At 36.9% G+C, this 72,089-nt stretch overlaps 2 protein-coding genes across 3 annotated transcripts in view; both read right to left on the reverse strand.

Moving 5' to 3' along the window:
- Positions 1-7,855: 7,855 nt before the first annotated feature.
- On the reverse strand, positions 7,856-57,018 carry CCDC14 (coiled-coil domain containing 14). 2 transcript variants are annotated; one of them, XM_039240668.1, is made up of 13 exons: positions 56,918-57,018; positions 50,306-50,361; positions 49,907-49,979; positions 49,383-49,452; positions 49,160-49,279; positions 41,847-42,083; positions 41,647-41,741; positions 40,270-40,753; positions 37,970-38,111; positions 26,797-26,879; positions 15,761-15,979; positions 15,553-15,685; positions 7,856-8,939 (listed from the first exon to the last, which is right to left on the reverse strand). In XM_039240668.1, the coding sequence occupies exons 1-13, from the start codon at positions 56,945-56,947 to the stop codon at positions 8,003-8,005; spliced, it is 2,679 nt and encodes an 892-aa protein (XP_039096599.1). In that variant the 5' UTR covers positions 56,948-57,018; the 3' UTR covers positions 7,856-8,002. The 2 variants fall into 2 exon arrangements, with proteins under 2 accessions (XP_039096599.1, XP_039096600.1); XM_039240669.1 differs by lacking the exons at positions 49,383-49,452; positions 50,306-50,361; positions 56,918-57,018 and having other exon boundaries at positions 41,847-42,006; positions 49,907-49,959.
- Positions 57,019-65,745: 8,727 nt separating this feature from the next.
- ROPN1 (rhophilin associated tail protein 1) overlaps positions 65,746-72,089 on the reverse strand; it is a 29,928-nt gene continuing 23,584 nt past the window's right edge. The window contains exons 5-6 of the mRNA XM_039240662.1: positions 66,458-66,633; positions 65,746-65,948 (exon numbers count right to left, since the gene is read on the reverse strand). Of these exons, the coding sequence (XP_039096593.1) occupies positions 65,882-65,948; positions 66,458-66,633 (243 nt within the window). The 3' untranslated portion in view covers positions 65,746-65,881. The remainder of the gene's footprint in view (positions 65,949-66,457; positions 66,634-72,089) is intronic.

Below are 72,089 nucleotides of genomic sequence, written 5' to 3' on the forward strand. Positions count from 1 at the left end.
TCCGTCTTTCATTTATTTCCTAAAGTCTGCATTTGCTCCATCTCCTGTTGTCTCATCTTGTCCTTAAACTCTTGCTTCTCTGTTCAATGCTCTTGATTTGAGTAAATAGCTATTTTAAGTCAGTTTTAATATTTCATGGTCAAATATTTAGTCACAGCTTTTATCTATTCTATGGCAACACTTTTCTGGTAAGTGTTTTTAGTTTACAATTTGATTTTCCTATCTCTTTCATTTTTTTCTCTCATAATATTTTAGTATATATTCTCTGCTGGTCCTTCTTGATGACTTGTTTTTTTGAAACGTGTAACAAAGGTTTCCCTGGATCAGTTATCTGCAGAATCCTTGTGTGTCAGAAAGGTTAGAATTTTCCTTAATATTCAGAGTTCTGTGCAGATTTGTTAAGTGTTTCTTGTCCACATCGTAATAGGTATCTGTGTGTTTCCCCCCAACCTAAAGGCAATGGATCTTCTCATGTCATAAACTAAGGATTTAAAATTTTCTCTTTAGGTGTGCTTTACTAGCTCTTTCAGCTATCTGGGGTCATAGCATCTTCCCTCTATTCACTCTCATATGCACCCTGCTTGATGACTACTGCTTTTGGCAGTCCTTCTAATCTGTGGCTGGGTTTTAGAGCTGTCTCCTGTTTTCCCCCACAAATGGAATTTGTACTCCTCTTGTTCATTTTGACTTCTACAAAAGAAGGGAAAGGGCAACTTTACACTACCATCTTCACATTGAAATCCAATGGAAACTATTGTTTAAATGTGAGAGTGAAATTAAGATATTCAAGTCCTTAGAAAGTCATCAAAGACACTCGTTGAAAGTGATATCATACAAAAGAAAAATAAACATAGGGCAGCAATGCAAAGCTAAACTTCTATATGACGTCATCATGATTTGAATGTCTATCAGAGCTACGTGCCTACTTCCTTAGAAATTCCTTTGGTCTTGGGAGCCCTCTTTTTGGAAAATATAGCATTTTGAGCTGGAGAGTTTGAGATCATATCTTCTCATTTGGCACTTTCTGGGACTCAAGGTCCCTCAGAGGCACACTTTGTCTTATTTAACTTTAAATGCTCAGTGTGTACTACACAGTAGAGATTTAATAAATTATAAATGAATGAAGGTCACATAGAATATGAAGAGTCACTTGATCATCTGACTCATGATCCAGAGCTCTTGGTCTTCTAAAGCGCCGTTCTTAAAATGAACTTATCCATAGACTTAAATATCACTACCAAGTGTCTTAATATTCATCAATGATCTATTCTGACTTTTCCTCAAACTTTGGCCAAAGATACAAAACTACAATTTAAATTCTATCCTTTCTGGGTAAGTTAGGGGGTGAAGGAGTTGCTTTATGCACTACTCACCCATTATTACAGAAATTTGATCAGATGGATTTTTAATCCAGTTGGGATGGGAGGAGGGAAGAGATGATGACAGAGGGTTCAGTTCTCTGGTGAAAAAAATGATCATTAGCTTTGTGGTGGGGGAAGGATGGAGAGGTGGCATATAGGTCACTGCTCTAAATAATAAAGACCTACTTACTCAAATATTTATTTATTGACTTGTTCTAGTTGTGTCTCATCTTCTACCAATCTCCCTGTCCTAAGACAGAAAGTCTGATGGCAATGACCTAAAAAAAAGATTAATTTTCTCTCCATCCATTAAGGCTCTGGGATTTGAAAATTTATTTTCCCCTTACTCCTTTCTCCTCGCCAAACCACAAACAAAATACTACCCTCCGAGAAGGTCTGTTCTGCTTATTTTCGAGCTACTAAGTTTTTGAAATATTTGATTCTTGTAGCCTACCCCATTCTAGGCCTAGAGCAGACAAGTGCAGAATAATATGAAAAGGATGATGGGGTAAATATTACCTTGGCTGTGTGCAACCTACTGAGCAGTGGACATTTCTTGTTATAGATCTTAACAAATGTGGACACTTACAGCTCCAAAGGGGAACAGAATTTCCTCCCAGATAGTTTGTGATACCTCTGCAATTCTTTTTGAAGCATTCATGGAGAAATGAACCCTTTGGGCTGAGCTGAAGTCCTGGAAATGTCTGCACTGTGAATGCAGTGTCGATAGGAGAAAAACTCAAGTAATTTTCTCCACTTGAAACTCATGCAACTTTCTTCATTTGTTTAAAACCAAGTTTAAATAGTGACTTCTGATGAAATTGCCCAAGTGGTCAGTTGGAGGATTATTTTACTAGTATTATGCCATAAAGAAAACAGAGATTTTATTTTATTTTTATTTTTATTTTTTTGCTGAGCATTTTATTTTATTTTATTTTATTTTATTTATTTATTTTTTTTACAAATAGTTTTTTGTCAAATTAATTTCCACATAACTCTCAGTGCTCATCCCCACAAGTGTCCTCCTCCATGCCCATCCCTCCTCCCCCCCACATCCATCAGTCCTCAGTTTTTGTCAGCATTCAAGAGTCTCTCATGGTTTGCCTCTCTCCCTTTCCCCCACCATTTCCCCCCTTCTTCTCCCCCTTGGTCCTCCGTCAAGTTCCTCCTAATCCTCTTATACGTGCAAACATATGATATTTGTCCTTCTCTGGCTGACTTATTTCGCTCAGCATAACACCCTCAAGGTCCATCCATGTTGCTACACATGGCCAGATTTCATTGTTTCTCATTGCCATGTAGTATTCCATGGTATAGATAAACCACATCTTCTTGATCCATTCGTCTGTTGATGGACACTTAGGCTCTTTCCATGTTTTAGCTATTGTGGAGAGTGCTGCTATGAACATTGGGGTACATGTGCTCCTATGCCTCAGCATTTCTGTATCCCTTGGGTAAATTCCTAGCAGTGCTATTGCTGGGTCATAGGGGAGTTCTATTGTTAGTTTCCTGAGGAACCTCCACACTGTTTTCCAGAGGGGCTGTACCAAGAAAACAGAGATTTTAAAAACATTGTGTGCCTTTCAGAAAGCAAAAGTTAAACCTTAAGTATCTAGTACAGTATACATACAGGTACATAGATCAACTATATATAGTGATTATCATCATCTATTTAGTGTTTATAATTCACAAATTCCAGGAGGAATTTTTATGTATGTATGTATGTATGTATGCATTCATTCATTCATTCATTCATTCATTCCATATTAGACCATACTAGTAGAGAAAGAATGACATACAGCTGGATTCTGGTGAGATTTGGGGCTCCAGACTCAAGTGGTCATGAAAGTTAGATGGTTTCAAGGAGATTTTGAAAAAAAGTAGACTGAAAATCACAATACCTGTTCAAGGATTTAGTTGTATGGCTTTGAGCAAATGTCTTTAATATTTTTTTGGTTTCAATTTCCATAGTTCTTGAAATGAGATTGGACTAGAGAATCATAAGGTCCCTTTTACCTATAAAATCACTGTAAAAAATGAGGCAAAAATTATCCACAATCTTTTTTATGCCAGGAGTATTTCAGACTTCTAAGTATGGAATGCTAATAGAAATGGTGATGTTCAAAAATTAGTCCTGAGATAGAATTTATTTTTTTAATTTTTATAGTTTATTTTTGAGACAGAGCATGAGCAGGGGAGGGGAAGAGAGAGAGAGAGGGAGACACAGAATCTGAAACAGGCTCCAGGCTCTGAGTGGCCAGCACAGAACCCGATGAGGGGCTCAAACCCACAAACCGCAAGATCATGACCTGAGCCGAAGTCAGACGCTTAACCGACTGAGCAACCCAGATGCCCTGAGATAGATTTTTTAATAGAGAGAAGAGTAATATAAGAATTTCTGAATCTTAGGTGACAAATAATGACCTTTCTATAAATTTCTCTAGAGTTGACAGGGCCATCCCATTGAGAGGGAAATGGCCTGTCCACTTCATCTAAAGTTCTAAATACCTTGAGCATAAACTTCACAGTTGACTAACTGAAAGATGTCCAGTCAAAATGCTAGAACACAATATTAAATAGAACCTCAAATCATGGAGAGACCAAAGAACTTTTAGTCAAATCTTCACATTTTATAACTGGGAAACAAAGTTGACACAGAAAAACAGTAGCAGAACCTGAACCTAGGTCTCCTGATGCCCGGTCTGCCTCTTTTCATGGTCCTTTGCGGCCTCTATGGACAGTCCTGGCTTCAAGGACAGATGAATTTGTGGTAAATTTGTGGTAAATCTCTGGGGCAGCTGAGACCACTTGTTTGATCAGAACCTCAGGTTTGAAGAACTGGTCACCAGCTGGACAGGAGCTGGGTCCCCCTGAGCTGTCCTAACATGATGCCACTCACCACCAAGAATGACCGTGTGAATATATCTGGAAATGAACTACAGCCCTAATGTAATCTGGGGTAGAATATAATGGCTAAAACAACTTTAACAAGATCTTAGGAAGTGATAATCTAACTGCATTCTGCTTGGTAACATCACATCCGGAGTTCATCTGTTCGTTGCTGGATTTAAGTTTTAAGACATTGACAAACTGGAGGACATCAAGAGAAGGCAAACAGGATGCCAAGGGCTCTCTAAATGTTGTAAGTCACAGTTTATACAATGCCCTCCAGATTTCAAAGTGCTTTGCCTACACTTATCCCTCCCACAAAGTGGTAAAGTAGGCTGGTAGGATAAATTATCCCTGCAATGGTGACAGAGTTAAATATTTCACCCTATCTCCTATCCTAAATATTAAAAAATATGTATCTGTGGCTTCTCCACAGCACAAGTAGTGTGCAGATATTTGCTAAACAAGTGAATTTTGCTTCAGAAGTTAATGAAAGGAATAAAGAATAAAAAATCCAGGGAGGCTAATGCTAGGAGCTTAGAAGTGTGTAATAAAGCTATAAACTGTTGCATGAACTTACTGACACCAAGAGAAAATCAAGTGAAGCGGAGATGACCGTTTGTCAGGGATTTAGTTAAGTCCAACAATTGTTATTAATTGCCTACTATATGACAGGCAGCAAGCACCATAAGGGGTGTCAAAAATGAATAAATCCTGGGGCGCCTGGGTGGCTTAGTCGGTTGGGCGTCCGACTTTCGTTTAGGTCATGATCTCGCAGTTCGTGGGTTCGAGCCCCGCGTCGGGCTCTGTGCTGCCAGCTCAGAGCCTGGAGCCTGTTTCGGTCTGTGACTCCCTCTCTCTCTGACCTTCCCCTGCTCATGCTGTCTCTCTCTCTACTAGAAATAAATAAAACATTAAAAAAAATGAATAAATCCTGGTCCCTGCCCTTGAGAAGCATACAGGGTAGGAGAGGTTGATATGTAAACTGATACATGCATCATTGGAGGCATATACAAGGTACAGTCATAGTACCATGGGTTTGAAGAACGAGGAAGAATTTGTCAGGAGGAGCCTGGACAAAATGGTGGTGATGCACTTGGGATCTTACCAGTAGCAGGTATCACTGTAGAACAGTTTCCTTCTTTGGGTATAAGAAGGACTTTTAAAGTTCTTTCAAAAACTCAACTTAAAGCCTTACAGAAGTCCTTAACATATTACCATCTCTGACAATAATTCTCAGGGAGGTCCTACTCAGACCAACTGCTTTATTTTTTATTTATTTATTTTTACAAATAGTTTATTGTCAAATTAGTTTCCACATAACACCCAGTGCTCATCCCCACAAGTGCCCTCCTCCATGCCCATCCCCCCCTCCCCCCCACATCCATCAGTCCTCAGTTTTTGTCAGCATTCAAGAGTCTCTCATGGTTTGCCTCTCTCCCTTTCCCCCACCATTTCCCCCCTTCTTCTCCCGGTTGCAGACCAACTGCTTTAAATAAAAGAGTGTCAAGTTCTCTAGAAGTCGTGTGCTAAAACATCACAATAGGAGGCAAATACAAGCAATTCTGAGCAGAAGGCAAACGACAGTTAACAGATCTGAAAAATGATTAAGCGAGTGTTAGCTCACAAAATCCAGCTTTATCTGGTGGAATGCTTAAATTCTAGATTCCTAAACAGAAGTTTTGAGAAGGGGCTTCTTACCCTAATAATGGAAAGTTAAGCCAATTCTATCATCTTTGTTCCCTTCCCATTTTTTCTTCCAGCATTTACAACTTCTGTTGCTTTGCTTTGCCCAGCTGTAATGTAAGCTCCTTGAGGGCAGAGAACATGTCTTATTTATTGTATTCTCAGAGACCAGAATAGTTGCTGGCAAATATTAGAGCTTTCATTTCATTTATTCATTTAATGAAGGAATCCTTAGCTAAAGAGATCACCCCACGATGGGAGCAGTAAATATTTGTAAGTTGTGATTTGGCCCCATGCCCTTTCTCTCTAACTATGCTTTGCAATTCTGCCCTCCTCTCCATGTGGCTGAAGCAGGCTTTTATGACTTTTAAGGCACTTGACATAAATGCCACCATTAGTGAAAAGAAAAGATTTTTGCAAGGCTTACTAAACTCTAAGAGCAGCAGGAATAAAGGAAGAAATGTGTTCAAAGTACTTCTTTGGCTTCTTTAGCCCTTAGTATCTCTACACTTGGTCAGACAGAATCATATTCCTCTTCAGTGGTATTCACAAATACTATAGCTATGTTGATGTTTGCACATTACCTTCACAGATCCAAGACAGGACAGAACAGTGACAAAATGCTGGAGGATGGTTCTTTCCCATTCTACATGGAGTTCACCCTCTCAGAAGCTGGGAGAAACTCCACTAATCAGCTTTTCATATTCTAGGACATCTGAAAAGGCTTTGTGGGGGGTGCTGGGATTTGGGGCCAGACTGACCCTTCTGAGACTATGAAGAGGCACTTATCCTGACTTCTTGTGTGAAGATCTAAAGAGGACTACTGAGAACAGGCATGCCTTTTCTTTTTATCCCACTCTCCATTATCAGTACTGTTACTGAGATGAGACTTAGAACTTGACCAAGAATTTTGTTTTTCACTTGAGATCTTGCTTAGTGGACTCAAATTGATCAAACTGGAACACTGAGGAGTCATCTTTGATTTCTCTTTCATTCTCTATTAAATCACCAAACCTATTGAAAAAATTTCAATTTCTCTCTCCTTTTTCACCTTTATTGCCACTTTTACTTTTGCTTGTCAGTTTGTCTGAACTATTGATAGGTGATAGGACAACCCTCAAATGTGCTGCTTACATGGATGGAGGTGATAGTGAACAGTTAAAAGCTGCTAGTATAGAGAAGCAGAAACTAACTTAGTTCATATTATTTATAAACTAGAGAATGTTCTCAGCTAACAGGCTGATAAAGAGTTATTAGTCCAGAAACGCAGAATTACAACCAGTGCAAGATTTAAAAACTCCTTTATGTTCAAATATAAGGACAAAAAAACAAATAAACATTTCTCATTTACTTAAAAACGCAAATTTCCCAAGCTATGACTTATCTGTTAGCATTTCTTTATCAGTCTGACTTAATTTTTAAAAGGTCTTAAACACCCATTCAGGATAAAACAAATAAAAGTGCCAAAGCTTTAAGAAACCATATGCTAACTTAGGATGTTGTCTACATTTTCTTGGACCAATCAATGTTTTTTAAGAGGTGGAGATACTGGCATTTCTCTCTTAAAAGAAATGTTTATACACAACACTAGCCTGTTGCACAGAGCATCCCTCCCCCCCTCCAACACACACACACACACACACAAAAACCCACAATGCCATTAAAAACAAACAGGAATCCTGAAGGGAAAAGAAAGCCTCATTTGAATACAATAAATTGTACCCAGAGACTCCCTTCCCATTATCCTTTAGGACAAGCAGAGAAACCTGACCTGTACCCTTAGCCCAGATGGGTAAGAAAAGACCTCTAAGTAAGTAGTAAAATATTACTTATGATACTCCCAGTTGTCTACAATTTTCTTCTCTTAACAAATATCAATTTCTTAAGATGAATTGTTTGTACAAGCTCCAGACTGTCAATATATTCCAAAGTAAATTTATTATTCATACAATTAATTATAATACATAATTAATATAAATCATTTCTCTAAAGAAATTTAAAATATACATTCAAGGTAGCCAAGTTCTATTCTTAAACAGAGGTACTCAATCCCTTTTCTTCTGAGTTCATTTCTCCAGAAGTCCAGTCCTTAAGGACTTCTGGAGTCTAGCGATATTGGCATCCAGTGCTGCAAGGCCATTTCGGAAGTCCTGCTCATCTCGAGAAGTGAACGTTGAAAGAGAGGAGATGCTCCAGTCAGACGTCAAGTCAGAATTTAAAAAGCTACCATCACAAACAGCACTGCCTTTCACTTGAATGCCGCCGCTCTGACAAGCAGAGGGGCCGGGACACGCCGCCAGCTCTGGTGGCTCCTCGGGGGTGGCAGGGATCTTACAGATGGCTTCCTTGATTTTCTTGAGGAGCTGCTTGTCTTCCATGTCAGCTCTTCTAGAAAGTTTCTCAGGTGTCTCTTCTGCTTCCTTTTTGGAAGAGAAACAAACTCTGGGTGCACACGATTTATTGTCTTTTTCAGAGACAAGTCCACTGTTGCTGACCAGCTGTGGTGAAGCCACAGTGATCTGTGGCTGTGGGGATAATCTCTTAGATAATGGCGATTTCTTTTTAGAAGTGCTTCTAGCAAATGGAATGTAAATTGTATTATCCAAATTACACTCATCGTCTATTAAAGTTGTAACTTCGCTCTCCTCATCAGAATCCTGTTTTGAAAGGGTAGGAATGATCCCAGGGGCTGACACTTCCTCCTTGTTCCTTGTGTTACCATGCTGAGGGCTTTTGGAGGGCAAATCATTTTCATAAGGTCTACCTGGCTCTATGTTCTCCTCATTGTTAACTGTAGAAAGTGGCTCTGAATGTGTAAAAGCGTGGTCTGTTTCTAACTTTTTTAGGTAGCTCATTATGGAAGTGTGAGCTGGGATTGGGTCACACTTGGGTTGTTTTTCATAAATGTTCAAAAGTGATTTGGTAAGATTATTTCCAGACTTGCAGCGGGCACTGTCCATACTAAGATCTGAGAGAAGCTTTGCCATACTGCTCTGTAAAGTTCTGTTAAGAAGAAGTTAGTACACTAATTATTCTTTTTACGTGTTTATTTCATTTATTTATTTATACAGCCTTTTTCAAAGAAAGGATCTGAGGCAAGCACCTGATTCGTAACATTGAAAAAAAACAACTAAAAGCAAAAATCACAGAACGCACTCTGGAATAAGTAAATTACAATAACAAATTAATCAAAGATCTTACTCTGTATCAAACCTAATATTATGATATTTAGAAACAGAGGCTCAGCATTCTTTTCTCTTAGGGTATAAGATGCTTTACTGTAGAGCAACATTGCAAAATGGTACAAATTCTGTTAGTAATTAAGTTATTTCTCACCATTCAAAATATATATGCAAAGGACACTGAACAATACTGGGAAAAAAGGATAGCCAGAGATAAATATCTGGTATAATTAGATATGACGAACAGTTAGGTACCAGGAGAAGTGTGATATATGAAAAACCATTCAGGATCTGAAGTTAGACAGAAATGCAATCAAATACTATCAGTAGCTATGATCTTAGGCAAGTCACTCAACCTTTCTGAATCTCAAATTCCTCAATTACAAAATGAAGATATCTACTTCAGAATTACAATGAACATTAAGTAAGATAAAATAATCAAATATGAGGGTAAGGTGTTTATTACTACTAGAACAGCTTTATGGGTGTTCATTTGATGGCAGCTTTTATTAGTAGTCCTATTAAAGCCATTTTCTACCAAGCTTTTGGACTTTTTGAATTGAATCATATATATGTTCTTACATATCAATAAGAAAAGAAATACATCAATTTTTAAAAAGATACAAAAGACATCACAGGAAATTTTAAAAGATTAAAACTAGCCAGTAAGCATATTTTAAAAGTTCAACTTTTAACTAGAGAAATTCAAAATTTTAAAATGTGATTTTTTTGGGGGCCTATCAAATTAACATGGTAAAATAAGAATGGTACCCACTGTCAGAGGTTCTTGCAGACACAGGTACTACGAGTGAGAGTGTACACTGGAGTAACCCTTCCTGAGAGCAAACTGGTAATACATCAGATGACTTAAATATCTGTATATCCCACATTTCTGGACCCACTAGTTTGCACTTCTAGGAATTCATCCTACATATATATGCCAAGAGGCTGTACCCAAGATACACTTACAAAAATATAATCTAGAATAGAAAATAGATGGATTTAGTATCTTTATCTTCAAATAGAGTAGAATGATTTAGGTAAATTATGCTCTAATTGCACCATAGTTATAGTTGTGCTGTAAGGAATATTTGTTGATGTCCATTACTTAAGGTTAAATTTAAAAGAGCAGTCCATAAATAACATGGAAATAATACTATTTTTTGTAAAAACAGTCACCCATAACAAATAAAATACTAAAAGGAAATCTATACTAAACAGCAGTGATTATATCTCTGGATTTGGAAAAAGTGGGTTTTTTCCTACAAAAGAAACAACAAATTTTTTTCTAACCTGGCTTACTTATTACACTGTCATCTTACACATATTTTGAGTTGACTGCTCTTCAAATGGGAATGGTTCTTACCACTTTTCCTCAGACCTTTTTCAAGAAGCCAACAAGCTATTATTAAAAGAAAAAATATGTTGTATGAAGATATCTTTAAAAAAATTCTGAAAGGAAGAATGATCCACTAATTAATTTGATCAGACTACATACTGGAACTTTCATTTTTATTTGTTTTTAGAAAAGGAGTACTTAATTTGAGCTTTCTTTCCAGACTTAATAAAAATGTCATCTTCACTGTGAACAAAATCAATGATGAAGAAAGGGAGAAAGAAATAATGACATTAATAAGAGTTTAATCTCTGGAAATTAATAGCAACCATTAAGCTTCTGATTTATAAACGAAATGTGACTCACCATTACCTCCAAAACTAAAAGAAAAATCTCTGTAACTAAAGAAATGACAGTATGTCAAAATTTTAAAGAAAGCAATACGAACACCTGAATAGCTACAAAGTAGATATATTTCTGTTTCTATTCTATGGAATATACTATTAAAGTACATTGATTTTTGATGTTTAGAAAACGGACACATTTTTATAATAAGAAATTCAAGGTTCTCAGCTACTTATAAAAATACACTAATTTTGGGGCACCTGGGTGGCTCAGTCGGTTAAGCGTCCAGCTCGGCTCAGGTCATGATCTCAAGGTTTGTGGGTTCGAGCCCCTCATCAGGCTCTGTGCTGACAGCTAGCTCAAAGCCTGGGGCCTGTCTTCAGATTCTGTGTCTCCCTCTCTCTCTGACCCTTCCCTGCTCATGCTGTCTCTCTCAAAAATAAATAAAACATTCAAAAAATAAATTAATTAAAATACACTAATTTAAATAACTATCAGTCCTTGTAACAGTGCTCTTAGAAGCTATGAGAATACTACTTGTTTACTGAAAACATATTAATTTCCTCACATTTTAATGGTCTTATAGCATGTGCTATAGCAAAATTTTGAAAGTGGTAAGAATATATTTCAAAATTATTCAAGGTTGGAGAAGAGAGAGAGACATGGTTTAGGGTATTTGTTAAAAACTCATATGTGTACTTTCTAGTACCACTATCCTTCCCTAACAGTCTGAAAAAGGCATTTAGAAATTTTTTTGAAATCTTTATAAAAGACTATTTAAAACACATACAAAAAATATGCATCTTTCTTACTGCGATGTATGACTACAGGGAAGATGGACAGAATAGTTGAAAGTGAAGATTGAGCTCTACTGTTAGATGGTGCCGCTTTACCCTCTGGCAAAAGTAAAATTAAAGTCGTCACAGTAGCCCAGCTATAGTATTTGTTCCTAATTAACTGAATTGCACAGGGTATCACCAAACATAGTATAAATCACCAACGTGGATGAATTTTTATACAATTAAGCTCAACTATCAACTTTTTGTTTTTGTTTTGACAATACAAAAATTATCATCCATGGGTATACTTGGCATTTTGAAGCTCTTACTGAATGTAGGGGTAGAAACTCTGTGAGACACTGTGCTAATTTAAGCTTGCTCACCACATTTCTTTCTTTCTTTTTCTTGAGAGAGAAGGCATGAACAGGGAGGAGGCAGAGAGAGAAGGAGACACAGAATCTGAAGCAGGCTACAGGCTCTGAGCTGTCAGCACAGAGCCTGATGCGGGGCTTGAACTCACAAACTAAGAGGTCATGACCTGAGTCGAAGTCATATGCTTACCCAACTGAGCCACCCAGGTGCCCCTCACTTACCATGTTTCTATAATCATTTAAAAAGACCTGTTAATCTAACAGTTGAGCTAGTAGTCAAGACACAGGATTTATGCCCAGTATAAGAAGAAAACATCCTTGACAACAATGGAAAAAACTGACAGGAAATATCTTGGAGTCTTAAGAGAGTAAAACATTTACACCTAGTATTTCAGACACAGTCTTCGAAAAGCAGATAATATAAAAGAAGTAATAACCTTTTTCATATCCTATGCTTCTACGTTAGGGTTGGTGTTAAAAGGCTCTACTTGCAAACAAACCCTTTTTCATTCCTAATGAAAAAGCAGACTGTGTTATTTTGAAAGAATGAGCGGGTACAAAGTTAGAAGAATCTCTCAAAAACACATCCTCTTTTCTCAGAGAGAAGCTGTCCTTTCCAAAAGATAAAGCAAGGCTGAAGAGGGAATCTAAAATCTTGGTTCAGGTCCTAGCGTGGGCCCCAACTAGCTGTGAAAGGCAGGCAAGTCCTTTCATTTCTTTGGGCTTCCATTTATGCTAATTTCTCTAATAATTAAACTATTACTTACTCTGAAAATTGTCCTTACATTTTTGTTATCAATCTTCTCCACAAATGCACCACTATGTTACATGGTATTCAGTCAAGTTGATTCTTAAAAAAGGATGTATCTACCTATATACATCATCAAAGCACTAGAATTAAGCTTTTAGTTTGATGACATGGATATTTAGCAACTAAAATGATTACATATATTTGTATTTCACACATGTATATTCGGAATATACAATAAATGTTTGATGAATAAATGAATAATCAAATGAATCCATCCATTCATCCCTACATTTTTCAGGTAAAACAAAACAAAACAAAAAAATCTGCTAAGGTTCACTTAGACTAAATTAGGCAGTTAACCAGGAATTGTTGTTACCAGGAATAAACTATTTTAGCTAAGGACATACCATGTGTAAGAGAGAAACCCTGGCTAGGGATTAAGAGATATGAGTTCTAGTCCCAGCTTATTAACTTCCTATTAATATTTAACTTGTATGTTCTCAGTTTCCCCATCTGTGAAAATGAGTTTATTAAAATCTTTCCATCATAAACGAGGACAAACAAAACAGACATGAGAGAAGACTTTGGGGGGAAAAAAATCAAAGTACATTATAAATAAAAAATAAAACCAGCTTCTGATTTCATGCTCATAAAGGAGCTAGGTTTAGTAGTATGAAGAAAAGCATTGTGAGAAGAAAAGCATATTCTCAGGCAACTAGATCCTCCACTGCATTTCCTGCTAGAGGCTGAGCACCATGCCCCTTAAATGAGGAGATGCTCCCAGGGACACCCAAGCAACTGGTCATGGAACCTGACCATGCTGAGTTGCTATCCTATTTTTCTTTTCCAAATGGACTATTTGCCACAGGTACATTTTAAAAAACGTTTATTGAGGGGCCTTTGGGTTGTTCTGTCGGTTAAGCATCAGACTCTTGGGTTTCAGCTCAGGTCATGATCTCACAGTTGGTGAGTTCGAGTCCGAGTCAAGCTCTGTGCTGAGAGCACAGAGCCTGCTTGGGATTTCTCTCTCTTTCTCTCTCTGTCTCTCCCTAGCTTGATCACACTCTCTCAAAAAAATAAATAAATAAAATAAAATAAAATAAAATAAACATCACAAAAATTAAAAATAAATTTTACTGTTACATAATTTACTATAAAATTTACCCCTTGAAAGTGTACCACTGAGTTTTTAGTATATTCATACAGTTATATAATCATTACCTCTATCCAATTTCAGAACATTTTCATTACCTTAAAAAGAAACTTCCCCTTTTCTCTCAGCCCTTGGCAACCACTAATCTATGTTTTGTTTCCAGGGGTTTGCCTATTTTGAACATTTCATATTAAGTGGAATCATACAATGTTTGGTCTTTTGTGACCGGCTTCTTTTACCATAAATATTTGATAATAACAGAGTTTTCATCCCAAAATTACTCTTCAAAAAAGAGGAGATGCTTTCTTTGGAGACTTTATGAAGGCTTTCATAAGAAGGGACATCCTCTCACTTTTACTTTGAATAAGAGTATTAAAAGCCAGGGGCGCCTGGGTGGCTTAGTCGGTTAAGGGTCCGACTTTCGCTTAGGTCATGATCTCGCGGTTCGTGGGTTCGGGCCCCGCGTCGGGCTCTGTGCTGACTGCTAGCTCAGAGCCTGGAGCCTGTTTCAGTCTGTGACTCCCTCTCTCTCTGACCCTCCCCTGCTCACGCTGTCTCTCTCTCTCTCTCCTAGAAATAAATAAAAAACATTCAAAAAAAATTAAAAAAAAAAAGTGATAAAAGCCAACATTTTAGAAACTCTGACTAGAGCCTAATTAATTATAATACTACATGGATACACAAGTGTCTTTTGCTTTTCCCCATTGTTCGGTAAAAGTTTGAGTGCAATATGAATGTGGAAAAAAAGCAGTATTTCTATGTTAATACAGCTTATACAGAATCATTTCAAATGTTTATAAAATTAAATAGATTAAGTATTATATATATATTATTATCTCATCTATTTTCTTAAAAGTTTGTCATTCAAAATGGATCTTCTCATTTGTAATATGAAGATTATTTTATATTAAAAATTATTTTATATTTGAACTATAAACTTCCAGTATCATTCAAATGTATGGTTAGATCTAATGATATTCAGGCCCTAAATAATGGACTTCTCCTCTAGGATTTAAGTAAGCAGTTGTAAATCCAATTCTTAACAAAAGTCTCAAGAGAAGACTGTACTTTTAAAGTATGTATCATGTAAAAATAATTGAGTGCAGTGATTTTATTTATTTGAGAAAAGACATGTCAGGGAACAAAGGGCTCTTAGGGGTTGCTGCCAACTCCCTCACTTTACTGATGAAATAACTGAGGCTCAAAGAGGCTCGATGACTTTCCCAAGATCATCTGGCATGAGGGCTTCCTGTGCTCAGTGCTTCATATGAATTATTTCTTAGTGTTCCCATCAACCCTAGTCATGCTCCACTTTCAGCTGAGGTTTAGAGAGGTTAAATAACTTGGTTAAAGCCACACAGCTAGCACAGGGAAGAGCTGGGATTCCATTCAGGTCTCTCTGGCTTCAGAGCCAGAGGGCTCTTAACAATTTGCTAAGTGAGTCTTTAGCTTACGTACATATAATAGGCTGAAGCTCTTTCTTTACAAGAGCCCTTTACCTGGAATCACATGGTTTAAAAAAGCATGGAGTCAGGTTTGGCATTTCTAAACCCAAATGGAGCAGAAGAAAACATTATTAGAAATTAGCAAAAACATTGACAAGAGACAAAGGGGAAGAAAGAGAGCAGATCTAAAATTGTTTTTGAAGTCTATAACTAATCTGACAAGAGGCATATTATTCATATGAAGTCAACATTACCTTGTTAATTCTCTCAGTCGGGTCACCTCAGCGTCACGCTGACGTAATGTTATTCCCAATATTTGATTTTCCTTTTCAGCAGCTTCTAACTTAAACCGGGAGCTTTTCACATTGACTAAGGCTTCCTCCAATTCTGAAACCACAATAAAATTTCAGTTTCCTTTTCCTTTTTAAAAAATGTGACCACAACCACAGATCAAATACATACCAATTTTTATTCTTGTTGTCTCAATGTCAAATTGTTGTTTATTTTCAAGTAAAGTTTGCTCTTTCTCTTTGAATATGCCAGCAAATTTTTTGTTTTCATCTTTCTGATTTTCAATGACTTTTAAAAGTTCTTCATTTTTACTCTGTAGTAATTCCTGGCTCTTCAGTGACTCCTGTAATTGGTTTTGCAGGGACTTGTTCAATGACTGAAGAGAAAACACTGCAAGACAAAACAGATCAAATCACTGTTTCCCTAATTGAAAAAGCACAAACCTGAAAACGATCTGTGTATAAAAAAGAGAAGACCTGGAATGTATTGATTTTGCTAACAATTATATGCTTGAGCAGTTCCATGTAAATATTAAATATATTTTTAAAATTTGATGCAGAGATCATACCTTTCTTCTCCAACTAATATTTTGGGCTTTAAGATTTATTTTTCCTTTATTAATGAAAGAATGATACATGCACAAAGTAAAAAAAATTCAAACACGATAAAATACCAATGATACCGAATGATTCTCAGTGAAGAATCTCCCTCCCCACCCCACCTCCACTCTCTTTCCAAAGGCAACCTACAATTAACTTTGGTATCCTTCTGGAAAAATATTTGTGCATATAAGATATATATTTAAACAAAGATGAATCATACTTTTTACTCCATAAGATTAATATGTAAGTAGCACATAGATCTATCACATTCTTTTTAGTGTCTGTAAAAGTATATGGCACCATTCACTTAACAAATACAGCCTTGAGTGAAGACTTACTATGTGTGAGACATGGTATTAGACACTGCACATAGAGTAGTGAATAACAGAGACATAACTGGTGCTCTCAAAAAGCTAATAACAAACAAGTCATCATACATAGCGATAAATGCTTTCAAGAAAACAATAAGACAAATGGGCAGAGACTAAAAAGAGATAAGCTATTTAGAATGGCAACTACCAATCTCCTCATTTCCCTCTTGGCCCCTCCTCTCCCACATTTCCTCACTCCCATTGTTTATTCATAGTGGAATCAGAGTGACTTTTTCCAAGATTACTCTGGTGAAGATGAACACTTTTATGAAGTGTGTATTCTGTTGGGTACTTGTATTTTTCTTATTGCTTTGTAATAGCTATTTATATATTAAGAAAATTAAGCCTTTGTCATTTTATGTAGTATGAAAAAATTGTCCCCATTTTGTTAATGCGCTGTGAATGTGTTTACAATTTTGCCATGCAGAAAATGACAAAAATTCTGAGGACAAATCTTATCAGTCTTTTTGTTTGTGACATCTGAGCTTTGTCAGGCTTAGGAAAAGATTCCAAGAATAAAAAAAACAAAGAAACAAATGGTTCTAATCTTTTCCTCGTTACTATTATTTTTTTTTCTTTTTCCTATTATTTTAAGCTCTAGGATCTATAACCACAATTTGGCAATATCTGTCAAAATTGCAACTGTATATATCCTTTGACTATTAATTCTACAGCTATTATCTACAAAATGCTCACACATGCACAAAGACATACGTACAAAAATTTGACTGTAGCACTGTTTGCACTGGGAAAATACCTAAATAGCTATCATTAGAGGACTTCAAATACATTATGCTAGAAGCACATAAGCAGAATATTTAAATAATTCTTAAGCAGAAAGAAACATCTATGTATTTTGATACAGAAAAATGCGCACTACAGTTTTTATTGGAAGGGGGAGCTAAGATGGAAGCACAGTAGGAGGATCCTAGGCCTGCCTTATCCCTCGAACATAGCTAAATAACTATCATTCTGAATATACAAGAAATTGACCCGAGGACTGATAGAACAAACTGTACAACTGGAGGGAGAAAAGAGGCCACGTGGAAGAAGGTAGGAGGTGCAGAGACATGGTTTGGGGGAGAAACAGATCACAGGTGCTATGGAGGCAAAGGAGGCTTTACATACAAGGAGAACACTTTCACTAAGCCTTTGGCTGGGAAAACACGAGGGGCTGATTTTCATGAGTTTTTGCAACCAGTGGGGCACAAAGAATGGAGTTTTAGAGGTCTACTGGCTGGGCTGGGAAGAGAGACCTGAGGGGTCTGCCCTACTTCTGGAGAGAAGGCAGGCAAGCAAATGCCAGGGCAGATGGCACAATCTGGGGATCGCCTAACGTGTTGGGAGAGATGGTTCCTACTTCGTGGAGCACATCTGTGAATGGTAATGTTGCCTCTCCGGGGACAAAAGAGCTGGTGGGTGCCCCTTCTCTCCACGCCCCCCTCGGCATAGGTACAGGCACCTGCTGTGGGAGGCTAACCTGGACACTGGCTGGTTAGCCTGCTTTGCTCCAAATCCCATGCCCCTGTGCTCCGGCGCAACTGCCTTCTCAGTCAAACCTGCATCAACTCCAGTGAGGTGAGACTCACCCGAAGACCAGGGCAGCTCCCCCCCCCGCCTTCTCAGCACTCCTTTGAAGTCTGGAATTTTAAAAGTTAGCAGGCTTGGATGGGACAGAACCCAAAGTTCACTGTGCTGCTCCAGATAGGCAAGCAACCTAGAGACAAACAGTGTGAAAACAGCAATCTGAAAAACACCTGAGAGACACTAGGGAAAATTACTCGCTCTTCTGGGAGTGCCTCCCTGAGAGCAGCATGTACCAGTCCCCTTTCCAGGACAAAGGAGCTGGAGCCCATTTCCTTCCTCTACCCGTAGGCATAAACCAACTTAAAAAAAAAAAAAAATCACAGCATCAACACTACCAGCACTGGCTGTTTAACCTGCTTACACCAAGACCCACCCTCCTGTGCTCTGTTCATACTGCTTTTCTCAGGCAAGTTTGTTAAAGGACCAGTGCAACAGGCCCTTCTCCAAGAACACCGGCACAAACCCCTGCACACATCAGGTCTACTAACGACAGAGTTCTGCAAAGCTTCAGTTCTAGTGGAAGTAGCATCAAGTATCATTTAAGGAGGCCAGACACCTACCTAAAACTGACCACACTCTGGCCAAGGTCCAAACACTGCCCACTGCAGATAAGGAGAACCTCTGCAGAGGACCGACCTAAGGGATAGAGCAGCCAAAACAGCAGTGGAGTGCATGCAGCACACACCAGAGATACTCCCTGAAGCACCAGGCCCTGGATACTATCTAACCTCTTCATAGAGCCATTACTCTCAGGAACAGGAAACACAACAGGTTTTTCTAACACAGAGAAGAAGACAGTGACCTAGACAAAATGCCAAGATGGAGGAATTCATTCCAAAAGAAATAACAAGAAAAAGTCATGGCTAGAAATCTAATTGAAACAGATATAAGTAATAAGACTTATGGAGATTTAAAAATAACAATCATAAGGATACTCACTGGGCACGAGGAAAGCATAGAAGACATCAGGGAGACCTTTACTACACAAATAAAAGAGTTGAAAAACAATTAGGCAGATATAAAAAATATAATAAATGAGATTAAAAACAAACTAGATGTAATGACCACAAGGATGGAAGACTGAGAGGAATGAATAAGTGATATAGAAGATAGAATTATGGAAAATAATTGGGATGCCTGGGTGACTCAGTCAGTTAAGCATCTGACTCTTGATCTGGGCTTAGGTCATGATCTGATGGTTTGTGAATTTGAGCCCCACATCAGGCTCCATGCTGTCAGTTTGGGATTCTGTCTCTGCCTTTCTCCACCCCTCCTACTTGCACACCCATGCTCTCACTCAAAATAAATAAATAAAAACTTAAAAACATAATTATAGAAAATAATGAAGCTGAACAAAAGAATGAAGAATGATGAATCATGAGAGTGGACTTAGGGAACTCAGTGACTTCATTAAAGGTAATAACATTTGTATCATAGGAGTCCCAGAAGAAAAAGAGAAAAGGGGGCAGAAGGTTTATTTGAGGAAATAATAGCTGAAAATTTCCCTAATCTGAGGAAGAAAACAGACATCCAAATCCAGGAGTTAGAAAGAACTGCCATCAAAATCAACAAAAGTAGGCTAACACCAAGACATATTATATTTAAATTTGCAAAATATAGTGATAAAGAAAAAATCCTAAAAGCAGTAAGACAAGAAATTTCCTAACTTACAAGGAAACACCCATAAGGTTAGCTGCAGATCTTTCCACAGAAACTTGGCAAGCCAGAAGAAAGTGGCATGATATAGTCAACATGCTCAATGGGAAAAACCTGCAGCCAAGAATACTCTATCCAGCAAGGCTGTCATTCAGGACAGAAGTAGAGATAAAGAGTTTCCCAGACAAACAAAAACTAAAGGATTTCATGAACACTACACCAGCCCTGCAAGAAATATTAAAGGGGATTCTTTGAGTGGGAAGGAAAGATCAAAAGTGACAAAGACTAGAAAGAAACAGAGAAAATCTCCAGAAACAACAACAAAACAAGTAATAAAATGGTACTAAATACATATCTATCAATAATTACTCTGAATGTAAATGGCTAATCAAGACACAGAGAATAATCATAAGAGACATAGAGACATAATCAAGAATGTATATGTTCTAATCAAGACATAGAGTGTCAGAATGGATTAAAAAAAAAAAAAAGGATCTATACTCTATACTCTGGATCTATACACATCTATACTCTGCCTACTCATTTCAGACCTAAAGACACCTGCAGATTAAAAGTGAGGGGATGGAGAAAGATCTATCATGCAATGAACATAAAAATAAGCTGGAGAAGCAATACTTCTATCAGACTAACTAGATTTTAAAACAAAGACTGTAACAAAAGATGAATAAGGGCACTATATCATGATAAAGGGGACTATCCAACAAGATCTAACAATTATAAGTATTTATGCTCCCAAATTGAGAGTACCCAAACATATAAAGCAATTAATAATAAACATAAAGGAACATATCGATGATAATATAATAATAGTAGGTCACTTTAACATCCCACTTACACCAATGGACAGATCATCTAAGCAGAAAATCAACAAGGAAATAATGGCTTTGACTGACACAGTGGACCAGACGGACTTAACAGATGTATTCAGAACATTTCATCCTAAAGCAGCAGAATATACATTCTTTTCAAGTGCACATAGGACAGTCTCCAGAGTAGATCACATACTAGATTACAAATCAGGCCTCAACAAGTACAAAAAGACTGAAATCATACCATGCATACTTTCTGACCATGAAAATTGAAGTCGGTCACAAGAAAAAATTGGGGAAGACCACAAATACAAGGAGGTTAAACAACATGTTACTAAAGAATGATGGGTCAACCAGGAAATTAAAGAAGAAATTTTAAAAAATACATGGAAACAAATGAAAATGAAAACATGATCGTCTAAAACCTTTGGGATGCAGCAGAAGTAGTCCTTAGAGGGAAGTATATAGCAACAAAGGCCTACCTCAAGAAGCAAGAAAAATCTCAAATAAACAACCTAACCTTACACCTAAAGGAGCTAGAAAAAGAACAACAAATGAAGCTTAAAGCCAGCAAAAGAAGGGAAATAATAAAGAACAGAGTAGAAATAAATGATAAACTGAAAAAAAAAAAACCCAACAAATCAATGAAACCAGGAGCTGGTTCTTTGAGAAAATTAATTAAATTAATAAATTCCTAGCCAGACTTATCAAAAAGAAAAGATAAAGGACTCACATAAACAAAATTACAAATGAGAGAGGATAAATAATAACCACTACCACAGAAATATAAATAATTACACAAGAATATTATAAAAACTATATGCCAACAAATTAGACAATCTAGAAGAAAATGATAAAGTTTCTAGTTCCTAGAAACATAGAAACTACCAAAAGTTAAACAGGAAGAAATAGAAAACTAGAACAGACTGATACCAGCAAAGAAACTGAATCAGTAATCACAAATCTCCTAAAAAACAAAAGTCCAGGGCCAGATGGACTTTCACAAGCAAATTCAAGCAAACATTTAAAGAAGAGTTAATACTTATTCTTATTTGATTATTCTAAAAAATAGAAAAGGAAAGACTTCCAGCCAGCATTACCCTGATTCCATAACCAGACAAAGACTCCACTAAAACAGAGAATTACAGGCCAATATCCCTGATGAACATGGAAGCAAAATTTCTCAACACATTACTAGCAAATCAAATCCAACAGTACATTAAAAGAATCATTCACCATGATCAAGTGGGATTTATTCCCGGTATGCAAAGATGGTTCAATATTTGCAAATCAACCAACATGATACATCACACTAATAAGAGGAAGGATAAGAACCATATGATCTTCTCAACAGATCCAGAAAAAGCATTAGACAAAGTACAATATCCATTCATAATAAAAACCCTCAACAAAGTATAGATGAAGGGAACATATCTCAACATAATAAAGGCCATATACAAAAAACCCACAGCTAATATCATCCTCAATGGGGAAAAATTGAGAGCTTTTCCTTTATAGTCAGGAACAAGACAAGCGTGTCCACTCTTACCATATTATTTAACATAATACTAGAAATCCTAGCCTCAGCAATCAGACAACACAAAAAAATAAAGGCGTCCAAATCAGCAAGGAAAAAGTCCAACTCTCACTATTTGTAGATGACATGATACTTTGTAGAAAACCCAAAAGACCACCAAAAAATTGCTAGAACTGATACATGGATTCAGTAAAGTCTCAGGATACAAAATCAATATACAGAAATCTGTTGTACTTCTATACACCAATAATGAAGCAGCCAGAAGAGAAATCAAGAAATTGATCCCATTTACAATTAAACCAAAAACCGTAAGATACCTAGGGATAAACCTAGCCAAGGAGGTTAAAGATTTGTATTCTGAAAACTATAAAACACTAATGAAGGAAACTCAAAACAAAAAGCAATGGAAAAACATTCCACGTTCGTGGATTGGAAGAATAAATATTGTTTAAATGTGTATACTACCCAAAGCAATCTACGCATTTAATACAATGCCTATCAATAAACCACCAGCATTTTTCATAAAGCTAGAACAAACAATCCTAAAGTTTGTATGGAACCACAAAAGAGCCCAAATAGCCAAAGCAAAGCAAAGCAAAGAGGAGGCATCCCAATTTCAGACGTCAAGTTATATTACAAAGCTGTAGTGATCAAAGCAGTGTGATATTGGCACAAAAACAAACACATAGATCAATGGAACAGATAGATAACCCAGAAATGAACCCACAACTATATGGTCAACTAATCTTCAACAAAGCAGGAAAGAATATCCAATAAAAAAAGACAATCTCTTCAACAAATGGTATTGGGAAAACTGGACAGCAGTGTGCAAAAGAATGAAACTGGACTGCTTTCTTACACCCTACACAAAAATAAATTCAAAACTGATGAAAGACCTAAATGTGAGACAGGAAATATTCAAAATCCTAGAGAAGAACATAGGCAGTAACCTCTTTAACATCAGTCATAGCAACTTCTTACCAGATATGTCTCCTGAAGCAAGAGAAACAAAGGCAACTTCAAAGGGACTACTTCAAAATAAAAAGCTTCTGCACAGTGAAGAAAACAATCAACAAAACTAAAAAGCAGCCTACAGAGTGGGAAAAGATATTTGCAAATGACATACTGGTTAAAGGGTGAGTATCCAAAATACATAAAGCACTCATAAAACTCAACACTCAAAAAACAAATAATCCAGTTAAAAACTGAACAGAAGAAATGAGTAGACAAAGATGACATACAGATGGCTAACAGAAGAGATGCTCAACATCACTCATCATCAGTGAAATTCAAATCAAAACTAATGAGAGGGGTGCCTGGGTGGCTCAGTCAGTTAAGTGTCTCACTCTTGATTTCAGCTCAGGTCGTTCTCTCATTGTTCATGAGTTCAAGCCCCACATATGGCCCCATGCTGAGCGTGCAGAGTCTGCTTGGGATTCTCTCTCTCTCTCTCTCTCTCTCTCCCTCTTTCTCTGCCCCTCCCTTGCTCATAGATGCACATGCTCTCTCGCTCTCTCTCTCAAAACAAACATATAGATAAAACCCAATGAGCTATCACCTCACACCTTTCAGAATGGCTAAAATGAACCACACAGGAAATAACAGTTGTTGGCAACGTTGCAGTGAAAGGGGAACACTCTTACACTGGTGGTGGGAATGTAAACAGGTGCAGCCTATCTGGAAAACAGTATGAAGATTCTTCAACACGTTAAAAATACAACTACTCTATAATCCAGCAATTACATTACTATGTATTTACCCAAAGGATACAAAAATATCGATTCAAAAAAATACATATAGTCTGTTGTTTATAGCAGCATTATCAGTAATAGCCAAATTATGGGAAAAGCCCAAATGGCCATCTACTGATGAATGGATAAAGAAGATGTGGTATATATATATAATGGAATACTACTCAGCCATAAAAAAACAATAAAATCTTGCCATTTGCAATGACATGGATGAAGTCAGAAAGTATAAATGATAAACAAAGTAAATTGGTCAGAGAAAGAAAATACCATATGATTTCACTTACATGTGGAATTTAATAAACAAAACAGATGAACATAGGGAAAAAAAGAGGGGCAAACAAGGAAACAACAGAGAACAAACTAAGGGTTACTGGAGGAGAGGTAGGTGGGAGAATAGGTTAAATTGGTGATGAGTATTCAGGAGGGCACTTGTTGTGATGAGCATTGGGTACTGTGTGTAAGTGATGAATCACTAAATTCTATACCTGAAACTAATATTACACTGTACATTAACAAACTGGAATTTAAATAAAAACTTGAAAAAGGATAAAAAATAAAAATGCCCCCTACATGTTAAGTGAATAAATGCAAGCTACAGAAGAACACATTGAGTATAATCTCATTTTTAAAAAAGAAAAAATAGGGGCACCTGGATGGCTCAGTCGGTTAAGCATCCGACTTTGGCTCAGGTCATAATCTCACGGTTCGCAGGTTCAAGCCCCGCATCAGGCTCTGTGCTGACAGCTAGCTCAGAGCCTGGAGCCTGTTTACGGTTCTGTGTCTCCCTCTCTCTCTGACCCTTCCCTGCTCTCTCTCTCTCTCTCTCAGAAATAAATAAAACATAAAATAATTAAATAAAATTAATTTTTAAAAAAGAAAAAATAAAACATATATATAGTTCTATTAGTGCCTGGCATACAATAGGAACTCAGTATTTGTGAAACACATCAACTCTATATGAACAGAAGGCATGTGAAAGGAAATACAGCCTTTTTAAAAAGAAATGGGATCGAGATTCAACACAATCTCTATCAAAGTTCAATGGTATTTTCACAGAAACAGAAAAAGCAATCCTAAAACATGTATGGAACATGAAAAACCCCAAATAGGCAAAGCAATCTTGAGAAAGAAGAACAAAATGGAAGGCATGACATCTCCTGGTTTCATATAATATTTTAAAGCTATAGTAATCAAAATTTAAGGTATTGGCATAAGAATAGACACATTTATCAATGGAACATATTGATATATGGAACAGAACCCAGAAATAAACCCATGTATATGTGGTCAATTTTCAACCTAGGGGCCAAAATATATAATGGAAAAAGGATAGTTTCGAAGAAACTAGATGTGTTGGAAAAACTGGATATTCACATGAAAAGAATGAAACTGAACCCTTATCTTACACTATATGTAAAAATTAACTCAGAATAGATTATAGACTTAAATGTAGGTCCTGAAACTATAAAACTCCTAGAAGAAAACATAGGGGGTAAACTTTTGAAATTGGTCTTGTCAATAATTTTTAGTATTTGACACCAAAAGCAAAGGCAACCAAAGCAAAAATGAACAAATGGAATGGACTACATCAAACTAAAAAGCTTCTGCATGTCAAGGAAAACCAACAAAACAAATAGGCAACCTACAGAATGGGAGAAAATATTTACAAAACATATATCTGGTGAGGGGTTAATATCCAAAGTATATAAAGAACTCATAGAATTCAATAGCAAACAAACAAACAAAAAGCAATCTGATTTAAAAAATGGGCAGAGAAACTGAAGAGATTTTTTTTTTCAAAGAAGATATACAAATCAACAGATATGTGAAAAGGTAACTTACTATCATTAATCATCAGGGTAATCCAAATCAAAGCCACAATGAGGTATCACTTCACACCTGTTAGAATGCCTATACTCAAAGCATTGCTGATGGGAATATAAGTCGGTAAGCCATTATGGAAAACAATATGGAGGTTCCTCAAAATATTAAAAATAAAACTCCCCCCAAAAAAAATAAAAAATAAAAAAATAAAAATAAAACTCCCATATGATCCAGGAATCCCACTTTTAATTAAATAAATATAAATATAAACATAAATATTATAGGAAATGAAAATAAGATCTTGGAGAGATATCTGTATTCCTATGTTCATTGCAGCAATACTTACAATAGCCAAGATACGTAAACAACCTAAGTGCCTATCAATGGATCGATGGATAAAGAAGATGTGGTATAGTACATAATGGAATATTCAGCCATGAGAAAAAAAGAAATGTTGCCATTTGTGACAACATGGATGGACCTTGAGGGAATTATACTAAGTGAGATAAGCCAGAGGAAGAAAAATATTGCATGGTATCACTTTATATGTGAATCTTTAAAAAAGCCAAATTCATAGAAACAGAAAAGTAGTAAAAAAAAAAAAAAAAAAGTGTTTTTCTTTTCAAGACACTATAACTTCAAATCACAACCTGTTTTCTTAGCCTCAGAGGTTATTGATTCAACAGCACACAGAGATATGCCGAAACAGGGATGGATGTTTCCACTGGGCACATATTTGCTTTGGAAGATGCTGCCTTCCATACTGGTAGTGAATTTGCAAAACTCTGAAATAAACATATGACTAGATGAACTGTTAAAAAAAAAAAAAAAAAGAAATGGGAGCGTATCATTGGGACATAATAGCATAGATCTTTTATTTTTGTTTCTGTGCGATTTTATTTTTAATAAGAAGTATTATTCCTATTTTTTCAAATGTAAATTAAAAGAAAGTCCTCTTATGACAAAATAATTAAGAAAGCTCAACTCTTTATCAGTATTTCCAGAAACACAAAGAATTTACCATCAGTTCTTAAAGTTCTTTTACCTACATTCAAGGTTGCATTCCAGAGAAACAGGTGCCTTTTGAGTTTTTTCTTGTTCTCTAAGTTGCCGGTTCAAAATTCTCAGTTGCCTAAAGAAAATAATAAAGAAACATGATTCCATGAATCCCAAACTCATTTAACAGTGTACATCTAACAACCTATTAAAAAGGATAACACCTCCCCTCTGCTAACCATCAGTTTATTCTCTATAATTGAGAGTCTGTTTTCTGATTTGTCTCTTTTTCTCCCTTTGCTCGTTTGTTTCTTAAATTCCATATGGTATTTGTCTTTCTCTGACTGACTTATTTCACTTAGCTAGGTGGGGGGATGGGGGAAAGAGGAGATGGGGATTAATGAGTACACTGATGATGGAAAAAAAAGATTAAAACAATAAAAAATTAAAAAGACAGCATGAAAAACGGTACACACTAGGATAGCGGAAGTCCATCTCATCCCCAGAACAAAAGACAATAACCAAATAAACAAAACAACAAAACCACATCACTGCTACTATTTATAGAGCCTGTGATAGAGCCTGTGATAATTTTTAAAAGATTGTCTGGACAACATTCAACTCTCCAGTCACAAGAAAAAGGTTGACTTTTCTCTTATTTTTCTTCTTCCCTGTTTTTGTTCTATGATTTTCTTGTCTTTGTTTCCTATCTCTCCTCTTGCTATTTTCTTCTGTCTTTCTTCACTCTCTTTTCATTACTGTAGTTATCAACACACTCTTTAAAAGATCTAACTATGAACAAGAATATCTACATGGACTGACGTTATCAGACATGCATCTACTTGGTTTGTCACACACTGAAAAAATTGGGAAATACAAATCTATGCTTCTAATAATTTCTTTATTAGATGGAAAAATGTAATGGCCTTATTTTAAAAGACAGAATGCTAAGAAGCAGCAGCTTTGCCCTATAATGAACTTCACAATTTGTGGTCCCTTCACAAATTGGAACAAACAAAAGGAATGACAAAAATGTTTATTTCTAAGACGTTAATGTTGAAAAAAGTTATCTCTATTATCTTTTGGAATTAATTACCTGAACATATTCTGCACTAAAATATTTAATTTTGTTACTGAATCTAAAATGATAGTGCTCTACCTCATATCAGTTGCATGTATTAATTCCAGATAGATTAAAGAGGTATACAGAAAATATACAAACAAAAGCAACTATACAAATTTTTTGGTGGAAATCTACATAATCTTGAATTGAGAAGACATTCCAAAGCAAGATTCAAAACCCAGCAAACATCAAGGAAAAGAATAAAATACTTGACTGTATCAAAATTAAAATTTGTTCTACAATTAACAGTCTGGAATAAAATACCTGCCACATATGTAAAAGACAAAAGATCCATTAACACTTAAAGAGATCCTGCAAACTGGTAAGAGAGGCAATAAAAATGGGCATTCACGTAAGAAATAGAAATGACCTATAAAAGCAAATGAAAAATGCTTAGCTTCACTAATATGAAGAAATGCGAATTTAAAACAGGAGATACCTTATGGCCACAGGATTCACAAATTGAAAGGAAATAACATTATGTGTTGGTGAGGCAAATGAATTCTCTCAACTGGTGGGAGTCTACTAATAGAACCATTTGAACAGCAATTTGACAGTATCCAACAAAATGTGAAATATTTATTATCTTTAATAAAATAATTCTAACTCTAAGTTACTTAGCCTCAGATATATAATTGAGCTTCGAATAACATGGGTTTGAACTGTGCAGGTCCACTTATCCACAGATTTTTGATAAACAGTGTATTACTGTTTATGTATTTTCCTCTTCCTTATGATTTTAATATTTTTCTCCTCTAGCTTACTTTATTACAAAAATATAGTACATAATATATATAACATACAAAATATATGTTAATCAACAACACATTCAATGTTACTGATAAGGCTTCTGGTCAACAGTAGGCTATTAGTTAAGTTTTGGGGGAGTCAGAAGTTATAGATTTTTTACTTTCCACGGTATAAGGACCCCTAACTCGCATTGCTCAAGGGTCAACTGTAGCTTACATGTGCAAAAGCATCTACTACAATATTTAGATATATACAAAGATGTTCACAATGGCAATATTTAATAGTGAGAAGTTAGAAACAACTTAAAATGCTACATAAATTATGGTATATCCATAATAAGAATAATACACAGGGTTTTTTTTTTTAAAGAGGTATCTACATGTACTGACATGGAAATATCTTCCAGACATATTATAAAATGAAAAACAGCAAGGTACAGGAGAACACAGTATACTCAATCCCATGTTTGTTTTACTACAGTTCTGTTTTTCTGAAATTTCCTCTTTATAACAAAGAGTGCAGATCTAGAAAAGGCAACAGAAACTGGTGATCTGTAACTCCAACTGGAATGCTTCTTTTGGTATTTTCTAGGAAAACAGAAGGTACTGAGGTCTTCTTACACCAAGTATGTGACAGAAGCTTTGTGTGATAATCCTTTTGTACATCTACGGTCAACAATTTCCTCTCTTCCCCTATACAGCCAGCCTAAACTTTCATCCCTCATTGTAAGCCTCTCATTTCTATCCTCCTCCTCTCAGTAGGAAACTTTCCTGTTTTCACTAAAAATAACATGGTTTGGGGACAAACTGTTGTCCTTCTGCCCCAGGGTGTACAAATGTATCCATATATAAACTAAACTCATTTCTTTCTTCTAGTCTTAGAGAAAGGGAGCCTCATCAGCCTCCCCAATCCCATTTCCTCCTGTACCCTAAAGGACTCTGCTCCTATTACACTCCTTTTCTCTTCTGCACTGGCAGCTTCTCACTTGTTACTGGCTCATGTGCCTCAGCTGAGAAGAGTAACAAACTTGCTCCCATATCTTAAGAAAATATTCCCTCCACTCCAACTGTACCCTTAGCGATTCTCCTTCCCTCTCACTCCCCGCTTTCAGAGCCAGGCTTTTCAAACATGATTCTTCCATAAAAAATGATGTGTGATAAAAAATAACAAAAGATAATCTTTTTAAAATAGTTACACATGTTTTTAACAAATAATATGTATTATATTTTCATGTACTTGAATTAAACAGAGGAAAAAAACTGCTGCCATTTAGGTAAATATTTCTATTTTCAGTTTACTCATTGTTTTTAAATATAGCTTTATTGAAATAAAACATATATATTAAACACACATATTTGAAGTATATACATAACAGATTAGGTTTTTGGACATGATGTGGTGAAACCATCACCACAATTAATATATTCATCACACCCCCAAGTTTCCACATGCTCCATTTCATAATATCCCCTTCCCAAACAACCACCAATTTATAGATTAGTTTGCATTTTCTGGAATTTTATACTATATATTTATACAGTATACAATTATATTCTGTTTTGTTTTGTTTTGTTTTGTTTTGAAAGAAAGCATGAGCTGGGGAGAGACAGAGAGGTAGACAGAGAATCTCAAGTAGGCTCTATGCCCAGCACAGAGTCCCATGTGGGGCTCCATTCCATGATGGTGAGATCATGACCTCAGCTGAAATCGAGTCAGATGCTTAATGAACTGAGCCACCCAGGTACTCCTACAATTATATTGTAAATGGAATCATACAATATATACTTTAGTCTGCCTTCTTTCATTCAACATAATTCTAAGGCTCATCCATGCTATTGCGCATATCAATAGTTCTCTCCTTCCCACTATTGAATGGTATTCTATTGTTTGGACATACGACTGTTTATCCATTTGCCTGCTAACTGGCATTGATTGTTTCCTATGGATATTCATAAGTGAGCGTTTGTGTGGACATAGGCTTTTACTTCTCTGAATACATACCTAGGAATGAAATGACTGGGTCTTATGGTTTATGTTTAATTTCTAAGAAACTACTAAACTATTTTCCAAAGTATTTGTACCATTTCATAGTCCCACCAGTAAATTATGCAAGTGCCATTTCCTCCATGTCCATACTCACATCTGGGATAGTCTTTAGAATTTCAGCCATTCTGTGGGTATATAGTATTATCTCATCATGGTTTTAGTTTGCATTTTCCTAATGATTAACAACAACGAAATATTTTCAAATGCTTATTTGATATCCATCTATCTTGATGTATTGTCTATTATAATACTTTGCCCATTTTTTGAGTGGTAACAGTTCTTCATACGTCCTATATGTATAAGTCCTTTATTAAATGTATTGCAAATATTCTGTTGTTTGCCTCTTCACTTTTAGTAACAGTATATTTTGAAGAGCAAATTTTATATTTTGACGAAGTCCAATTTATAATTTTTTTCCTATTTATATTTTGTCCAACTCGATCACTAAGTGATTCTTTTATGTTTTCTATAAGTTCTGTATATTTAAATTATATATTTAAGCTTGCGATTAATTTCAGGTTAATTTCTATACATGGTATAAGGTAAAGGTTGAAGTGGTTGTTTTTTCTTTCTTTCCTTTCCTTTTCTTTTTCTTTTTATTTTTTTTGTATATGGCTCTCCAATTGTTCCAGTACTATTTATTGAAAAGATTATTCTTTTCTTCCCTATTGAATTTCCCCGGCATCTTTGTCAAAAGTTGGTTATATTTATGTGTGAGTTTATTTCTGGACTCCATTCTGTTTCAATTATACATGTCTCTCCTTACACCAATGCCACACTGTCTTGATTACTGTAACTTTATGCCTTGAAATAGGATAGTACCAATTTTATTCTCCTTTCTTTCAGTTGTTTTGGTTTGGTTATTTTAGATTCTTTGTATTTCCATATAAATTTTTGAATCACCTTTCTACAAAAAAAACCTCTGGGGGTTTTCACCACAATTACATAAAATCTATATATAGATCAATTTCGTGAGAACTAACATCTTAACAATAATAAGTCTCATAATCTATGCATCTGATTTCTCTCTCATATATATCTTCTTTCATTTCTCTCAGCAATGCTTTATACTGTTCAGTATACAGGCCTCATACATTTTTAATCAAACTTATCCCTAAACTGTTTTTTTATTTTTTATTTTTTTAATTTTTTTAATAGTTTATTGTCAAGTTGGTTTACATATAAATTGATCAAGTTGGTTTACATATAAATTGATATTTTTGATGATACTATTAAAAGTAATGTTTTTAAATTTCATTTCAAATTGTTCATCACCAGTATATAGAAATATAATTGCCTATTGTATATTGATCTCATATCTGACAACCTTGCTAGGCTCATTTATTAACTTTAGTTGCTTTTTTGTAGATTCTATAGTATTTTCTAAAAAGACTATCATGTCATCTGTGAATAATACAGCCTATACTTTAAAAGGCTTTTATAGGGGCATCTGGGTGGCTCAGTTGGTTAAGCGTCAGACTTCAGCTCAGGTCAGGATCTCATAGCTCATGAGTTTGAGCCCTACATCGGACTCTGTACGGACAGCTTGGGTCCTGGAGACTACTTTGGATCCTGTGTTTCCATCTCTCTCTGCCTCTCCCCTCCTCATGCTCTGTCTCTCTCTCTCTTAAAAATAAATAAACACTACAAAAACATTTAAAAAAAATAAAAGGCTTCTATTTCCTTTTCTTGCCTTATTTTACTAGTTAGAACTCCAGCACAATTCTAAGCAGAAATAATAGTCACTACTTGCTGGATATCATTCAGACATTTTTTTAAGCCTATAAAGATAGGAAAAAATTGGCCTAACAGAATTTTTAAATAACAGGATAACATTACAAATACTATTTTATGGGGTGCCTGGGTGGCTCAGTCAGTTAAGGGGCCAACTTTGGCCCAGGTCATGATCTCACGGTTCGTGAGTTCAAGCCCTGTGTCAAGCTCTGTGCTGACAGCTCAGAGCGTGAAGCCTGCTTCAGATTCTGTGTGTGTCTCTCTCTGCTCGCACTCTGTCTCTCTTCTCTCTCAAAAATAAATATACATTTAAAAAATACTATTTTAAAATACTGTGTATTGAATTTAGGATTACATGATTTTATCTGAAGGAAAAAGTAACAAGTGAAATTAGAATTACTGAACTTTGGGCTAATATTTCTCTATCTGATAAAATACTATTCCTAGATAACCTTAAATAAAGGAAATAGGATATAAAAGATTAATTTCGAATCTATATTGTCAAGATTACTAACACAGTCTACTCTATAACCTTAATTCCCATAGTTGTCTTAGTTCCATATATAGATTCAATGTTCATCTCTAATCCACTCCTTTATTTGAATTCATCTCTTGGTTGACTGGAATTTGCTATTCAACAATTTTTTTTGTCATTTTTAAAGGAGTCCAAGAGTGCCATATTTCCTAAATTCTTGTACTCCTGAGATTATGACTGCTGCCTTTACACCGAAAGGATTGCTAGGCCACATAGGAGATCCTTGGGGCATACTTACTTTCCTTTAGATCTTTGTAAATAATGTTCTATGATCTTCAGACAATGAATATTCCTGCGAAAAATATCCTGCCTGATATTTTTCTCTTTATATATTATTTGCTTTTGAGTGTATCAAAATTAATTTTATTTTGTCCGTAAGATGTAGTGACTTTTTTAGCTTATGTCTTGGTGTTGATCATTATAATAGTTTTCCTGGGGTCCTGAATGCCTTACTGATACTCTGACACAGAGCTTTAGATTATTAAATTTCCCATTAAATACAGATCATTTAACATTGTCTTTAATCCGTTTGTTCTGTTCTCTTTATCAGGAATGCTAATTATGCCAAATTTTGCATTCTTTCTCTTCCATAGGTATCTTCTTTACAATAATTTTTAATTATTCTCTTTCTATTTTGTTTCTTCAAATTTATCCACCATGCCTTCAGTCATTTAACAAACATTTATCAGAGTGTTCGGCACAATTCTCAGTGCTGGAAATAGAGTAGCAAATAAAAGGGACAAACATTCAGCCTTCCCAAATTCACATAGCAAAGAGAACAGACATTACCAGAGGCTAAGGGGAAGGAAGAAAGGGAATTACTGTTTAATGGGTACAAAGTTTATGTTGGGGATGAAAAAATTGGGGGAAACGGATAGTTGTTGTGGGAACACAGCACTGTGAATGTATTTAATGACCCTGAAATATACACTTAGAAAATGGTTAAAAAGACAAATATTATTGTCATCTATATTTTACCACAAAATAAATCAATAACTTTTTTTAAAAAAAAAAAAAAGGGTTTGGGAAGAAGAATAAGCTACAGCTGGTAGGAGACACTGAACTATGAATTTAGTAGGAACTGAAACCAAAAGGTTTGGGAGGGAAAGAGCAAACCCAAAAAACAACAAAATGAGAGTTCATATTGCTTAGGTTCTAATGGAATATAATAAATATCCTAATGGAATATAAGATCCTTGGCTTCATTATTTGTTTATTTTGATTTCTTTTTGTAAGATTTTTTACCTCATTTTCCTGACCTCATGTAATTCACTTTTCTTTTCTTTTTTCTGTCTTTTCTCCTTTAAGCATTCTCTTTTTTCCTGCCTTTAACAAAGATTCTAATATCTTTAATTTCCTTCAAACTATGGAATATGGTTTTAAGTTTTCTTGGGTTTTATTTGAGCAATTCATCTGGTGATGTTTATTCTTGACCCTCTTTTATCTCTTCTATCAGTCTGTTTATTCTGAATGCTATACAAATAAATTCTTTCTTCCCATGGCTTTTGTGACATCCCTCTGCCAGCTTTCCTGCCATATCCTGACTAGCTCCTTCTTGGCTTTCTCTCTCAGTCTCCTCCTGTGTTCTTTCCCTAAAAAGCTGTTATTCCCCTACCAATTTACCCTTGGCTAGGTCTACACTGTATACCTTCCTGACGAATTTACCACTTACACACTGATAACAAATTGCTTGTTTTCTTTTTTAAGTTATTTATTTAAATTCAAGTAAGTTTCAGAAGTAGAACCCAGTGATTCATCATCTACATATAACAGTCAGTGCTCATCCCAACAAATGCCCTCCTTATACCCATCACCCATTTAGCCCATCTTCCCCAGTCACTTCCCCTCCAGCAACCCTCAGTTTTTTCTCTGTATTTAATAAGAATCTCTCGTGGTTTGCCTCCCTCTGTGTTTTTATCTTATTTTTCCTTCCCTTCCCCTATGTTATCTATTGTGTTTCTCAAATTCCACATGTGAGTGAAATCACTATCTGTCTTTCTCTGACTAACTTTGCTTAGCAGCATACACTCTAGTTTCATCCTAGATCACATCACTTCACAAATCACTTGGGGTTTTTTGTTTGTCTGTCTGTTTACAAATCACTTGTTCTTAATCACCATTGTCTCCAGTGCCTGCATCAGTGCCAAATCTATAGTAAAAGCTCAATAAAAATGAGTTCAGAGAATAACTCCCAAGTCTGCACTTCCATCCTGGATCTTGTTCCTGTGCTCTACTTATTACCATATATATCTCCAGATGGTCTAAATGACAAACTCAGCACATCTAAATCTTAACTCACAGGCCCTCCCATATCATCGAACTCAAAAATAACATGAAATAAACAAACAATATATTCTTCCTCTAGTAGCTTCCATCTGGGAGAATTATGTTACCGTCTGTCAAATGATCAAGCCAAAAGACCAAATACCACCCATGACCCATGTCTCCTCCCACTCACTTCTATTTCTTTTTGTCTTTTGTTTTCTTTTTTTGTTCTGTGTGAGTACATAGAGGTCTCATATTTGAGTCTAAAGTCAGGAAGTGGTCATGAATTCTAACCTGCCCTATAAATATTAAGGAATTCTCTAGCTCAATGGTTCTTAACTGGAAGTAGTACCCCACAAAACCTCACGGAGGAAATTTGGGAATGTGCCAGGGCTTTTGGAAGTCACAATGAATTGGGCACTATAGATATTTCATGTGAAGGAACCAGGAAGGCTAAATGTTGAGCATTTTATCAGAAGTCCCAAATAAAAACTGTGCAGCCCAAATTGCCAAAAATGCCCAATTACCATAGAATCACTGCACTTGGCTATTTCTTTAAGCCACAAGGTGGCAATAAACCCCAAGAAAGTCCTGAAAGATCACTTTTCTGGCTAAATAGAAACATGTAGTTTCTAAACGTCCATGCAGGAAAACAAAGGTTTTTGATTAAAAATGCTGAAAAACACTTTCTAATAAAACTTTGTACTCCAACTTCCATTTGTAATGGAAATTACAGATGATTCTTTCCAAATAGTTACCAAAGAGGCACAAAAATTTCTATACTTCTGCTGGAAACTTCATTCTGCTAAAAAGACAAACTGATAAATTCTTTATTTTTCATTTTTTAGAAAGCCAAGTAAACAATGGGAATCACATGCTATATAATGTGTGTCCCCTAAGGACACAGAGCCAAAAAGAACTGGTGCCAAGTCTGAAAAAAAAGTGGTTGAACATCAAACTAGTGGCTTTTTTAAAAAAATTAATCACAAGCAGTGACCAATGAAGTAGTAAGTCTCCTTTTCTTGAGTAGCTTATAAATTAGCTCCTAAAACAATTCTAAAATGTTCTAAAGAAGGAAAATAAATAAGAAATCCTGATATTCCCATCAGCACATGTGAAAATAGACAATAATCTGAGACTAAGTTCTGGTATGCTTATTTAAGAAAAACCAATTACTTGATGGTCATACCTTTAAAAGCATGTTTCTTTCAAATAGCTTACAGTATAGTTTTCTTCCACAAAATACACTTAAATATTAAAGTACTTAAGTATAAATAAGTTAGATTCTACTTCCTAGCAAAAGCAATGCAGAAGTGTATAAATTAAGATAATCTGACCTCTAAAAGCAAACTGCCTGGTTTGAATCTTCTTATATATGCGACTTTAGACAAGTTATATAACCTCTCTGTGCCTTGGGTTTCCTCATGTGTAAATGAGAGTAACATAATACCTACCTCATGGAACCATTCTGAGAATTTAAAGAGATGACATATATGAAGGACATAGCCTGGCACATTAGAAACATTTAATAAATGTTAGTAGTACTCCTGGCTGTTACCATTACTATTATTCATACTTGTTTTTTATTTTGAAAAATTAATGCTATTACAGGGATTGCTTAGGTCAGAACTGAAGACAGTATTATTAGAATTTAAGTCCAGCAACCTCATCTTATATCATAGTATCTTGGAGACTAATGACCTTTAGAGACATAATCCTAAGCAAGTAAATCTCACTAGGTGTCATGCCTTTGCAGGCTCCAGATCTATAAATTTAAGCTGCTCTCCAACTAGCAATCCTATTTTACTGCTTTCTAATTTCTTAAAAAAGTTTGTGCAGGTCCTTGCAGGTCCTATCTGGCACAACGTCTACAGCTCTTACAAGTTTAACACCCTCTCAGGGCACACTCACACCACAGTGCTGCAGAAGCACTGAATATGTATTCTAATTCTCTGCAGAGTATAGACACTGGAACAGTGGCCTTGGTGGTCATCACTGAAACACTCAAAGATAGGATATTGCTAATAATATGTAAGTTATTTCCTACATAAGATAGCCAAAAGAAAAAATATCTAAGAATTTAAGTGAGTTTTTCCAATGACTTGAGTGTGGTGGAGAAAATGGTGCTTACCCCTATCAGGTTCTCCTTACCTTCCAGGGTATATGGGCAGTATGGGAAAATTCTATGCCCCAGACCTTTACATTAGGCAGGACCATATGCCTCATTTCCCCATTTTAGCCTACAGAATAGAAGTTGAAGTGAGACTGTCATTTCTGGGCTGAGAGGTGCAGAGATGGTGTGCCAGATCCATGTTCTCTCTTCCCTGAAAAACATTATCTTAGGAGATAGTGGCCTCATAAGATAGAGGGAACCTAAATCCTGAGTCCTAGGATAATGGCCCATGCTGGCTCAGCATGAGGGGGAAAGAAACTTTCACTGTGCTATACCACTGAGATTCTAGAATTTCAAATTGCAGCACAGCCTAGACTAGCTTGACAAATACCGAGGAACTTCATCTTCCTCTCTGTACCCTATGACCAAGTGACAATGGAGGTAAAGGAGGTGGGAGAAAACACATACCAGTGAGCATAAGCAACGGAAGAGGAGTTAGAAAATGCTAACAATGTTTAGAAATGGAGAGGTAAAAGTAGAAACACAATAAAACACTAAATCTATTTTTCACACAGAGTCCTAGATACCTGATTTGGCACCTTTGTTCTGGCCATGGAACATCTCTGCATATGACAAAAATATTCAAAGAACAATTTTTACCTGCGTAACTGAGCATTTTCACTTCTTAGCGGTTGCATGGCCAGTGCCATTTCAACTTGAATGTTTGCATTTCCACTTATTGCTGGAAGCAGAGATATACACATCTCCAATTCTGTAATCAATCTCTGAATTTCTGAATCCTCTATGTACAGGTGAAGAAATGAGTAAAAGCAATACCATTAATTGTTTTTAGATAAGATTACTTATGTATATTACTAAAAAAGAAAATTTCTCAGATATGTACATACTTGCTATAAACAAACAACTCAATTACTTATAAATTTGATATATATATCTTATTTTCCTCTTTTTTCCTGCCTGCATTTGTTTACTCAAAAGAATTCTAAAGAAATTCAGTAAACTAAAGATTAATCTTCAATCACAGGATTATTACTGTGTTTGTTTTTTTCAGTTAAAGAGTCTAGTAGGAAGATAATTATGTCTCCCAGTTCATATTCCCAAAGGACTAATGGATTCCTTTTATTTTTATTTAAAAAAATTTTTATTAATGTTTTATTTCTGAGAGAGAGAGACAGTGTGAGAAGGGGAGGGTCAGAGAGAGAGGGAGACACAGAATCTGAAACAGGCTCCAGGCTCTGAGCTAACTGTCAGCATGGAGCCCGACGCGGTGCTTGAACCCACGAACCATGAGATCATGATCTGAGCCGAAGTCGGATGCTTAACCGACTGAGCCACCCAGGCGCCCCACTAATGGATTCCTATCATTGCTGAAGGGTTTCCTAGAATTGAGTAAAGTATTAACATTTACAACACAACCTTTGATCCTGACATAAAGAAAGAATTCTCTTTAGGTGATTCAATCTGGCAAAATATTGAGGGAGGATCTACTCTGATAAGGTTTTAGTATTTAATTTTATAAAGCAGATGTAAAACAACCAGTTATGCCTCATTTGGTGTCACATCAAAAGCAATACCGTTTTTGCTATTAATTGTGGGGAGTGGATGATTTTGGAGGTGCGAAACAGACACAGGTAGGTGGATTTTAGATCTTTTGTCCTTTTGTATTTACCCCTTCATTTCCATTCAAATTTTCTGTGGACTGAAAACATTTAATAATTATACTAACTCTCTTATATCCCAAAGAGGTAGAAAGTATATTTTAAGTTACAAACTGTTACTCAGTCCCACAGGTATTTTAGCCCCCTGATGTAAAATACATGTACCTAGTAAACATCTGTGACCAATTACTGAGAAGTTCCCTACCAATCCTTCGTAGAGTGGTTTTGCTCATAAGCATTGGAGGCAGAGACCTGAGCTCCGCCATTTTCTAGCAACAGAGCTTTAGTCAAACTTCCTAACTTAGAAGCTTAGATTTCTTCTCCATTGTTAACTGGAGATAACAATACCTCACAGGATTGCTGTGAGGATTAAATGAGATAATGCATATAAAACAGCACAGTGCCAGCCACATGTAAGTATCCAATAAATGATACCTAACATTATCTTATTATTATTGTTACCATGATTAAGTATTTGGTCAAGAGAATAGTAATAAATTGAAGGTCTGAAAACACAGAGATTTTAATATACTGAACGGATTAATAGTGCTATGTTCTTCCTATAACACATTTTAAGATTTAGAATTTCTTTTTCTCTGCAAATATTAGGTATTCAGTCAGTGCTTCCACAATCAATCACTGTGTTTTCTAAGATGACAAAACTGTAACTAACTCCAAATGAAAGCCATTATTTAGCATATACACACAGAAAACAAATACAACTTGGCTCAAATATCTCATAATTCCATCTGAGACATTTGTTTTGATGTAATTAAAAAACCCACAAGTAAACCAAAAAGGGCAAAAAAGGTTTGGATTACTCCTCCAAGTCAGATTTGTTAAACCTTGCAACAGTTGGTTATTAAAGAAATGATGGGAAGAAAATCTCTGCATCTTTTTAAAATAGGAAAAATTACCAGTCTGTGCTAGAGAGTGAATCATCGTTAGGCATCTTCTAACCCCTAAAACTTTATGGCTGTAAATTCTCTTTGGCTGAATCTTCCAAGGTCCTTCAGAATCAAGTAGAATGAATACATGCTTGCAAGTAAAAGACTGTTTTGATTCTCTCTTGTACATTTCAAATCCACAGGAAACATAAGAGATCAAAATCTAAACAATAACATAGGCAGAACTCACTTTCTTATCAGCTCAAGACATATTCCTATGGAAAATACCACAAACTCCATGTCAATTTTTCTAAATTTAAATGATAACTAAATAATAAGATACTGCTATTTAGCATTAACACCACAGAAATTCATTTTAAAGGTGCTCATGTACCTTGCTCTGCTACCAGGGCCTTGAGCTCTCCCAACAAATACTTCACGGTTCTGGCTTTTTCGGCACTCTGGTTCACATTTTTTGCCTTCTGTACATCCTTTATTCTTGAATCTCGCACATGTATGTTTAAATCCTTTCCTTCACTTGGGACTTCTCCAATGTGTTCATTGCCACATCTCTCTTCATTACTGGACAGGAAAGCTGGTGGTAACAGAGTGGGACTGTCTGGATGAGAATGCAATAGATTCATATATGTTTGAAAACACTTTACTAAGTCTGGCTCCTTAGGAACTTCGTGTTGTGGCAGAACCCCATTAACGAGACCCGGCTGCTGGAGGCGTGCAATAGCTGGTCTGTCACTTTTGGGCAGGTTGCGTGGAACTCCAAGACCAGTATGGAGGGAATTCCGTAGAACATCAGCACAGTTCATAGAAACAGTTTTACCTTGCGATGCAAACTGGTTGTCACCATCAGTCTGAACTTCCTAAAGATAAGAAAACAAGGTAAGTCTTCAAAAATGTGAGCAATGACTTGTAGGAATTAACTATAATGAACTCAAACTAGAAATATTAGAAAATGAATTTTGTAGGATGGAGTTATAGATTACCAGTGAGGAAGCCAGATTTCCCCTCTCCACAATATTCTCTTTTTTTCAAGCTTATTAATTAGTTTGCTCTGCAATATGGGAACATTATAAATCCATGACAAAATAAAGTGTTTACAAATATCACACATGGTTGAAAGGCATAAAAAATCAGTCCACCTTGGGACTAAAACAAACTCCCACATTAGGAAATTGCATTGCAAGAAAATAAGCTCAAACATGCAAAAAGCTTTTGCACAAACATGTTCACAGAAATGTTATGGTAGTACAAAGTGACTACTATAATGTCTACCCATAGGGAAGTAATTACATAGACCACAGTATATCCACTAACCATTCACTTATTAAAAATTCACAAAAGGTATATATTAATAGAGAAACACATTCACAATAAAATGCTAAATAAAAAAATAGTATATAAAACTGCATATTTCATTATGAACATATTCCTAAAAGAAAGTAAACTTAAATAAAAACCAGAAAAAAAACCCAGAGAATTAAATAATTAGAAAGTGCTCCGTCAATATGTTAACAACAATTGTGCTTAAGTGGTATGTATGAGTGATTTCTGTTTTCTACTGATCTTTCTCCCTCCCCCCCCACATTCTCCATAATGAATAGGTAAAACATTTCTAGTAAAAAATAATTTGAAAAGATAATTAGTATTTACATCCTAGGACATTACAATGCAATCAGTAAATTCAAATTTCTCTCTTAAGGTGACAGTTTGTGAAAGCAAATAATTATTTGTAGAATATATAAAATGTACCCACAGAATGAACCATTGGAAGGCAGGATGGATACTGAAGTAACTGGACTGGGGTGGAGGTCGATAAGCCATAACTAGAATACGGAGTTCCCTGAGACTCTAAAAGGTAAGAGGGAAAAAGTTACCACATCTCATACTGCTTTTACAAAAAGCAGGCAACTTAGAGTTTATATTCATGCTTTTTAAAACATCATTCATACTAACCAGAACCAGACATGGTATGGCAACGTACAGCAGGAATTCCCTCAGGGTTGTTCTTTGAAGCCGAGTTATTCATCACTGACATCTGAGTCTGCACATGCTCACAGAGGGCTTGGTATATTATCGGTGAATACATTCTATAATGATCCCGAAATGACCAATTCTGTGGTATATTTGATGAGTCTCTCTCACTTCCAGTAGAAGTTTCATTAGATATACATTTCTTATTATCTGAAGATACTAATGTGGAAGAAGGAAAATATTCTTGAAACAGGATTCCTCAAAAACTTTTACCATAAAATATGAGGGAAGAAAAAGATTTTCAGAAATAGCTCAATTCACCATATACTTTACAGAAGGGCTTTACCGCTATCACCCCCTAAAGAAAATCACCTCAAATTCTCTTTTAAAAGTAGTTAACAAATTTTGTGAGCTCTCCAGTCAAAAATTATCTATACTACGTTTTTAAAGTCTCTATTAAATAGTACTTGTGAAATCTCTCCTTCAATTATAAGACCCCTCTTTAAGGGTGTTATTTCTAAAATCCTATAAAACTCTTTCACCTTGTTTCTTATCCAGTTCATGCTCTCCGGGGAATACGGAATAGGAGAGACACAATAGTCTATAACAATTTTAATGGTTGGACCATTTAAAAAAAATCAGAGCCCTGAGATCAAGAATAAAAGTGTGCTTAATCTAGACAATGGGCCCTCAAAGAAAATATTAAGCTGGCATTTAAAGTTTCCAAAGCCTGACAACAACCAACTTTTCCCACCATCCTCCCAATAACCCCAACTCAAATTTCTCATTCCAGTCAGGCCAATTTACACACTCAAAAAGCTTCTCTCACCTTCCTATAACATTACTTGCGATGAACAATTCTTCCAATTCAATTCTACCCACGCACCAAGGCTCATCTGAAGGCTTCCCTCTTCCATGAAGCCTTTTCCAATCATTCTACTCCAATGACTGCTCTTCACCTTCCCAGAGCACATAGTGTCTATTATGAATTATATGTCACTTGCACATTGCACTATATTGCTTACCTTCCATTCTCTCATCTATCTGACTAAACTATAAGCTTCTTTAGGCAGGGCTGTATTTTATGTTTTATTATTTGCCCCCATAGAGTCTCATTATTAGTCTACCTACTATGTAGTACAAGGGAGAAACCTGGAATTAATAAACTAATACATGAAAAACAATGTTTTCTACATAGCACTACTCTAGAGATCAGTATCAAGATCTATTTCCCTAATAAGACCCCCTTCACAAACTTTTTCTAAAAGACTGAACAGAAAATGAGAGTGTTCTTGGTAGACCATTGGTTATCAGGGTACAAAATAAATTCAGAAAATATCTAGCTTTTGGCATAGAATATATATATATATATATATATAGCTAAAAGTTACTCAGCTAGTAACTGTTAGAGCTTGTACTCAGGTCTGGGAAAAATGTTCACAGGAATAAATCATCTAAAAAGGAAGTGTACCCCAAGTCTAAATAGAAGCATCTATTCTATGATACAGCAAATGTTCTCCCAGATGTGAGTGTTCATGGCTACCAAGAGATGCTCATACAAGGATGTTCACAACAGCTGTATCTGCAGTAGCCAAAAATGATAACATCCAAATAGCCATGAAATGGATGGTAGTTTATCCATAATAGAAATGGATAAACTGTGGTATACTCATATAATGGAACACTATGCAGCAATGGAAAAGAACAAATTACTGATATATTCAACTGCCTCTATGAATCTGACAGACATAATGAGTGAAAGATGTTAGACACAGACTACAAAGTATAAAACTGCATTTATATGAAGTTCAAATATAGGTAAAATTCTCCAAGATACCTTGAGATACAAGTCAGAAAAGTAGTTCCTTAAGGATAAGGGTAGGTGGTCGTGAGGATGATGACAGGGCAGAGCATGGGAGGGTGCTCAACATGTTCTGTTTCTTCATCTGGGTGGTAACTATATGGGTGTATACATATGCAAAAATTTATCATTTGTGCAAATGATTTACGCAAGTTACTCCTCAATTGTTCAAAAAGTGAAGTTTTAAAAAATGATATGAAATTCTCCAAATATATATAGATTAAAAATAAAAACACTGCCAAAAGCATAAAACATGTCAAACCAAAAAGTTAAAGGCAGATTAAATATAACCAGTGAAGATAGAAAAAATATCTAAAGAAAAAGACTACTTATTATTTGACTATGAAAATGCATGAGATAATAGATGCTTCTATTTAGACTTGGGGTACATTTCCTTTTCAGATGATTTATTCCTGGGAACATTTATCCCAGACCTGAGTACAAGCTCTAACAGTTACTAGCTGAGTAACTTTTAGCAAATTACTTAACCTCTCTTGGACTCTTCTTCCTCATTGTAAAAAATACTATAATAGAAGTATCACCTACTTCTAGCACATAGTAAGAACTGCTGCAAAGTCTTAACTCAGACAAGTAAATATTTCATATTCACAAATATTCCCATCTGATATCAACACTATACTTCTAAACATGTGCCCTCTGAGGTGATTAAAATAAAAAAGAAGTTATTCTTCATTATCTGAATAGATGAGCAACAGCAAACTGGTTAATGAACGTTTCTGCAAAAAAAATTACTTCCTATTGGAAATACAATTTTATAATAAGTGGAAAAGTATCTCTAAAATATTTTTAGCTTTGAAATCTAAAATGGTGGAGGGTGAGATCCCAGGCAGCCCATTGGCCATCCTCTTACTGGTCTTCCTTTCCTCCTGATTCCTGGGTCTCTCTTCTACACTTGAATTTTCTTTGGTCCCATCCAAGACAGAATTGCATGGTTTGATGAATTCTAGATTTTACACTTAGGGGTCCCAAGCATTGGCTCTCATTCACCTTCTTTTCAAGGAGTGGTTTTCACAATCTCTGATAAAGCTGAGCTACAATATTATGCCTCTGTATCTGCTAGAAGGTGTCATCATCCAACATAAATTAATAAACTTCAAACACACTTCTTAAAAAATCAAAGCCTTAGAATTAAAATGACTTAATTTATTCCTTCAACTTAGTTTATACAAAACTCTACTGATAATGCTAAAGATTTGTATTTAAGAGACAAATCTTAAAGCAAATTATTCAAGACAAGTTAAAAATCATAAATTGATATAAGAGTTTGCATTTAAGGGTGCCTGGATGGCTCAGTTGGTTAAGCGTTCAACTTTTGATTTCAGCTCAAGTCATGATCTCACAGTTCATGAGTTCAAGCCCTGCTCCAGGCTCCATGCTAACAGTGCGGATCCTGCTTGGGATACTCTCTCTCCTTTTATCTCTGCCCTTCCCCTCCCCCTGCATTTAAATTACTACTAATTTTAAAATTAAAGCAACAACAACAACAACAACAACAACAACAAAAGAGCCCGTTACCACACAATACAAATAAGATCTATTTTCTTGCTCTTGTTCATTACATCAATGCACCCTACATGAAAATGTTACCTAATGGATTAGGATGACAATATGTCTAACTGGTGTCAGTTGATAACTAGAACTCATGAAAGGGATGCACTCATTATTCAGTCCACAAGACTTTAGTCCTTGAATCCTAGCTTCTGTACAAGACCTACTGCTTGGATGTACAAGCATTGTCCAATGGTAAGATAATTTCTGCCACACAAATATAGAACAAATAACCACTACAGATAAGAGCTGCTGGATGCCTATTATAATTTGAAATATGTAAAAGAACTCCTAGCCCTAATGGGGGCAATCAGTGATCAAAGTATTCTCCCTGTAGCAGTTTATTTCCCCAAGATAAGGGCAGCAATAGATGTATATTGCTGAAAGCAGAGCCATGTGCCCATAGCATTTGACAGTTATGAAATGTAAAAAGTTGCTTATTAAAAAAATGTTTTTTCTTTAAATGTCAGAAGCACCCTCAAGAAACTCAATGCATTTCTGGAACTGCTTTTCTGCCTCCTTACTCCTAGTCTGCATAAAGTGGGTGAGCTTGACCCCAAAGACATCCAATGATCAGGCAGATTCCAGACAGAAGGTACATAAGATCACACTCCAGAAGATGGTTACTATCTTAAAATTAAAATAATACACAAGATACTACTTAACATGCTGTAATAAATTCCTTAAAATTCTAGAGTCTGAGGATCCAGAATGCCACGTATCTCTCATCTGCTCCTCCAGATCCATCCTCTACTTGTTACCACACTGCTCTCCCTGGGATGCTAACCTATATGGATTACACTGTTAAGACACAGTCCTCATGGGTCTCTTGTGCTCCTACGTGTCTTGCTTAGTATACCAAGGAAGTAAGACCTTAACCTAAACTCTTACCTGGACCATTTCTCAGGGTCGTGTTTGTACTGAATAAACCTTGAGGAATAAGGTAACGCTTCCCTGAGACAAGTGCTCACTACCAAAGCAATGGATTTCCCAAGCTCAATGTTCCTCAGCCGAAATAAACCTATAAGATGAGCAGCATCCATCTGGGTCTATCACATCATCCTCATAGGAATTGGTAGTGATGGGGAAATATGCTAATATACATGTTGCTTACTTTATTTACTGTGTGAGTAATAAAGTCCTTTGTCTCTGACCTAGGAATCTTGTGTATCCTGCCAGCATCCATGACATAGTAAGGCTAACTTATTAGCCTGTAAGAATAAAAATCAAATCCCAGACTTGATATACATCAAAAGGGTTCCAATGGAGTCTGACCCACTGAGAGCCTCAGCAGTACCAAAGAAAGAAGCATAAAGTCAGAGTATTTATTCCCAACCCCCTCTTTGAAGGAAACTTGGTCCAGCTTTGTTCCTTGAATGAAGCTCACAGCTCTTCTCATGGCAGCCTACTCTAAACAATAGTATCTGGGTCCCAGTAACCTCTCCCTAACCTCATCTCTTAAGGCCTCTGCTCCTGCTGCTTGCACTGGGCTAGCAAAATCCCTTGTGGTTTCCCTATACCCCACTCACACCTTTGTAAGGAGTTCCTCTGTAAATAAGCCCTCCTTGAATTATCTTAGAGTACTGCCATCTGTTTTCTGTTGCAATTCTGACTAGTAAGCAGTAAAGCTTGGATCCAGCAAGTTGCTACCAAGGCACCATTGTCAGCCACATACATTCCAAATGAGAGTTCCCTAAGGAAGAATGCCCCGGACAAGAAAGAACCTGCCTTGAGAAAAAAAGAGGAGACTAGAGGAATGAGCAACTGGTGCTTGCATTCCTTTATTTGTCCACTGGGCCCCAGTAAACATATCTCTGCTTTAAGAGTTTGGACCAGGGGTTAGCACACTTTTCTTTAAAAGGCTAGAGAATAAATATTTTAGGCTCAGCAGACCAGATGGTCTCTGTCACAATACTCAACTCTATTGTTGCAGCACAAAAGTAGTCATAGAAAATACATAAATAAATTAGCATGGGTGCACTCCAATAAACCTGTATTTATACAATAAACAACAAAACATTACTTCTAAAATAAACCAGACTATACTATGCTGATCCCTAGTTTAGACCAGTGTTGCCCAATGGAAATATAATGTAAACCATATATGCAATTTAAAATTTTCCAGTAGCTGTATTTAAAAAGTATAGATAGGTAAAATTTCAATGTTTTATTTAAATCGGTATATCTAAAATATTAACATTTTAACATGTAATTAATATAAAATTTTGAGATACTTTTGCATTAAATCTTTTAAACCTAGTGTATACTTTACACAAAGCACATCTCAACCTGGATGCAAAATTTTCACCAGAAATATCTGATCTGAATGTAGATTTGATAAAATTGATAGTTGAAAAAGTAGATTTATACATCAAAGTTATTCCAAACATACTTAAAAGTTTTCTAATAACTGGCTCAAGTATCTGTTTTCAAATTTAAGTTAATTAAATAACATTTGCAATTCAGCTCCTTGGTTGTACTAGCCATACTTCAAGTGCTCAGTGGCTGCATGCACACAAATACCTTCTTGAACAGTGCAAGTCAAGATGATATGAGGCTAAAAATGACTACCCTCCAAGAATAGTAGTTGTTCAGTTATCTGCCTTAGTTTTCCAACTCAGGACATTCTGGAACATTAACCTCTACTCCTATGAATGCTCTACTCTCATTTTCTCAGCCTCTTTGCCTAGGTCCAGGTCTCTTAATATCTAGGTTGCTGTGGATAACTTTCTAGACTTTTCTTCTTGCCTATGCTATTCTAATCATGCACTGCTGTGATATTTTTGGCCTGTCTGAACCACAGAACTAGCTAGTCTCACTCTTATCTATCTGAATTCCCATTGTGGATTTTTTCATCTCCATTTTGGGCTAACTTGGTCTACAGGCCTCCAGGGGGGCAACATAATCAAAACTTGTTTGTTCTAAACTGTTTGCTGAATTCTTACACTATATAAAGTCAGCAAAGTTAACAGGGAAGGTGTAAAATATCCTTGGCTATATTCACCATCAGTGGAAGGCTCTCTTTCCTTACTTACCTATCCAACTTGGAATTTTACCTTCTTAAGTACCATGTATTCTAACTGTGCAGCTCAACAAGTTGAGTTGTTAAACCTACTTAAGATATATACACATAAAATGATTTTAAATCAATTAGTATCTATAAGTATGTACATGAAACACAACCAATTTGTGGTTATCTATGGAAAGAAGTGGCAAGGAGAACAAAGAGAACTCTAGATAGCTCCCAAATGTCATTCTGAGTTTGAACCTTTTCTTCTACAAAACCCAGTCACTTTTTCCACCTTTCTTCTTGGTAAAGTGATAGTAAACAAAGCAACTACCCAGCAATTAGAAGCTGAATAGAGAAAGAGAAGCATATGCACACATGTACTCCCGAATAACCATGTTATTAAAAAGACCAACTGCATAATCCCCATAATTTGTCAAAACCCTCATAATTAAAGATTGTATATATATATTAATATATTAAAGTTTTTATTTATTTTTTAAGTAATCTCTATATCCAACATGGGGGTCAAACTCACAACCCCAAGATCAAGAGTCGCATATTCCACTGACTGAGCCAGCGAGGCACCTCAAAGCTTATATTTAAACAAAAATTAAAAAAGGGGAGGGCACCTGGGTGGCTCAGTCAATTAAGTTTCTGATTCTTGATTTGGGCTTGGGTCATAATCTCATAGTTTGTGGGAGCAAGTCACGCGTTGGGCTCAGCACTGAAAGTGTGGAGCCTCTCTCTCTCTCTGCCCCTTCCCAACTTGTGCGTGCTCATGTGCACATTCTCCCTCTCTCAAAATAAATAAATAAACATCAAAAACAAAAAAAACAAAAAAGAGAAGATACTTACAAATTTCTTTCCAGATTCCTGAAGGAACAGGTTTTTCATGTCCTTTCTTTTTAGATCCAAATCTTTTGCCTTCTAAAGATCTGGGATTATATCTATTTTCTGAATATGTTATTTCTGAACCTATTAATAATTCAAACAAAACTTCATTTGCATTAAGAGAATTACTTTAGAAAAGGTATTAGCAAAAACAAAAAAGGGGGGGGCATTTAAAAAATTAAAAAACCTGAATCTTCATTTCTTAAAATGTCCCGCAGCAAAGAAGCACAACCATCAAGCCCTTGTACAGTTTCAGTCTGTAAGGAGAAACTCATTTAGAAATTAATATATAAAATTTTAGCACAGAAAAAAAGCAACAAATTATGTAGTTTTGAAACTTCTTTTAGAAACAATTTATTATTGGTAGAAAACATGTCTTCAAGCAAAAAGCCTTCATATGTCCTTAAGGCAATTAATACTTACCCTCTGAACTTTTATTCCTGCTTTTTAGCTTTTACCTGAAGACTAAGATAATGTATATTGCAGGGGTGTCTGGGTGGCTCAATCAATCCTCTGACTCTTGATTTTGGCTCAGGTCATGATCTCACAGTTGGTGAGATGGAGCCCCATATCACGCTCAGCACAGAGCCTCCTTCGGGAATCTCTCTCTCCCTCTCTCTGTCCTTCCCCCACTCTTGCTCTTGCTCTCAAAAACAAATAAAGATTAAAAAAAAAAAGATAGTGTATTTTATCTATTCAGTTTAATCTTACCTGACTTTCTGAGTCAGAATGGATAGGATAGCCAGAATCTGCATTAAAACGTGATATCTTTCTTAAATGGGTCCTAGAAAACAAGTTCATTAATATTTTCACAAATACTGCAAAATTTGTTTCCAAAATATATTAGTAAGTAATCATTTTCTTCCCAGTAAAGTTTAGATAAGGAAGCTTGTCCACAAGATAGGACTTATATAAGATTTTATAATGATTACAAAGAGTATTAAACAGTAACATGATCAAAATGGGCAGATATGGAAGGTTCCTCCCCAGAGTCTGTGAAGGTAGAGACCTATCTAGTTTTCTGAGGTAGGTAAAACTTAGTCCAGCCCAAAGACTCAAGAAAAACTCTCTTGAGGTTTTCTCAAGTGGTGAACTTCTTTAAGTACTTACCCTTTCTTTCCATTTGTCAACTTAGCAGGCCCAATGTGTTTTGCTGAAGATACCACCTATGATATAATGCATTATAGTAAATATACAAATATTTTTCTATTATATTCTCAATAGGCTCTCTTGACCGAACCTGAAATGCAGTTTCCTTTCTTTTTGTGATAAAAAACCATAATGAAATTTACCAGTGTAGCCACTTTTTATTGTACAGTTCTGTGGCATTAAATACACTCAGTGACATTAAATATATCCACCGTTGTGCCTACCATCCATCTCCAGAACTTTCTCATCTTGCCAAAGTGAAATTCTGTACCCATTACATACTAACTTCCTATCCACTCCTTCCCTTAGCCCCTGGCAACCACACTTCTATTTATGGTCTTTATGAATTTGTCTACTCTAGGAAGCTCATATAAATGGAATCATGCAGTTTGACCTTTTATGAATGGCTTATTTCACTTAATCTAATGTCTTGTAGTAAGTGTCAAAATTCCCTTCCTTTTTTTAAGGCTGAATAGTATTCCATTTGATGTATATAACATGTTATTGTTTAAAAAGGTGATATATCCTACAAATCCGTTTTCAATTGAAATCAATAAATTATTTGTTCTATGTAAAATGTCAAGCAAACAGGACATATATTTGTTCCTTATATTTGTTCTGTTTAAGCTGAAAACAAAGCAGAAGTACCTACTACAGTTAAGTTTGTACTACTCTCAATCTCTGAACATGTTCTACATTCCCTAGTCTTCAAAACATGTGAGTTAAAGATATAGCAGAGTTTATAATTCTGATTCTATTCATTCACTTTATTTACTTATTTAATCTAATTTATTGTCGAGTTGGCTAACATACAGTTATACAGTGTGCTCTTGGTTTGGGGGGTCAATTCCCGTGATTCACCACTTACATACAACAACCAGTGTTCACCCCAAGTGCCCTCCTCAATGCCATCACCTTTTCCCCTCTACCCCACCCCCCATCAACCTTCAGTTTGTTCTCTGTATTTAAGAGTCTCTTAAAGTTTGCCTCCCTTCCTCTCTGTAACTATTTTTTTCTCCTTCCCTTCCCCCATGGTCTTCAGTTAAGTTTCTCAAGTTCCACATATGAGTGAAAACATATGATACCAGTCTTTCTCTGAATGACTTATTTCACTTAGCATAATACCTCCAGTCCCATCCATGTTGCTACAAATGGCAGGATTTCATTCTTTCTCATTGCCAAGTAGTATTCCATTGTATATATAAACTACATCTTCTTTATCCATTCATCAGTTGATGGACATTTAGGCTGTTTCCATAATTTGGCTATTGTTGAAAGCACTGCTATAAACATTGGGGTACATGTGCCCCTATGAATCAGCACTCCTGTATCTTTGGGTAAATTCCTAGTAGTGCTATTGTTAGGTTGTAGGGTAGTTCTATTTTTAATTTTTTGAGGAAACTCCACACTGTTTTCCGGAGTAGCGGCACCAGTTTGCATTCCCACCAACAGTGCAAGAGGGTTCCCACTTCTCCACATCCTCACTAGTTTCCTGTTTCCTAAGTTGTTCATTTTAGCCACTCTGACTGATATGAGATGGTATCTCAGTGTGGTTTTGATTTGTATTTCCCTGATGATGAGTGACGTTGAGCATCTTTTCATGTGTCTGTTGGCCATCTGGATGTTTTCTTTGGAAAAGTGTCTATCCACATCTTCTGCCCATTTCTTCATTGGATTATTTGTTTTTCAGGTGTTGAGTTTGATAAGTTCTTTATAGATTTTGGATACCAACCCTTTATCTGATATGTCATTTGCAAATATCTTTTCCTTTTTTTTTAATAGTTTATTGTCAAGTTGGTGTCCATATAACACCCAGTGCTCATCCCAACAAGTGCCCTCATATACATGAGCTTATATTACAGAAAATCAGGTAATGAAAATTACTCAGGATAAAAGCACCCTGCAACAGTAACTATCATATTGACACATTTTCATCAAAACTTTTTTGTAATTTTTATTCTGAAATAACAGTACAAAGAATTTCTGTATACATTTTTTCCAGATTCCCCAACTGTTGACATTTTACTACATCTGCCATGTTCTCTCTCAAAATATATGCAAAAAACAAAATATATACAATAAAAATATATAGAAATAATAAGATTAGTGGTTTTCCTGAACCATTTCAGGGTATGTTAGATATGATACCCTAAATATTATATTAAATATTTACTCCTAAATATTTCCTAAGAACAAGGTCACTTATATAATTATCAAAATCAGGAAATTAACATTGATACTGTATTATAAAATATACTTTATTCTATTATAAAATATAGACTATATTCACATCTTGCCAATTATACTAATACTATCCTTTATAAAAAAAAAAAATTCTGGTCCATATCCAATGCAGGATCATATGTTGCATTTAATTGTCATACCTCATTAGTCTCCTTTAATCTGGAACAGTTCCTTGGGTTATCACTTATTGTGTTTTATAAGAGTACAAGCCACTTATGTTGTAGAATGTCCCTCTGGACATTTAGACTTGTCTGATGTTCCCTCATGATTAGATTCAGGTTGTGCATTTTTGGCAGGAATACCACAAATGGGAAATTTTGTTCTTCTAAATATGAGTAGGCATATGGTATCAGTTTGTCCCATTACTAGTGATGTAAACTTTGATCATTTAAGATGGTCTCTGCCAGGATTTTCACTGTAAAGTTAGTATTTTTACCACTGTATTAGGCAATTAATGGGGAGATACATTGAGATGATGCAGACTTCTATTCATCAGATTCACCCAGTAGTTGTAGCATCCTTTGATGATTGCCTTAATCCCAATTATTTGTGAAATGGTGATTTGTGTAACTTACATCCTCCTTCTATAGTTATTAGTTGGCATTCAACTGTAGGTAATCACTTTTCCTTTGTTGTTTGTTAGTATGGACTCAGTGATTCCTATGTTATACAATGGATTATGATCCATTATCATCATTTAAAATATTTTGATGCTCCAATTGTCCCAGATTCTGTCAGTGGTAGTCTCTTCAAAGTGGCTTCTGTATCATTTTAACATGCCCCCATTATTTTTTGAGCAATTCCTTACTTTCTGTAACATGGTCCTCTGGGCTCATCTTTTGTTGTTGTTGTTTTCATTGTAGTAATATGTAACATGAAAACTACTTTTTAAACAAATTTTTAAGTGCACAATACCACACAGCTGATTACTGGCATGATGTTGTACAGCACGTCTCTAGAACTTACCTATCTTGTATAACTGCAACTTTATATCCAGTGGATAGCAACTCCGCCATTCCCCATCCCTCCAGCCCAGCCCTTGGTACCTACCATTCTGCTCCCTGCTTCTAGGAGTGTGACTAACTTAGGTCCCTTATGGAAGTGGAATAATGCACTGTCTGTCCTTTTGTCTCGCTTATTTCACCTAGCATAATATCCTCAAGGTTCATCCATGTTGCATAAGGCAGGATTTTTCTTTTTTAAGGCTGAAAAATTTTCTATTGTGTGTATATAGCATATTTACCCATTTACCTATCAACAGACATTCAGATTGTCTCTATATTCTGGCTACTGTGAATAATGCTGCAATGAACAGAGAATTACAAGTATCTCTTTGAGATCATGTTTTCAATTCTTTTGGATGAAAACCCTGAAGTAGAACTTCTGGATCATATAAGAGCTGTTTTTAATTTTCTGAGCAACTATCATGCTGTTTTTCATAGCAGCTGCACCATTTTCCATTTCCGCAAAAAGTGTACAAGGGTTCCAATTTCTCCACATCCTCAGCAATGAAAACAGCCATCCTAAGAGGTATAGGGTGTTATCTCACTGCGGTTTTAATTTGCATTTCCCTAATGAATAGTAATGTTGAGCACCTTTTCATGTGCTTATTGGCCTTTTATGTATCTTTTTTGGAGATAGGTCTATTCAGGTCCTTTGCTCATTTTCTAATGAGATTATTTGTTTTTTTTGCTATTAGGTTGTAGGAGTTCCTTATATATTTTGGGTATTAACCCTTTAGAAGACAGAGGGTTTACAAATCTTTTTTTCCCATTCCATAAGCTGCCTTTTCACTCTGTTGTTTCCTTTACTCTGCAGATGCTTTTTATTTTGATGTATCCAGGCTCATCTTATAATTTTCCTGCTTCAGCTGTGGAGTTGAACATTCCTCTAAGAAGTCATGGTTCCTTTAGTGAATGATATTTAGAAACCAGATCTAGACACTAGATTTTGCTACTGGGACTTCCAATCTTGTCCCATGTGGATTTTCTTAGTAATAATGACTAGCTAGTTGCAAAAAAGTAAATCTTATTTTTAAATAGTTTTCCATATTAACATACCTTCAAAAAATTTTTAATGGTTGTATAATATTTCCTTGAGTGGAAGTAATATAACATGTCCTTGGGTTGCTTCTATTTTTCACAACTGAAAAACAAGGCTGAAAAAACCCTTTCCATATACAGAAAAAAGTATTTTCATACTCAGGATTAAAAGCTTATTTATTTGGTGAAAGGCTATTATTCATTTAATAGCTCTTGATACAAATTACAAAAACACTCTCAAAAAGAAGGAGTGTCTCAAATCACAACGCATGAGAACATAGTTTTGCTTTATCTCACATTTACTTCCACTGGGTATTATCATTAAACTTCTTTTCTTTGCTATTTGAGAAAAATATAAGCATTTTTTATAAGTTGTATCTCCTACTAACAGGTGCAAGATTATACTTGAATATTTAGAGGTACCAAAGTCTGTCATTTCCATTTAATCCACACCCTATGATTTATTACTTCTGTGCACTAGGAACCTAAATTTCAAAAAGAAGGCTTGTTCAAAGTCATACATCTAATTAAACATAGTGTAATGTTTAAAAGGAGGGGCTTTCAGACCACCTATGTGGGTCTGAATCTTGCTCCACTGCTAACAAGTTTTATAACTGTAGGAAAATTATTCAAAGTCTCCATCCTCAATTTTCTCATCTATAAAATGGAGATGATAACAGTATCTACCTCATAAGGCTATTACGAATATATAATGAATTAGAAGTACTTTTGGAAAAACACTTAAGAATAGCATCTACCACACAAGTGCTACATCAGTGTTAGCTATTCTTATCATTAAGATGGTAGTAAACTGTTTTTAAGGGGACCAATTTTGTTGCACGTTTATGCCAAGAGTGAGATAGATGTTGTATCAAATTCTCTCATGTAATCCCACCCCCAGCCCCAATTCTTTGAGGCAGGATTTTATACCTATTTACACCTATTTTACAGCTCCAGGAAAGGAGGCTCAGAGAAGTAAAAAGCACTTTGCTTAATATCACTACCACAGTAGTGGCAGAATTGGAATGTGAATCTTGCAGGTGACCTTGATTACAAAAACCATGTTTTTCCCCCTTGCTGACTGCACATATTCTGAGTTCATTCAATGTAAGAGAAAGATCTATAAGGGTAAGGATGGTCAGGAAGCACTCATGAAGAAAGTCTTGAGCCAGTCTTTTTATAAAAAGTGTAAGATTCACATTAATGCGCAAGAGAGTATCATCGGTGAGTTGATAAATGGAGATTTTAAAAAAAGAGAGACGTGGATATATTTAAAGAGGATAAGATCATTCTAGGTAGTGAGTCTGTGTGAGAAATAGTTGATTCATTACCTGAAAATCTACTATGTGCTAGGTGCTGTCCTAGGCCTCAAGGATATAGAGATAAATTGTGTAGAAACAGAGGTAGATACATTAGCAACGTCTCTAGCCTCAGGAGCAGTTTAATAATAGCACAAAGCACAAAAGGGGGCGGGGCAGCATGGAGCATCCAAACAATGAAGATGTGAGAGTGGTAGGGAAGGCTCTTGAGCTGAGGGAAAAGATAGAAAGTGGAGGTAGAGTGACTTCCAGGCAGGACAGAAAGCAAAGTGCAAAGGCACGGAAGCACGAGAGGGCACGGGGCGTCCAAGACACTGCAGAACAAACAGGTGAACAGGGTTGGATACACTCGGAGTGAGGGCAGGTCTGGTAAGGCATGCACTCGGGGGATCCAAAAAAATCGGTGTTTGCAAGACAAAGAACTGAAATTTTACCTTGAAAAAGAAGAGTTCGTGCCAATTTTTAAGCAGAAAAGTAAATCATTCATTTACAACGAGGGGCGTGCTTTTGGAAAGAATAAGGCTGTTGGTGGGGGCACTAACTGGGAGACTTTAGTTTTTACAAGTAGTAGTAAAATATCAGCAATTGTGACGGAAGACCAGAAAATAGCAGCACTTGGTGTAATAGCCAAGAACCTGGATTTGATGCAACAATATACTGAGCCTTGGAGAGGTTAAGTCACCCTACCCAGAGAGGAGGCTGGCCTCGAACTCCGCGCCCTACACCAAAGCCAGCGCTCTGGAGGACTACGATTAAAACAGAACATACATCTATATACAGTGCGGCTGTGTTAGGATGTTAAGACTGGGTGTGCCCCCCCCCCAACTGCCCTCACTCAGCACTTCTAACGCCGCCCGCCGCACTGTCTTTGCTTTTATTGTTTTCTGAGTTTTGCACTTCTCCTGGCCCTTGCCCCTTCGAGTCCTTCTACATCCCCGTAGTGGACGCTTCAGATCCGCAGCCCTCACCTGGCCCGATCGAGATCCGGACCTGACCATCTCTCGCAGCCTCAGAGAAGCCCGGACGGAGGAACGTACGGCTAAACGATAAAAAGAAATTAACCGCCGTGAACTCCAGACTCCCCTTGGCCCGCCCCCCGAGCTTCCGCTTCCGGCAAGGAGCCCGCCGAAAGCCGCGCCTCAGAGTTTCGTGAGTGCTGCGGAGGCCTCTCAAGTACTCCCAGCGCAGCATTCTGAGCTTGCGCGATAGACCCCTCCCGGCGCCGGCTCGCGTCGCACGAAGTCGGTGGGAGAAGTCTACAGACGCCTGCAGGCCCGCGGGGCGGAGCCGGGCGGAGCGGGGCTGGGCCCTGCCTGACAGGCGGGGGACGGAGTCGGCCGGCAGGGGCGGGGCCGGCCGGCAGGGGCGGGGCCGAGAGGATCCGGACTCCTGAACACTTCATATACACTCAAGTACTGAGCTCAGAACCGCTAGCCTGAATGAGCTGGGAGAAAAGGAGATAAGGATTCGCGAGGCCCAGAGGAAGGGTCTAAGGGAGAGGACCGATAGACTTCAAAAGGAATTGGCTTGGCTCGGTGTTCTCTGTGCCATTTTGAATGATTTTGGTTTTGATAGTCCATAAAAATCAATCCTTGGTCTGGTTATCTTTGTCTATCTGATGGCAATTTCAAAATTATTCACTGTGGCCCTTGATCTCAGAATGGTTCTCATGAGTTGGGATCTTGTTTTATTTCAATGCATAGCTGTTTACTCTTCATTTGAGGTAATTACTGTTAATGAAGAATGATTCAGTATTCTTACATTATTTAGCATGCTTCAAGATTTTTAATGGGAATTAGTCTTTGGTGGTAAAGACATTGAGTTTGGGTTCATGTTTTAATTCGCATTGGGGAAAAATTAAATAAGCCAACTAATCACATTTTTTAATAGGAAGAAGAGCTAGGTTTTGAAAATCTTAATTACAATTAAAATAAAAACTCAGAAACTAAAGTCATATTGATTTTGGGAAACTGGGCATTTCATAAATTTAGCTTTGTATTGAATTAGACTTGAAAACCTCTCCCATCTTCATCCTTCTATAAGTGTTTAACACATTTACTTGAGATTACAGTTTTTTTCCTTAAATTGACTTGATTTTTAGAAACTTAGGTTTATTTTTCTTAATACATGCTTATTTTTGAAAATATAGATAAGAAGTTAAAATCACCCATAATCCCAGAGAGTACTGCTTTTAGCAGTTTGGTGCATTCCCTTCTAGACTTTTCCCAACTGTGTATATATTTTTATATATATATTACAATAGGATATGATGCATATTGCTGTAATGTGAATGTTTTAATATGTCATCAACATCGCTTCTCAGTAATTTACAATTACAAAATGGCTGCCTAGTGTACCAGTTTTCTACTGTTTGGAATTTTATGCTTCTCCCCTCCTTTTTGTTTATCTGGGGGGTTTTTTTAGTTTTTCTTTTTTCCCCCTCTTTTAAATTTTTGAGGTAGTCGCTTCCAGGGTTTTTTGTTTTTATTTTCTCAAAAATGTTTTATTGTGGCAAATTACACAAAACATAAAATATACCATCTTATGTGGTTTATCTGTACCATGGAATACTACATGGCAATGAGAAACAATGAAATCTGGCCATGTGGAGCAACATGGATGGACCTTGAGGGTGTTATGCTGAGCGAAATAAGTCAGGCAGAGAAGGACAAATCTCATATGTGTGCACGTATAGGAGGATTAGGAGGAACTTGACGGAGGACCAAGGGGGAGAAGAAGGGCGGAAATGGTGGGGGAAAGGGAGAGAGGCAAACCATGAGAGACTCTTGAATGCTGACAAAAACTGAGGACTGATGGATGTGGGGGGGCGGGGGGATGGGCATGGAGGAGGACACTTGTGGGGATGAGCACTGAGTGTTATGTGGAAACTAATTTGACAATAAACTATTTGTAAAAAAAAATGATAAAAAAATATATATACCATCTTAACCATTTTTAAGTGCACAATTCAGTGGTACTGAATACATTCATAATGTTGTACAACCATCACCACCATTAGCTCCAGAACTTTTTTCATCTTGTGAAAGTGATATTCTATCCCCATTAAACAACTCCCCATTCCACTCTCCCCAAAAGCCCCTGGAAACAACCATTGTACTTTCTGTCTCTATGATTTTGACTAAGTACCTCATATAAACAAGATTACACAATATTTATCCTTTTGTAACTGGCTTATTTCACTTATCTTTAAAAGTTTGTCCATGTTATAACATATGTTAAAAGTCCCTTCCTTTTTAAGATTAAGTAATATTTCATTGTGTGTATATAGCTATCATAAATATTGTTGCTCTGACCATGGTTGTACCAATATCTCTGCTGGACCCTGATTTCAATTTTGAAATATTCAGAATTGCTGCATCATATGGTAATTTTATTTTTAATTTTTTGAGGAACTACCATACTGTTTTCCACATGGCTGTACCATTTTATATTCCCACCAACAGTGATAAGGGTTCCAATTTCTCCCCAGCACTTATTTTCCATTTATTTTGTTCTTTTTTTGGTTTTGGTAGTAGCCAAACCTCATCCTAGTGAGTGTGAGGAAGTATTTCATTGTAATTTTGATTTGCATTTCCATAATGATTAGTAATGTTGAACATCTTTTCTCATGATTATTGGTCATTTGTATATGTATTATCCCAGTACAACACTGTTTTTATTACAGTTGCTTTGAAATAAGGTTTGAAAGCAAGTTTGAAATAAGGAAGTGTGAATCCTCCAGCTTTTTGCTCTGTTTCAAGATTGTATTGGTTATTCAAGGTCCCTTGAGATTCCATATGAATTTTAGGAAGAGTTTTTTTTTTTTTTATGTCTGCAAAAACTGTCACTGGGATTGTGATAGGGATTAAGCTGTAAATCTCTTTGGGTAATATTGACATCTTAACAATATTAAGTATTTCAATCCATGAACATGGGATGTGTTTGCATTTATTTATGTTTTTAATTCCTTTGAGCATCATTTTGAAGTTTTTATTGTACAAGACTTTCACCTCCCTGATTAAGTTAATTCCTGGATGTCTTATTCTTTTCTGAAGACTAATGTAAATGTAATTGTTGTCTTAATTTCCATTTCAGACTGTTCATTAGTTGTACGAAAGTGCAATCAATTTTCATGTGCTGACTTTGTATTCTGTTACTTTCTTGAATTCATTTATTAGTTCTAATAGTTTTTTGGTGGAAACTTTAGAGTGTTTTACATATAAGATTACATACTCTCTGGACAAACATTATTTTACTTCTTCCTTCCCAATTTGAATTGTTTTATTTCTTTTTCTTGCTTAGTTGCTCTAGCTTGAACTTCCAGTACTATGTTGAATAGAAATGGTGAAAATGGGCATTCTTGTCATGTTCTTAATCTTAGAGAAAAAGCTTTCAGTCTTACCATTGAATATGATGTTCACTGTGAGGTTTTCATATATGGATTTTATTATGTTGAAGTAGTTTCCTTCTATTTCTATTTTGTTGAATGTATTCATCATAAGAGGATGTTGTTTTGTCAAGTGCTTTTCAGCATCAGTTGAGATGATCATGTGTGTTTCCCCCCTCCATTCTATTAATGTGGTATATTATATTGATTGCTTTTCATGTGTTGAGCCATCCTTGCATCCCAGGAATAAATCCCACTTGATTATGGTATATAAAACTTTTAATATGGTGATGAAATCAGCTTGCAAGTATTTTGTTGAGGGTTTTTACATCAATATTCATAAGGGATATTGAGCTGTAGTTTTCTTTTCTTGTGGTGTCTTTGGCTTTGATATGAGAATAATGCTGGTTTTATTAAATGTGTTATGAAGGGTTTCCTCCTCTTCAATTTTTTGGAAAAGTTTAAGAATGGTTAATATTAATTCCTCTTTAAGGTTTTGGTAATATTCACCATGGAAGCCCTCAGGCCCAGGACTTTTCTTCGCCAGAAGATTTTTAAAAAGCTTTTTTAAATGTTTATTATTTTTGAGAGAGAGAAAGAGACAGAGAGCAAACAGGGGAGGGACAGAGAGAAGGGAGACACAGAATCGAAAGCAGGCTCCAGGTTCAGAGCTGTCAGCACAGAGCCCCACGCAGGGCTCAAACTCACAGACCGTGAGATCATGACCTGATCTGAAGTCAGCTACTCAATCAACCAAGCCACCCAGGCACCCTTGTCAGGAGATGTTTGATTGAGGAGTCAATCTCTTTATTACAGATCTAATCAGAATATAAATTTCTTCATAATTTAGTCTTGATAGGTTTGATTTCTGGGAATTTGTCCCATTTCATGTAGGTTATTCAATATATTCATAGTACTCTAAAAATATTTTTATTTCTGTACAATCAGTAGTAATGTCCCTACTGTCATTTCTGGTTTTAGTAATTTCAGACTTTCTCTTTTTTTCTTAGTCTATCTAGCTAAAGTTTTGTCAACTGTTGATCTTTTGAAAAATCAACTTTTGGTTTCATGGATTTCCCTAATATTTTTCTATTCTCTTTTATTTATCTCTGCTCTAATCATTGTTCTTTCAGCCAGCTTCAGGTTCAGTTTTTGTTGTTGTTTCTTAGCTCCTTCAGTTGTAAAGTTAGGTAGCTGATTTGTGATCTTTCTTGTTTTTAATGTAAGCGTTTATAAATTTTTCCCTTAGCACTACTTTCACTGTGTCTCATAAGTTTTGCCATGTTCTGTTTTTGTTTTCATCAATCTCTAAGTGCTTTCTAATTTCTCTTGTGATTTCTTTTTTGATCCGTTGGTTAGGAGTATGTTGTTTAATTTCCACAAATTTGTGACCTTCCCAGTTTTATTTCTGATATCTAACTTCATCCTGTTGTAGTTGGAGAAGAGACTTTGTATGATAACCTGTGTTTTTAAATCTATTGAGACCTAGTTTGTGGCCTAACATCTGGTCTATTCAGAAAATGTCCCATGTGCATTTGAAAAGAATGTGTAGGCTGTTGGATAGAATGCTTGATATATGTCTGTTAGATTTATTTGGTTTGTTGTGTTGCTTAAGTCCTGTATTTCCTTATCTTCTGTCTAGTTGTTGTATCCATTATTGAAATTGGGGTATTCATGTCTCCAACTATTATTATTTGGCTGTTTATTTCTCCATTCATTCTGTCAGTTTTGCTTTATATATTTGGATGGTCTGTTATTAGGATTATTCAGGACTCAGCCCTTTGAACCTGTTATGGAACTTTAGGTCCCTCTAGTGTCATGGTTAGTGACTCTGCTTGACAGTGCTCTAATTTAAAACATTGGATCAATGGCTTTTCCAATTGGCTCACTTTTGAAGTGTGAAAGTGTCTGTTCATGTTAACCCAATTTCAGTTTATAGAAAACAACCAAAGTTGCAAAACATATGAAAATCTAGAAACACAGTTAAGATTTATAGCCAGGATACAAGATTCAAAAAGTAAGAAGATGTGGGCTGGATTTTAAATTAAATGTTGGAAGTATGAGCTGGGTTCTGCTTAGAAAGATCTGAGACTACCCTGTTGCTTTTCCTCAGCCATTTAGTGCCTTCTGGAATTATCTCTACCCAAGGGTTCTTAACCTTTTTTGATCATGTACAATTTTGAGCATTTGCTAAAAGCTTTGGATTTTTTCCCCAGAAAAATGCTAATGTGCACACTTAACATATATATATAGTGTTATCAGAAACATTCAGGAGCCTCTCCAAGGATTTTAGGTTAAGAATCCTATTCTTACCTAATTCAAAACCAGCTTTCCACATGTGAGTGTCCAGCTCCTTCTATTGTAGGGCACTGGCGATCTTGGATGTTGGTTAACTAGGGATGGCGAGGTGTCTGATTGAATAGTGTCAAGGAGAGAGAGGGCATGAAGCACAGAGAAAATGGAATTGAGCCATAATCTTTGCATTTCCCACTGAAGCTTTAAATGTATCTGCAGTCTTCACTTTAATCAAAATAGCTTCATTTGGGAAAGAGAGAGCCCACTTCTTTTTCTTTATAAAATCCTGATTTTATTGCTTCCTGAATGTTTTTCTTTTTAAAGGAGAAATATAAACCATATGTTACAGGGGTCTCAGTTTGACAGCTTAACTGAGGTCATGCTAGGATTCAGTTATTTCTGGCTATGATAGGAAGGTTAATAGAAAGTATCTGACAGGGGTCTGTTGACATCAAGGACAAAGAAAGCCCCTTTGGAACGATCTCATCACAAGGAAGAAACCATTGCTTTGGGACAACGTGCCAGGTTTGAGGGTCAAGTGTGATTTTAACACAGCACGCTGTCACTTCGCTGTCACTTATTGCCCTGCTGCCCCTAAGGAGTTGTGCCTGAACCAAGGAGAGAAACAATAGCAGTTAAAATGCTAAAAAGTGTCTTATGAAAATCTCTGTCAGGTATTGTAGCAGATGTTGGTGGTACCCCATGCAAATGCCTTCAAAAGCTGCTTCTCGTGCTCACCTAGGACTTCCTACCTGTGAGCATTTTCTGTTTTTGCGGCAAAAGGAGCAAGCTTGGACCTTAAGCCAGGCAAGCTGGAAATGCCAGTAAGTTAATGCCCCTGGAAACAGCCCTCAGTCAATGACAGAGGAGAAATGGGTGAGGAAGCAGCGGTAGCTGATGTTGAAGAGCCTCCTCATCCCTCAGATTGGGATAGTTCTAGGATGTGTTTCACCCTGTCTCCCAGAGTCCTGCAGCACAGCTGGGCTTTCGGGATAACTGGCCTGATAACACACTATTGGCTTTCTTTCCATCACTATATTGCTTTTCGTACTCCCTCTCCACTGTTCCTGAAATCGCCTCCCAGTAAACTATTTGCACTCAAATCCTTATCTCAGAGACAGTTTCTGGGGAGAGACTACGAAAAAAGGCACTGAGCAAACAAGACAGCATAAGGTTGGAGTCAGACAGGCCTGGATTCAAATTCCTTCTCACCAGTGTCAGTGAACAACTTAATTTCTCTAAGTCTCTTTCTTCATCTATAAAATGGGGAGGACAAAACTGACTTTACAAGGTCAGGCCGTAAAGAAAATTTATAGAGAGTGTTGTGCATAGTGGCTGCACATAGTAAGTGCTTAATACATGTTCCAATGATCACTGATAGAGTATTTATAATATTGTTACTACACCACAGCACAGGTCGAGGCCAGCTGTTTTTCACCTTTGGGATGACTGCTGAAGTAGGTTGATTTGGCAGATGTGCTGTAGAGGCTGTCTAAGCTTAGTGGTATCAGTGGCTTAGAGGAAGCATTAACGCAGTGAGCCAGGGCAGGAGAGGAGGAAAATGGCAGACATCAAGTTTAGAAGAAAAACCAGTGGCACTGCCAGCTGTGCTTAGTTTCAGTGGGTGGCTACAGTACCATCAGTGACTTCACATCTGGGTCCAGTATTCACTTTGGGGTTCCAGTTGCCTCACTCTTGACAGATTATGCTCAGGGCTCCTGAGGTTTAGTTTCTAATTTCAATACATTTTCTCAAACATGCAAAGCCCCCTTCTGCTTCCATTTAGGACCTTAACTTGCCTTAGGGCCTTTCAAATTGGGGCTATTCCTTCTATTCCCCTTCACTACTCACTCCCAGGCAAGATCCTGTTTGAACCCTTTGGTCACAATAAAAGAGAAATGGAGAGAATGAGGCAGGTTAGAGGACTTCACACTCAAACCCTCATCCTAGTTCATTAGGGTGCGAGGTCTCACCTGCGGGCTTCAGCCTTTCCCAGCAGCCTCAGGTCCAGGAGCAGATAGACATGATAGGTCACTTTGGCTAAGATGGCAGACAGCAGGGACAATTGCTTGTTGCCCACCCCTGCAGGTGCAGCCAGATGACCATGGTGGGGAGAGTATGTTTCAGCTCCTCATTATTTCACTCTAGGCCAAAATAAAAGGCCTATGGTGTCGTCACTTCATAATCTTCTTTTACTTAGATTCTAAATAGACACATTTCTCCCCAATTCAGTAGAAAGATATGTGTATATGAAAAGGCATGCTAACCTGATTCTCACACAAAAACAACTTTTAAGAGAGAAGAGTATTACAGAAAGAAGGAATCCAGCAACCTTGGCACACCTGGCCTTAAGAACAACAACCCTATAGCCTGTTCATCTCATTTGCTTCCTGGAAGAAAGAAAAATCTTCTAGTGACCTTGTCAGAGGTCTTAAACTCATGCAGGGCAATTCTCAAAAGGGTCCCATTTTATCTGTATATGATGTCAGAAAAATCTGCTGACAGTGACACTTTAATACTGACTTCTGAAACATGCTATAGTACATATCAGGGTGACTTCCATTAAAATGATTTAAGTTCATGTTTGTCTTCATGTTAGACAGTGAGCTCCTTGAAGGGCGGAATTAAGATACGGTTTATTTGTATACTTCCTAGGTGGGGTTGCCAGGTTTAGCAAGAATACAAAGTGAAACAAAACAAAAATACTAAAAATTATTTTTTATCCAAAATTGAAACATAACTGAGTGTCCTGTATTTTGTCTGGCTGTCCTATTCTTCACATAAAGGTAATCTCAATAAATGCTGGGGAGTGAGCAAATGAATGAATGATGAGCATCATACCAACAAATGGAGAACTAAACTGGTAAAAATGTGGATTGACCATGTAAACGATACTCATCTAAGTTATGCCTACAAATCACAAAACATCAAACTGTTTCTGGTTAACATTCTACCTCTGAAAATCTGACAGCCTGGCTTTGACCTGAGATACAGTTTCTATCCATGCTTCGTTAGCCACTTTCATTCAGTGTCCACATGGGAAGAATACAAATCTTCTGTTAATATAGGTGTTTTGTGCCAACACTTTTATATCTCCATTCCACACATTTCTGGTTTTGTTTGTTTGCCTAATTGTTTATTAGTGTGTACCAGTTGTACAAGAAAATTGACCTTGGATGGCGCATGGTTTCAGTCATTCTGAAGCGCAATCATCTCTGTATCTTCCTTTAAAATTGCCAAAACTGTGCTTTTACTCCAGCCGAACCCTGGGGTTTTGGGTAAAGTCATTGACCTTGATTAAACCATCAGGACCAATTCTGTTTGGGGAAAAATATATATCTGGGGTTAGTTCATTTAACAATCCATCTTAAGAAAGACAAGATATTAATTCTCTCACTCCAAATGAATTCTGCTGTGGCTCCTGCCCTTATCGCCCTCTTTTTCTCTGACCTCTTGCCATACTTCTCCTCCTCCTCCACTGCTACCCTGACTTGTCAAACCTGAGCTTGAGCCAGAGTCATCTGGGGGGCTTGCTAAGACACAGATGCCTGGGCCCTGCCCCTGAGTCTGTGACGGGGTGTTTTCAGGCAGCAGCCTGAGAAGAAGCATTTCCAACTCTTCACCAGAATCACTGTCCTATGCCATTCTTCCCTGCCTTTCCCCTTTGCTTTCAGGTCCTTATTTCTTGTTCTTTACATTTCTCTGTTCGAGGGCAGTGTAATGTAGTAACTTCACTCACTACATTATCTTCACTACATATATCTCCGCCTGCTGTGTTTGCTTTATTTTGTATTCTTTCCCCTCCGATGTGGAACAGTTTACTTACACTTCCTGTTCAATGTAGTTCAGCATTCGGCTGACATGTGAGGCAGAGATCTCCCCATCCACTTCGGCAATATATGTGTAGAGAAACTGGAAGGTGCTAAATGGGATCCGAGGAGGTCCACTGTCATGGTCAGATGATAACACTTCGCACACTATCTTGAGAGTTTTGGCAATGGTCTATAAAGCCATAAGATAAAATGAGGAAGAAAGTCACTATTCCAAACGAAATTAAATTCCTAAGATCAGTTTAGACACCAGAAAGAAAACAAAAATATTGCTCTCATAAAATGAAATGGGAATGATGTAATACTCTGAAAAGCTTGAAATGTTTTACCCCCAAATGTCATTTAATTCGATCTAAAAACTATTGATGTTCTGGGTGTCTTTCTTTTTTTCCTTTCCCTTCTTTGTTGGAGGGATACTCTCAAGGAACTAAGTTTATAAGCTGCTCGATACTTTATGATATTTATTACTTTAATCAGAATAATGTCACAATTTTTATGTTGTAAAAAATTAAAATTATTTCTTATTCTTATTGCTCTCCAATGTTACCTCTACAGAGCTATGGTAATTAGTCTAGTTTATATACTCCAGCGGTCCGTGGAAGAATGCCACAGTAGGGGCAAGGAGGGAGGAAAAGGTGAGTGCCTGGGAAGATAGGAGTCCCAGATATAGGAAAAGTGACCCTGAACATTAAAACCCCTTCTTTTAAAACATGTAGACCCATCTAATCAGAACACCCACTCTTTTTTAAGAGAGAGTGAGAATGTGTGTGCACACACAAGCAGGGTAGGGACAGAGGGAGAGGAAGGACAAGAATCCCAAGCAGGCTCCACACTCAGCACGATGCCTGACACAGGGCTCGATCCCACAACCCTGGGGTCATGACCCGAGCTATAATCAAGAGTCAGGCACTTAACTGACTGAGCCACCCAGGTGCCCCCAAACACCTAGTATTTTATATGACATAACAATCATCCTGTTGTTGCTGGGGAAAAATTAAGTAGATGATGGATTTCAGAAGGTTTATGGTATAGAAGCAAACACTCCTTACAATGAAACTTGAAGATTTTAAAAAATCATGTTCAGAACTGAGGTTTTTTACTCACCTGTGTCTTTAAATAAACCTACTCTTTATATAAATTTCACAAGTGAAAAAGTTGGAAAATTATGGGATAAAGGAAAGAAGCGATTCAAAGAAAGGGTTGTTTAGTTCTGAATTAGCGAACATAGGTCAGCACATATATCTTGGTGGTTTATCCAAACAGATGACGTGCAGATTATCCTTAAACACCTTTTAAGGGAGTTTGTGGATCAGTGAAAAATGAGTCCGGAGTGCTGAACTGGGTATGCCCGGGTGAAGCAAAAGACAGCTGTAACTATCTCCCCAAAGGCTGCCCAGCACTGTTCTTCCTTTGCAATTGCTGTTAGCTGTTCTGTTCCATTCCTCCCCATGATATAATGGAAGCCTCTCTAATGCTTCTTTAACTGGTGTGTGTTACCGAAGGGTGTAAGTGGGTATGTTAGAAGGTAAATAAGGATGCTCAATAAACTTGGCCATCTTCCTAAAAGGGACAGTTTTACATGATAAGTGATTTAAACTTTTTTGCATTAATTATTAATTTTGATTGATTTAATATTTACATTTTGTTTCTCTGCATTTATAAACATTGATATTTTATGAAATAGAATCATCATACACCGAATCTTAGAATGATAAACCACATTATGTCAAAGAAATGTTGGGTTTGCAGACCTCAGGAGTCCTCACCTGGAAACCCTGTGAAGCGCTGTATGTGGCCGAGTGCCAGGCACTTCCAGGAAGGAGGCTGAGAGGCAGGCAGACAAAAGGCTGGGTAAGAGGCTGTCAGTGAGATGGAGGGGCACGTGTGTGACATAAGGTCAGCAGGACACGGTCTTGAGGTAGATGTGCAAGCATGTGTGCAACGAACTCCATGTTCTCCATTCAGAGCTCATTCTCTCTCCCTCTTAAAACAATCCTTTATTGCCTTTGTTCTGCTGTTCTCTTTCTGCAGGCTCATCCAGGTGGGGATGCTGTTAAGGGCTGAACTGTGTTCACCCAAAATTCATATGTTGAAGCCCTAACCCCAGGACCTCAGAATGTGACTATATTTGGAGATAGGGCCTTTGAAGAGGTGATTAAGTGAAAATTAAGTCATTAGAGCGGGTCCTACCCCAATAGTACTGCTGTCCTTATAAGAAGGGATTAGGACACAAAGACATCAGACATGCATACCCAGAGGGACAGCTGTGTGAAGAAACAGGGAGGCAAGGGCCATTTACAAGCCAAGGGGAGTGGCCTCAGACACCTTGATCTCAGACCTCTAGCCTCCAGGGCTGTGAGACAATAAATTCCTGGTGTTTAAGCCCAGTCCCTAGTATGAGGTACTTTGTTCTGGCAGCTCTACAAGCTAATGCAGGTGCTTTCTACTCTAACCAGCATATTTTTCTGATCACTCAAACACAAACCTTTAAGTTCTATGTCCTTATAAGGTTTATTACATGGATGAATGGGTAAAGAATTCTCTGGACAAGGGGCACCTGGGTGGCTCAGTCAGTTAAGTGTCTGACTTCGGCTCAGGTCATGATCTCACAGTCCGTGGGTTCTGGGTCTCCCTCTCTCTGCCCCTCCCCTGCTCGCTCTCTGTCTCTGTCTCTCAAAATAAAATAAAGACATTTAAAAATTTTTTTTAAAATAAAGAATTCTCTGGACAAGAGCTTTTTGGAAAACAAATAAATCTAACATAAACAAGGATCTGCATTCTGTTGCACAAGAGTTTTTGGTCAGGTGGGGATATACTTCATAAAAAGAGAGCTTTTAAGCATCTTCTGAGACTCATTTCCAAACCCAGAGGTGAAACACTCAGAAAGTGAATCATTTGCTAACAAAATATGTCCTTTCTTCCAATGAACACAATTACACAATCTTCCTTTTCTATAATCAGTCCCAGTAGAACAGGAGGTAATATATGCTAGTCTGACAGAGGGAGTGCGGAGAGAGAAGAGGAATACAAGTCTGTGTGCCACAGTCTTTTGAATCATGAGTGTAGACCCAGAGAGCTCAAGAAAGTACCTGCTATCTAAAATTCCTGCCAATTCCATGTGTAGCAACATGGATGGTACTTGAGGGTGTTATGCTGAGCGAAATAAGTCAAACAGAGAAGGACAGATACCATATGTTTGCACATATAGGTGGATTAGGAGGAAGCTAACAGAGAACCATAAGGGAGAAGAAGGGGAAAAATAGTGGGGGAAAGGGAGGGAGGCAAACCATGAGAGACTCTTGAATGCCGAGAACAAACTGAGGGCAGATGGGGTGGAGGGGTGGGGCGGGAGGTGATGGGCATGGAGGAGGGCACTTGTGAGGATGAGCACTGGGTGTTATATGGAAACCAACTCAACAATAAACTATTAAAATAAAAATAAAAATAAAATGCCTGCCAATGGACTGTATGGAGGAAGTGGTTTTTCTAAATGGCACCGAGGTCATGGCTGGCTGGTGAATTGACAAAGGAAGGAGGAAATTCCTGGGTTTGCCTCTAAGGCTTTGTGACTTAACTAGAATCCAAAGCCTCCACCAGATGGATGGCTCATACCTCCACTTTTAAGTTCCTAGCTATAGTCCAGCATGAAAAAATGGGTAAAATAAGCCTATTCCTGGATTAACAGGGCACCTTTTTATTTACAGATTAGCCCTTTAGGCTGACTTCACCTCTAGGTGTTCTATGATCTTGGGATGAGGAGAGGCACAGTCAGATACCTCAGCACCTCTCAGTATTGAAGGAACCCCTGTTATCCAAAACCAGGCCTGAGGGTATCTCAGTGGAAGCAGAGAAGGGGGAATAGAACCACAGAACATTAGAGATGAAAGAACTTCATGGAACATCTAATTCAAGCCCCTCATTTTAGAAGGAGGTAGAAAGATACAATTCATCTCATGATTTCCCCTCCCCAGTTTGGGAGGCAGACATATGAAAGTAAACCTAAGCAGCTACACTGAAAGCTAAGCAGAGGGAGGAATGGAATTTAGCTTTCCATACTTACTCTTGGTTACTGTGAGGTATGTGGACAAGGAAAGGACTCGCACACCTCATAAGGTGGTGAGGGGCTATGAAGTAGACCACTGGAGCCAGGGAGCAGACAGAGCAACGTGAAAGTGGCTCAGAGAGGCCCTCAGCACCAGCGAGAATGGCAATGGGCCCAGAAGGGAGGGGCACTGTGCTGTGAGAGAGAAGAGGCTGAGGACTCAGGCTGCAAGCAGCCAGGACCACAGAAACAGTATTTATTCCCATGAATTTCCAAGGACCAAGGGATGTGAGAACCCCTTTCTTTAGTGGTTTGCAGTTCTGAAGTCAACCTTTCCCTATTACACACTCCGCTGTCATCTTAAAGAGTGAAGTAGTGTGGAGAAATCTGAGAGACTGGGCATTTACCTCAAAGCTGTTTCAGTTACTGCATCAGACTAAAACTTCTGCATTGGGTCGAGTCTACTTATTTTCTTACTCAATCCTTTGTGGGTAGGGTACGTCAGGAAGATCAGAATTAACTATAGTCTCTGGGTGGCTCAGTCAGTTAAGCAGCCAACTCTTGATTTTAGCTCAGGTCATGATCTCTTGGTTCATGAGATGGAGTCCTGCATGAGACTCTGCGGTGACAGTATGGGGCCTGCTTGGGATTCTCTCTCTGCCCCTCCCCCTGCTCTCTCTCTCTCTCTCTCAAAATAAATAAATAAACATTAAAAAAAGAATGAACAGATAAAGTATGTTCCCCTCTCCCCACCCCAAACATTTCTGCATGTACTGAGAATACATTTGTGACCCTATGAGAATTTACTAAAATGTGTCCATTTTTAATGTTCTCTTCTGGATTTCCCCCAATCTTTGGGGGCTAATTCCACAGAAGTGTGATTGTGATGACAGGCAGAACATCTACTCTGGCTGCATTTTCCTCTCCTCTTTGGAGGAGAGCAATTTATTTATTATATAATGTTACTATACAGGAGAATAAGACAAAAAAAAACCACGAATGGCCTCTCCTCGCCTTGTCTCTAAAGAACTGATTATAATGAAAGTTGCAGGGGAAACCCATGGGAGAAGTTGAAACTTTTCTCAGAAACGAAAGTGTCAGATACATATTCCAAACATATTCAAGAACAAAGAATAAGATGGTGTTTAGATTTGTTGACTGATTCGAACTACCTCTGTGTACTATTTGGCTTTGGCGGAGGCAATAATTTTATCAATAACATTCAATCTTGCATGTATTCCAGGGATTATTAAAAACTGTTTCTGATTAATTAAATTTTTTAAATTTTTAAACATTTATTCATTCTTGAGAGACAGAGTGTGAGTGGGGGAGGGGCAGAGAGAGACACACACACACAGAGAATCTGAAGCAGGCTCCAGGTTCTGAGCTGTTAGCACAGAGCCCGACGCAGGGCTCAAACTCACAAAGTGTGAGATCATGACCTGAGCCAAAGTCAGATGCTTAACTGACCAAGCCACCCAGGCATCCCCTGATTCATTTTCATTTAAGCTATTATAACAGTGTTTAACAAGAGTGAGTCCATATGTAAGATGATACCTAAATATATATATACATCTGTATATATG

Source organism: Hyaena hyaena, unplaced genomic scaffold (assembly GCF_003009895.1).
Source record: "Hyaena hyaena isolate Hyena2069 unplaced genomic scaffold, ASM300989v1 scaffold_180, whole genome shotgun sequence".
Taxonomy (NCBI): domain Eukaryota; kingdom Metazoa; phylum Chordata; class Mammalia; order Carnivora; family Hyaenidae; genus Hyaena; species Hyaena hyaena.

Excerpts from the sequence above, each read along its gene's own strand:
- CCDC14 (XM_039240668.1), bottom strand. The coding sequence starts at position 56,947 with ATGGTCAGGTCCGGATCTCGATCGGGCCAG. Across the intron at positions 49,453-49,906 it reads ATTCTGACTCAGAAAGTCAG|ACTGAAACTGTACAAGGGCT; the intron begins GTAAGATTAAAC and ends TTCTCCTTACAG. Across the intron at positions 38,112-40,269 it reads GGCCCTGGTAGCAGAGCAAG|AGGATTCAGAAATTCAGAGA; the intron begins GTACATGAGCAC and ends ACCTGTACATAG.